The following is a 60,255-nucleotide window of genomic DNA, read 5'->3' on the forward strand; positions in this document are numbered from 1 at the left end:
CCTGATCTAAGCTTGAGCCTGTAAGAGAGGGAAGAAGGAGAGCCACCTGCCAAGTCAAACACAGGTGGCTCTGGAGAAGATGCCAGCAGTAGAGCAGGGCACGTTGGAGTCGGGCTGTAGCGAGCAGTTTTGGAACCATATGTTATTTTAGCAGGTTTTCAACTGGACTGCCCCCAGCAGTCATCATCATTCAGCTGAGAGAAAATCAACCCAAAATTTTAATAAACAAGCGCTAAGGCACACATCACCGCTATATTCCACATTCTTTTGAAGGGTCCAAATCCTCCAATCTGTTAGGGTTTACCTTACAGCTTCATCCACCTTTGGGGAATCAGAGCTATTTAGCTGTGTGCTCCAGCCTCACTCCTCACTTCACCGTGCGTGTGTGTCTCCAACAGCACCAGAAGGCTCTACTGTGCCGGCTGCTTTCTAAATGGTGCAACGCGACACGGGAGCTTCCTCTCTCAGGGACCACCAGAACTATCTTGCTAGAAGTGAAAAGACAAGACTGTGGGACTCCGTACAGCACTACAGCCCTGGGAAGTGCTAGGGTCTGCTAAATGGATTAGTAAATGTTGTAACCTGTTGCCTCTCTGAAGTGCCTACAAAAGGAAACTTAACAGAAAATAACCCAAGGCTGCAAAATAACACTTTGTTTTTCTTCCAGCTGTTGAAATATGGACTTACAGATCACTAAAATTATTCCAGCCCTGATTATGGCTCCTTCTTGTAATATTTCATAAAGTGACTGCCAATCCTCCCATGTGAATGTTAAGTGCAAATCTGAAAAGTCAAATAAAAATACATAAAAAGTAACACAAGTGAAGGATATCTCCTTGTTAATATGCAATATCAACCATCTGGTATACCAGCACTGGCTTCAAAGAGCCAAGCAATCTTCTACTTTGGGCCTCTTCTACATGCAACACAATGGAATATTTCCCCCCCCCCCCATTAATGCAGATTTTTATCTACAACATTGCATTGAATCATGGAATCATAGAACAGTTTAGGTTGGAAAGGACCTTGAAGATCATCTCAATCCAACCCTTCCTGCCATGGGCAGGGATATCTCCCACTGGATGAGGCTGCTCAAAGCCCCGTCCAACCTGGCCTCAAACATTTCCAGGGATGGGGCAGCCACAGCTTCTCTGGGCAACCTGTGCCAGCGTCTCACCACCTGCAAGGTGAAGAATTTCTTCCTTACATCTAATCTAATTCCACCCTCTTTCAGTTTAAAGCCATTACCCCTTTTCCTAGTCCTACACGTCCTAGTAAAAAGTCCCTCTCAAGGTTTCTTGCAGGACTTCTTCAGGTACTGGAAGGCCGCTATGAGGTGCCCTCAGAGCCTTCTCTTCTCCAGGCTGAACAACCACAACTCTCTCAGTTTAGCTTCTTAGGAGAGGTGCTCCAGCCCTCTGATCATCTTCAAGAACATGCTCTGGACCTCGATCCATCAGGTCCACGCCCTTCTTAAGTTGTGTACCCCACAGCTAAACACAGCACTCCAGGTACACACGTGGGTGCAGGAGAGGGAAGGAATCGCCTTCTTTGATCCCTTGACTTGCTGGTTGCACTTCTTTTGATGCAACCCAGGATACAGTTAGCTTTCCGGGCTCCGAGTACACATTGCTGGGTCGAGTTGATGAGTATCTTATCCACCAAGTCACCTGCTTTTTTTGTTTTCAGTGCCCACAGAAAACATTTTTTAAATAGAATAAAAATGAGAAGGTTTTTTTGCTAGAGATCAAGGACAGACCAGACACATGACCACCTGTAATCACTCTCCGGATATGCCTACACTATAACTGAAGGTGTGCCTGCAGCACGAGTAGGTGTTCGACAGCACTGAAGAGGAAGCAATTACATCAGTGCTGATGCAGGCTAATACACGTGTGCGGTCTCCGGTGGGTTTGCGCAGCTCGAATAGCCTCTGTCTTCACCTGCTGGCTAGGTTACGCGTGCTGATTAGTGCATCGTACGTGTCACGCCTCCCAAACGCTGCAGTCATGCCCGTGAGGATTGTTGAATAAATGCAGTCATAAAGCTGTGTCCTCAAAAGGACTAAGTTTTGTGAAAAGGGGTTCTCAAGCCCCTCTTCAGCAGCAGCCTGGGGGATGCCTTCCTCTCTGCTGTATTAGCACTGCACTCTGCTGTCCGGAGCTAACACTGCAGAGTCAAACCACACATTTTCCAAGAGAGAGCATTTTCCATTCCTAATGTTAACGGCAACAAACTCACCAGTTTAAGTTAACTTTCTGATAATCTAAAAATAAGTCCTCTTGAAATTTTTAACTTGGCATGAAGGTTAAAACACAATGACCGAATTTTAGCTATTCTTTTCCCAGCGCTCATGGGACACTAGTGCCACACAGGTGAGCATCAAGTCTGATGTCACATCAGTAAGGTTCACTTGCAGACTTGCAGAGTACATTCAGGTAGACTCCTCTGCAATAAGTGGGATGTCCCAGATCTTTCTCTTTTGCCCTGGGAAGCCAGGAATGGATCCAGCCCTGTTTCATACCCATCCACCCACCACCCAGCAGATGGGGAAACCTTTCTCTCCTCAATACGTTGGGAGGGAAAGGGAGAAGATGGGACATAACTGCATTCCCATTTCCACAAGCATTTCAGGCTCCCACATTCTCACAGACAAGCCAGAGAAATTCCACATTCTTCTATCTGGGCTGCTGTTCATGGCAGATGATGTTTCTCACGCTCAACCACACAAGTCTCCTAGGGTTAGGCACGCATTGTTTAGCTTCAGGGGTGTCTTTCCCAAGGTGTGATTCAGCCACGCTATTGCACGGATTACCCCCACCCCCTCCCAGGCACTGCAGATAGAAATTCAGCACCAAACTCATGCCATGGATTTGAGTTTTCAGGGCTATGGTCTTAAAGTCTCTTTTGGATTAGGCTTTCAGGAACTACTTTGGTCATACCCCACAGCTGAACAGCCCTTCATTATTCAGCCAAGATGGAGACAAGCAATTAGGAAGGCATGAGAGGTACGTTAAATACACAGATACATCCACACAGCAGTCCCCATACAAGCCTGGAAAGCACTGAATCTTTTACAGTCTTTTTGTTATGAGCAAAAGGCTCCTGACTTGAAACCTCCTCTTGCAATGTCTACAGCAGGGTGAGACTAGCTATTCCACCCTGGGACCTGAAGATGGCCTTCAGGTGCATTTCCCATGCTTATTGTACAACACAAAGACATGAATGATGAAAAATCTGGTCGCTATGGGCTATAGGAAGTGATGCTGTGAATTGCATCCAATCCCTCCCTGCTCACAGACTAAAGCGTTCCAACAAAGAAAATCTTAGAAATGGTTAATCTTCAGAAACAAACTGGAGCTCAACTCAAATGACCACAGCACACTGATAGGTGGGCCTCCACCTTGACCTGATCTCATGCAAATTGCTTTCATAAAAAGCAGCCAACCCTTCCACCATGCACGAAAGCCACAGGCTGAGGTTCAACCTCTTCTATAGACTCAGCCTCTGTTTCTACTAGAAGGATTAGGCAGCCCAACCATCATCTGCCAAGACAAAAGAATATTACATTTCTACAATCAGTCTTCAGTTCTGAACATTGCTTTTGCCTCCTCCTGAACCCTTCTCTCTCTGATAGTCAAGGGAGAGCATGACCTGCATAGCTCAGCTTGAATGTTAGAGGCATTCATTCCCCACAAATCTGAGAGTGTTCCTTCCACTACTAATTTTGTTTTACCATGGTTACCCACCAAATGTGACAGTGCAGAGCAATCCCCAGTTGTAGCAGCCAAAGATTTTCAGGTTTTTAATGCTGACTTACCTCTGTTGTCCACTCGGAGGGAAAACACGTGGAAGCGTAACATGCTCTGGCCACTTGACGACCTGGCCCTTTCCCCTCAAGGTGCTGCAGCTCTCCTTTGGAATGGCTCTCCTTGTTCCCCACGTTGCATCTCACACTAAACGTATATGAAACACTTCTCTGTGCCCTGCCCTGCTAACCTGGGCTTTATCATCTTTTCCCACCTTTCTGCAAAAGCAAGGGAAAGGCCTCGGAACACTGCAGGTGGTGTGACAACTCTTCCTCCTCCTCCTCCTGTGTTGCAGTAGAAGGAAAAATAGGGCACTAGGGAAAAGCATAGGTTGATGTTATTTATTGCCCTGTTCTCTAAACAAGGAAGATCTTAGAGACTCTTCTTGCGGATACTTAAAGAAAAAAGGCACAACATTATCACCACAGGAAGGACATGGATCCGTTAGAGCAAGTCCAGAGCAGGTTCTCGAAGATCATCAAAGGGCTGATGTATGCCCGTACAAGGACAGGCAGAGAGAGTTGGATTTCTTTAGCCTAGAGAAGAGAAGGCTCTGGAAGATGTTAGACCAGCCTTAAAGGGGGCCTAAAGAAAAGCCTGGGAGGAGCTCTTTATCAGAATATGTAGTGATAGAACAAGGGGCAATGTCTTTCAGCTGAAGGAGCGTAAATTTGAATTAAATATTAGGAAGAATTTTTTTACTATGAAGGTGATGAGGCCCTGGCCCAGGTTGCCCAGGGAAGTCGTGAATGCCTCATCCCTGGAGGTGTTCAAGGCCAGGTTGGATGGGGCTTTGAGCAGTCTGGTCCAGTGGGAAGTGCCCCTGCCCATGGCAGGGGGTTGGAACCGGATGATCTTAAAGTCCCTTCCAACCCAAACCATTCTATGGTTCAACGATTCTCAAATGTATTCAGGAAATTATGTATTTTTTGTAAGTTTAGAGGTAGCAAGTGATCATCTGAGAACACCCTTACTCATTGCCAAATTACTCCCAGCTATGTGAAACAAACTAAAGGGAGGGGCTGCCAGAGAAGGCTGTGTGAAGGAAAGAGTGAGTCAAGGGCTTTTGGAGAGGTTTATGGGTAAGAAACCTTGGGAAAGCATCTGTGAATTATTAACGTCTGAAACGTTTCTGGCCAGAGCGAAAACAAAGTCCTTGTACATTAGCAGCAGGTACCTGTTGGACTTGCTGGTAGAGCACCAAGTCTTTGACCAGCAAATGCTTCTCATGGGTAATGGAGTGGGCAGACCGAGACACTCCACAGACGTTTGACATCTTCAAGCAGAGACAACCCCTACAGCCCGGCGAAGGTGTAAGGCCACAGGACCTCTGCAGTGCAAAGCGTCCAAAGCACAACCCCTGCTCCTTTTACAAGCCAAGAGCTTGTCTGAATTTCACGTGGAAACATTACATAAAACAAATTTTACTGCTCTCCATTAGACTTTTAATTCTTGAAAGGATTATGAACAGGAAAATCGCAGGACAAGGGAAGTTATTTGACACATCCTCCTCTTCAAGCCTGGGGGGGGATTTATAGTGATAATGGTGGTTTATAGCCTTTCAACAGTCCTGAGCAAAAGAACAGTACACAATACTATTTCATAATTTCAGACCGAAAATGCCGATTAGTCTTGTGATGTAAAGCCAAAGAAGTGAGTGACTCATGCACGTGAAAGGAGAAAATGTGTGCGAGAACCTTACTGGTCAAAATTACCCTGAAAGAATTCCAATTTAAGCCAAAATGCCCTGTGACAGTTCATGCTTTTACGGCAGAGAGAAGGAAAGACTGGAGAATCTGCTATAAAACTGCTCCCAGACCAGTGAAATATTTCTGTGCCAACAATGGATGCATCATAACCAACTGAGCAACATCCACAAAGCAACACAAGCTTTGTTTTCTAGAATACTTATTTGCTGTTTGTATTTTTTTTTTTGTCCGTATCTTGCTGGCTAAACAGTTTCTGTGCAGAAATAGATGTGATCTCTCAAGAAAAAATTCACAGGCGGTGTTCAACTGCTCACGTCTTTAATTTTCTTGGCATGATAAGTCAGGAACATGTTTAGTTCTAGCTCACCTTCTCACCATCAACAAAGAGTCAGTGTGATTGATCAGTTTTTGAGACTGAGGTGGTGTGAAATATGCCAAGTCCTTAAATTCAGTGTTATCAGTATCATACAATCACTATGTTAGAAAAGACCTCTGAGATCATCAAGTCCAACTATGTCTGTCTACTACTAAACAAGATCCCTGAGCACCTCTTCTACTCGCCTTTTAAACTCCTCCAGGGATGGGGACTCCACCACCTCCCTGGGCAGCACTTCCAGTGCTTGAGAAGCCTTTTTCTTCTGGGAGAAAAAAAAATGGAAGCAAAGCACGTGCTTAATATATCCAAAAAAGTAAAAACTTACACTTTTGGGAAAAAAAAAGGTCAGTTACATGACAGTCTGCTTTCCAAACTGTATATGGCTGCATTCTGCTATCATGCATTGTATTTATAGAACTTCAAAATCGCTGCTGCGAAGCGTCATGGAGCGTAAGAGGTATACGCAGCATTTGCTCAGCCCCGTGCTCCAGATTTGCTCAATGAAGCTGTCGCAGTTTTATCCCAAATCTAAAAGTGATCTCAGGAAGGCTCCTAGAGAAGATATTCAGAGGCTCAAGCCTGTTCTCATCACTTACCCGAAAGGGTTCCACCACTTTCAGCGAGCCCTGCACTTGTGCAGCCTGAGGATCATCCATGAAGAAACTCAACCAGAAGCAGAACCCTCCTTAGCATCATTTATTTTAAAAAAATAATGTAATGCTCACGCAGACAATCTTTATTAAACTTGTATTGCTATGAACGAGCAAGGGTGTTTCTTATTGATGATTTATAGATATCGGCACCGGTCCCTCCTTTCAGGGGAGAAATGAAGCTTCCATCAGACAGATTTCACCTGGTGTGTTTCAATAAAAAGGAGAAAGCCACAGCCCCTGCTCTGAATAGCTCCACTACCTTCACTACCACAAGATCTTTATAATCATGAGAAAACATTCATTAATTCAATTATTAATCTGCCCAATGCTTTCACAACACAATTACAAAAAATAGGTATGCTCTGTTCCTACTTGATTACGTCGTGTTAAACTGCCCCCAGGAGTGAATGAACTCATGATGGACTAAATGCTTATACCACGCTCCTCCTGCAAGGCACAGCTGGCGTTACCTGAAAACATCTTCTGGGTTTCATTAAGTGTTTCTGAATACAGAAACACTCTGTACTGAAAAGAAAATCAGTTACGTAGCATCAAGGACAAAACCTCAGAATTAACAACTGCACTTTTAGCATAAATCAAACGCGTACTTAAAATGGAGACAAACACCATCAGTATTATATCACTGCTCTTCTCTCACAACCTCCAATCTTAAGAATTGAAATGCTTTGTATAGTTTTTCTTCCCCACGACTTTAAAACAATGCATGCAAGAGTACAGAAGCAGTTTTAATAAGGGGACTACAGGCTTCGTTAGCCGTTACTGAGCTTCCAACACCTTTACGAAGTCCTTCTGTACAAAATCTGTAAAAGCATCTTGCACAGATCTAACATAATACTTTTTCTCAACACTAAAAATATCCAAAAATAATTTATTCTTCAGTCATAATCCATTTTAACTTATTTACCTAAGAACGAGGTTTCTTCAGTAGGTCCTAACAAATATCCATGATCTCATTCCATCCATCAACGACCAAAGTCACACGTTTAGAAAAACATTTTCACACCACTAGCCATGTTTTCAATAACCCCGCTTTTGTTTTTCTTCTTTGTCAAGAACAGCCTGCTTGAGACTCAAGGCGGCGTCTTCAAACTGGGGATTTAACTCTAATACTTTCCTGAAATCTTTCATGGCTTCATCAAAGCATCCTGTTCCACCCCCAAAAAAAAAGAGAAAGAAAAAAGCAAGCATTAATTCTCTCTCTGTAACTTCTCAAACTGACAAACCCCACTTGAAGAATGACTCCCAATACTTTCACTACCAAACAGCAGGAGCTGTACCTACTGGACCCACCACCTCTGGAGGCCCAGAGGTCTTCAGAGCAAGAATCAAAGTGCCTATTTTTGAACCTCTAATGGGTTTAAGGCTTAATTGAGGCAGTTTAGCCAAAGATGAGGAGTTGAACAGCCCATGCCAACAGCCACGCTGCCTTAACCCAGAGCACAGGCATACAGCTCCCTGGCCAATACTCTTGGCCAGGGTCCATTCTCCTGATGCTCTCCCCTGGTCCTTAACTTCGAGGTCTTGTCTTTGCAATAACCAAAGTCCATCAAAAGCAGCAGGGGTGCCGCTTTCTTATGGCACATTCAAATCCTGGGCAGGAAACTCCCCAGATGGCTGAAAGCCCACCGCACATCAAGGAGGCTACGGTCGCTACGTCTGCACCTACTTCAGAGGTGCTTTGTTTCAATGTTTGAAATTGGTTGGTTTTATTCATAATGCAACTTTTTACTAAACAGAAACGTCATCTTTCCCCCTATTTTTACCTGAATAGCATCTTTTCGGATGATACAGCAGAACAACTGCACACAGGGACATCTACATCTAACCGCATCTACGCAGGGAAGAACCCCCGCTGAAAGCTCCTGCCGTTCCTTGAGCAAAATGCATCTGTCCACACCACCTACTTGTGGTGCAACACCTCACCCCTGCTTGGGGCCAGGCAGGCCCCTCCGAGCGTAAAACGGAGGGAATTGTTGTATTTTTTAAGTTAGACATGTTCCTCTGATAGCATGGGGTTTTTTCAATGGTTTTCCAGACACTGTTCACTCCTTGGAGATGACAATGACTTGTGTGAAGTATCATCTGTGCTGAACAAATGTGTCTTCTCTAATCACCTCTGTTTGGAGTCTTTCCCTATTTCAAGTTCAAGCAGAGCTCTGGCTCCAAAGCTTCAAATGAGGAAGAGTTTTGACTCAGTCGAAAAGTTCTAATAACATTAAAATTAGTCCTTGAAAAGTAATAGAATATGCATAAGATTTCTGAGAAAATTGATGCATATGCACGTAAGTGGGAAATACATGCTGTTCCCAGCTTGTGTCTCGTGGCACATGACTGGTGGGGATCCCTCCCTCGTCTTGCCTGCGCCTGATCAAAGGGTGCTTCCTTTCTAAAATGCCAAAATGAGTCTTTTCAGTATCAGTGCGTGTGAGCAGGGAGCGCAAGGCGCTGCGGGTGCATGCAAGGAGCGATGTGAGTGCAAGGAGCCACGAGTGTGCAGGCAAAAAGCGCTGTGTGTGCAAGGAGCAATAAGTGTGCAGGTGAGGAGCAAGGAACGTGCAAGGAGTGAGGAGCATGCAGGCGAGGAGCAAGGAGCGTGCAGGTGAGGAGTGTGCAAGGAGTGAGGACCGTGCAGGTAAGGAGCAAGGAGCGTGCAAGGAGTGAGGAGCATGCAAGGAGTGAGGAGCGTGCAGGCGAGGAGCAAGGAGCGGACAAGGAGTGAGGAGCGTGAAGGCAAGGAGCAAGGAGTGCGCAAGGATGAGGAGTGTGAAGGCAAGAAGCAAGGAACGTGCAGGTGAGGAGTGTGCAAGGAGTGAGGAGTGTGAAGGCAAGGAGCGTGCAGGTGAGGAGTGTGCAAGGAGTGAGGAGTGTGAAGGCAAGGAGCGTGCAGGTGAGGAGTGTGAAGGCAAGGAGCGTGCAGGTGAGGAGTGTGCAAGGAGTGAGGAGCGTGCAAGGAGTGAGGAGCGTGCAGGTGAGGAGTGTGCAAGGAGTGAGGAGCGTGCAAGGAGTGAGGAGCGTGCAGGCAAGGAGCAAGGAGCGTGCAAGGAGTGAGGAGCGCTGTGTACGCAGAGAGTGCTGTGCATTCAGGCAGGAATCACTGTGCATGCATGCAGTGAGCACTCTACATGCAGGAAGCGCCATGCATGCATTCAAGCAGCACTGTACATGCATGCAAGGAGCGCTGTGGATGCATTCAAGCAGCCCTGTGGAGGCATGCAAGAAGCGCTGTGGATACATGTAAGCAGCACTGTGCACACATGCAAGGAGTGCTGTGGATGCATGCAGGGAGTGCTGTGCACGTATGGTTCTGTAAGCATGCAAGGAGTGTACGCAAGGAGTGCTGTAAGTGCAAGGAGTGATGACTGCAAGGAGTGATGAGTGTGCAAGGAGTAAGGAGCACTGCACATTCAGAGAGCACTGTGCATGCAAGGAGGGAGCGCTGTGCATGCAGAGAGCACTGTGCATGCATGCAGGGAGCGCTGAGCATGCATTCAAGCACTGCTATGGACTCATGCAGGGAGCGCTGTGCGGGCAGGCAAGCAGCAGTGTGCAGGCAGGGAGCATTTTGCAGGCAGAGCACAATGAGCATGCAGGGAGCACCGTGTATGCATGCAAGGAGCTCCGTGTGCGGAAGGAACGATGTGCATGCGAAGAGCAACAAGCATGCAAGGAGTGAGGAGCACCGTGCATTCAGGGAGCGCTGTGTATGCAGAGTGTGGTGTGCAGGCAGGAAGCTCTGTGGATGCATGCAGGGAGTGCTGTGCATTCAAGCAGTGCTGTGCATGCATGCAGGGAGCACTGTGCATGCAGGGAGCGCTGTGCACCCCTCCCCGGGAGGCTCAGGCCGGCTCTCCCCGGTCCCCTGCACACCCCAGGGTGCCCCGCGGCCCCGTACCGAGCCGGTAGAGCACCAGCCCCCGGTTGTAGTAGGGCACCTCGAAGCCGGGCTGGCACTCGATGGCGGCCGTGTAGTCCTGCAGGGCGGCGGCGAACTCCACGCGCAGGTACCGGCACAGCCCGCGGTCGTTGAGCGCCGTGGCGCGGAGCTGAGCGCTGGGAGGGGCGGGGAGGGGCGCACCGCTGCCTGCGGGACCCCGCAGCCCCGGGGCCCGCGTCCCACTATCCCTCATCTCCGCTCCCTCCCCCCTGCTGCCCGGCATCCTCCCTCCCGCAGCTCCTGCATCCCCCCTACCGCAGCCCCCGCTCCCTCTACCCGCATTCCAGCTACCCCTGCTCCGCCCGCATCCCCTAGTCCGCTCCCCTGGGTCCCGCATCCCTGCTCACACCCCCGTCCCGTGTCCCGCATCCCCGCTCCCCAAACTCCCGCATCCCAGCTCCCCCTGCTCCGCTCCCCTGGCTCCCGCATCCCGCTGCCCCCCATCCCCGCTCTCCCCCTCCCACATACCCCCCCCATCCTCCCTCCCTTTTTGCCTCCGTCCCGCATCCCACTGACCCCCATCCCCACCCTTCCTACTCCCCCCCTCCTTATCCCGCACCCCCATCTCCGCTCTCCCCCTCCCGCATCCCATCCCTCCTTTCCCCCCCTCCGCACTCCCTGCTCCGCTCCCCCCCCCTTCCCACTCCCCCACCCCTTCCCGCACACCCTCCTCCCCTTCCCCCCCCCCAAGCCCCCCCTGCTCTGCTCCCCCGGTCCCGCATCTCCACTCCCCAAACTCCCGCATCCCAGCAACCCCTGCTCCGCTCCCCTGGCTCCCACATCCCGCTGACCCCCCTATCCCCACCCTCCCTACTGCCCCCCCCTTCCCGCACCTCCATCACCGCTCTCCCCCTCCCGCATCCCATCCCTCCCCGCCCCGTTCCTCCCCCTCTGCATCCCCTGCTCCGCTCCCCCCCTTCCCGCACCCCCTCCTCCCCTTCCCCCTCCCCCCCCCCGCTCGGCTCCCCGGTCTCCCCCGCTCCCCGCGGTGCCGCACCCCGCGCCCCGGGCCAGCAGCCGCCCGTACAGCTCCTCGGCCGCCCGCAGCCGCCGCGCCCCCAGCTCGGCCCGCGCGGCCTCCAGCAGCGCCTCGGGCTCCATGGCGGCCCCGGGCGGAGGCGGCGCGCACAGTCCCCCCGCGGGCCCCGCACCGAGCGCGGGGAGGAGACAGAGGCGGGACCTCACGGCACCGCGGCGCTTCCGCACAGGGGAGGAGGAGGAGTGGGCGCTGAGCTGCTCTCTCGGGTGCAGCGATAGGAGCCGAGGGAAGGGCAGGAAGGTGGGGAGGGGCAGGAGGGACACGAGGAGAAGGTTCTTCCCCCCCAGAGGGTGGCGGAGCCCTGGAGCAGCTCCCCGGGAAGCAGTCACAGCGCCAAGCGTGACAACCAGTCCAGAAGCGTTCGGACGATGCCCTCAGACACCCGGTGTGAATGTTGGGTGTCCTGTGCGGGGAAGGGGGTTGGACTCCATCCATGATCCTGGCCCAGGTTGCCCAGGGAAGCTGTGGCTGCCCCATCCCTGGAGGGGTTCCAGGCCAGGTTGGATGGGCCTTGGGCAGCCTGAGCCAGTGGGAGGTGTCCCTGCCCATGGCAGGGGGGTCGGAACCGAACTTAAAGGCCCCTTCTAACCCAAACTATTCTATGATCCTTGTAGGTCCCTTCCAAACCGGATCATTCCACAATTCAGTCCTGCTGGTGACGCACAGAATAAGAGAACTGGAACGGACGGGAATTACATAATTGGTCTAACAGGTAAAGGGAGGCGATTCTGCCACTCTACTCCACTCTCACGAGCACTCACCTGTAGTCCTGTGTCCAGTTCTGGAGTCCTCGGCCTAGGAAGGACATGGATCTGTTGGAGTGAGTCCAGAGGAGGCCACAAAGATGATCTGAGGGCTGGAGCACCTCCCATACAAGGACAGGCTGAGACACATGGGCTTGTTTAGCCTGGAGAAGGCTCCAGGGAGACTTTAGAGCAGCCTCCCGCTACTGAAAGGGGGCTCCGGGAAAGCTGGAGGGGGCTCTTTATCAGGGAGTGCAGGGATAGGATAAGGTGTAATGGTTTTAGCCTAAAAGAGGAGAAATTTAGATTAGATGTTAGGAGGAAATTTTTTACTGTGAGGGTGGTGAGGCCCTGGCCCAGGTCACCCAGAGAAGTCATGGCTGCCCCATTGCTGGAGGTGTTCCAGGCCAGGTTGGATGGAGCTTTGAGCAACATGATCCAGTTGGGAGGTGTCCCTGCCCACGGCAGGGGGTTTGGAACTGGATTGGGCTTTAAGGTCTGTTCCAACCCAAACAATTCTGTGATTCTATGAATTGGCAATTCATAGAATGACGTAACTGGCACAGCCCAGAATGATTTAATTGGCACAGCCCTCTACTACACATTTCTACAAAGGAAAAGGACAGAAAACAAATAAAAATATGAATGACAGTTAATACTTTCAATAGAAAACGGGGTTTATTGTCACCAATGTTTAATGGAAAGGGAATACTGATGTGAAAGAGAACACAGACGAGGCCTCACAGTCCTCTGGCAGAAACCAACACACAAAGTGGCTGCTGCCAGGCTGCCAAGTGCTGTCTGGTCCTGGAAAAGCTCATAGCATGGAGCAGGGCCTTGCAGCACCACCAGAGCAGAGGCTCAAATCCAGCACAGTTCTAAGTAAAAGAACATTTCCTAAACCTTCGTCTGTAACAAGGATGACAGTTCAACTCTTAGAATCTGTTCAAGAGATGTCGGCTGCTCTCTTCAAGCTACTTAGAAGAGCTCATTACCCTATTCTAGATAGCAGGTTCATAGCTTTCCAGAACTGGTGGAAGAAATCCCCAAAGCTTGAGAACACAGATGCAGACTGGCACCACTGATGGGTAAATGATTGCAAGCCCTTTATTGCTGTGGTGGGTTTAAATATACTTGGCAAAAGAAAACAGCAGAGATGTGTGCTTAAACCAGTACATTGCTCTAGTGAAACATATCTATCTACTATCACAACTATTGTGGCATTATTTCAAATTGAGAATTGCTTCCTTCAGAAAACTCTGAATTTTGAGAAAGTCCAATAATTTCCCGTGGAATTACAAAAACAAAAAAATGGAGCTTTCTCAGAGTAAAACGTGTTAAGAGAAACCCACATTCAATTCATATAGCTTTGAAACTAGGACCGATTTACAATTAGAAAAGAATGCTTTAACCTTAAAACTTTGCACAAAAAAGGTAAAAAAATAAACTGACTTTATTAACATTTATGTTAAGTTGTTTTTTTCACATAAATGGAACCAGTAAAAGATCTTTCTTGTGGGTTTGGGGTATTTTTAAATGTTTCTCTAATAGTGGCACTATCTGTTACAATCGGTACCTGAGTTGTATTTTAAAACATAGTACAACAGTAACATTTTAGAGAGTATTTTTAGGAGATGTAACAAATGAGGATAAACAACCTGTTATCCTCTGCTATACCGTACTGTGGCACAGAGGACAGAATTTATAGTTGCTTGTTTCTTTGGTTTTCATGCAATGCTTACATACGCTGCACATCCAGAATCGATACTCCATGATAGGCTCTCCTGTTGCAACACATACAGGAAGTTTCTCCTCTCTGCTATTAATAAAAGAAAAGAGAAGAGTAAATAAAGCCAAAAGAATAAAAACATCATTTTAAAATAGCAGCAAAGACTTGACTTGTTGAAATTTGCAAAGTATAATCGTGTGCCTACAGTGAGTTACAAAGCTTGCAATGCTCCTCTATAAAATACTGCTGCTCTATTCAAATGTGCACCACTTCTTGATTGGAAGTTATTAAATCACTTAACACTTCACTGTTAACATAACCAGGTATGCAAATCCTGACACAAGAGAATGCACACCCCCAGAACCATAAAGGCAACAAATCGGGATCAGCAGATCCAAAAGACGAAGTAAGAAGAAGCAGTGAAGGCCATGTAAGGGCGAGGTTCAATTAGACACCTGCACTAATGTCACATTTGTTCCTCTGAAGAGTTGCTATGAAAGCCACTAGTGAGCTTCAGTACATCTGCACAGTAAAATCAAACAAGACAGGTTAAAATCCCGCTCATTAAAAAGAATGCTGATCGACAATCAATTTCCGTACTCACAAATTCCATGCTGTTAGCAGGAAACATGTGTCAAAGACAGTTGTGGGCAGAGCCACTCCAAAGATTTAACTCTTACGTCTGCCCTTCATATTCTAATGCTTTCACTTGACATGTCCATCTTCTCACACCACGTAGATTTAGGTAATTTACAAAACACTGGAGACTCGTTGGTTAATCTTGGTTAAACATTCACTTGTTGACATTTGCTTCATACCACAAGGGTGATGCAAACAGTAACATTATTGCTTCAACGGCACATGACACCTTATCAAAGGTCCTAAACCTCCAGCGCTCTGTCCACATGCATTTCAGATTAAGATGAAGTTACATCTCGATGCCCAGTTTCTTGAATACAGTCAGTGTATTCTCCCAAATAAAACAGCATTGTACTGCCCTTTCTGCAAACTCACTAACACCTGCATCACTCTTGCCCAATATTTGGTGCAAGCAGAAAAGCACCTAATTAACTTCGTCACACAAACCTGCTAAAACCCAAAATGCAGACAATAGCAGAAAAAAAATGCTTGTTTTATTACAGTATTATATACCTATAAACCCACCTCTCAAGAACATCATCCAGATCAGATTTCTTGTTAGACTTCGGACAATGTCTCGTGAATATCTCTAGAGCAAGGTCTTCATACTGCTGCCTCTGCTCTGGTTGAAGAGTATCCAAGGATTCTAGTTTAACAAAGGCTTTTGAACAAATATCAAATGCTCTATTTGCACATGCACAAAGTGCCAAAAGGGAATAGATTTCAACTGCAGGGATAACGTCTTCATAGTCTCGCAAATGAAGAGCTAAGAAATAAGGGAAAAAAAAGTCCCAGGAAATTATTACATGTCTTCTGAGAAGTGCAGGCATCCGTATGAAATATTTGCTACTAGTAGACAGTGTTAATCTCACAAATTCAACACAATGAACCAAAATCTTTTCATTGACATGACTGCAAAGCATGCATGGCTCAACACATTTTAAAAACAAATAAAGGTAAGGAGATTTGATGGGAAATTGAAGTGTATTTTTGACATACTTTTTTTTTTTTTCAAAAAAGAAGCATTTGAAATGGACCTTCGTTACTCGGACAAAGGATAGGGCACTGTTTGCATCTTAGACTCCCACAGATTTTCTTATGAAGCTCTACAGGGAGGTCTGACATAAGTTCAGGCATGCCGTGTAATTTCAAGAAACAAAACAGTCAACAGAACATCTACAGAGCTTGTACGATTTAACCAGGTAATATTTGGTAAGTTCGATTTGCAGAATATATTTTCCAGGTATCTTGACTGCAGCCATATTCAATTCATTGCATGATTTTGTTTTAAATTTCACGGTTCCATCAACAACAGAAAGATGTGCCAACTATATATGAAATTGTGCTGTGCACACAAAGTTAGAACGGTTTCTTTACAGGGTTAAACATGAAGTCCTACCTGTTTTAAGCGCGGCATCTACAGAACCTTTATAGAGCTGTCTTTGTGCAAGAATGAAAAAATGGTAAGCCTCAGCTCCTCGCCAAGCATTGTCTGCGAAGCGATTATTTAAAGAAAGAACATCATCTTCTAGCAAGCCAGCCAAAGCTGAAGCTGTCTGAAAACAAAGCAATATCACAAGTAATTTTTATACAAAACAGATAAAGGAGCAAATGGGGGTTTATGAAAAGAGATTTTCTGTACTTGGTGACACACAACTGTCTGTGTTAACTAGGGAAAATATAAATACATGGACTTAAGGTGGACATTTTTAGGTACTTTATACAGCGCACACAGCTGAACATATGGTGCAGATTTTCAAAGATCAGTATCATTTACATGTGTACCAATATATTCAGTGCACATCTGCAGACTGGTTCATACTTTGGATTAATGTTGCATTTCAACACCAGCTCTCTTAAAACTTTGTTTAAATGGTATCATTTGTGAATATGAAAATAAAAATTTGAGCAGAAAAAAAAATTCTTCCATTTGCTTTGCCCATACTTGGAGCCACCTCCTTGCTGAATTATAATCAACATGGCTTAATCTAATCACAGATCTCTCTTTGGGATTGATACGTCTTCCTGAATGACAGGAAAGTGAGAGCCTTGCAGGAAAAACCCAAATCTGGAGTTTCTTAGTATGATTTTTATTTTTATAATACAATCATGAAGAAAAACACATGAAATTTAGGAAGAAAATATATGAAAAAAAAATAGTAGCTTCACATGAAGATACTTTTATTTGACTACGTAGCACATATCAGAATTTGGGAAGAGAAAAAAAGCAAAAGACACTTTACCTCTGAAGTTTTTCCTTTAACTTTTCCCCTCTGCGTATTTTGCATTTGCTCATGGCATTGTTCTATAAGTAAGGCTGATAATACATAAAGCTTTTTAACACGCAAAGGCTTTGTCCTTTTCTTTGCCTCTTCATCTGCGATCTTAAAAAACAAACCCAAGGAATGTAATGTTGATTCAGAAAAAAACCAAACCAAACTATTAGAAGAATCGCTTTGTTCTCTTGGACAACTCTATGCTTGCACAAACCTAGGAAATTATGCCAAAAAACGATTCCACGTTTGAATGCAGTAACTTAAGACAGCGAACAAAACTACATAGGAAAATGTCAAAGTGAAGAATGCGCATTATTCTGTACTTATATAGCTAACAAGTATATAGAGCTAGATTCTCGGGGTAAATCAGTGTAACCATGTATAAGACTACTGATTCAATAAAAAGATAACCCAAAAAGTAGCATTTTTTTAAACACTGAAGTTTAATAAAACCAGAACTTTCAATAAGGTCTAGTTGTTTTCCCAGAAAAGAAGAACGGCTTTTGACAATAACACATACACGTACAGGTTATTATAAATATTTGCTGTAAACATTACATGTCACTATTGCATGTAATATCTCTGTAGGCTATCCACAGAAATCTCTGCAGCCAATTCAAATCTAAGCAACATCTTTATCCTAAAAGCACGCCACACAGTTCCTAACTGAAGGTACCAATTGAAGAAATACCAAATTTTGACTTCTAGTTAATGACATTGCTAGCTTTAAAAATAAAGGAGATAAAACTAATCTACACAACATATAAAATACTGTGGACACTGCACCCAGGCCAATCTTCTTTACTCCTTTACTAGGCAACGCAGGGCAACTGGACCTTTTCTGAGGTGCAGTTCATCTTATTCTAAAGTGAAAGTCTCAAATCTGATGGCCTCTGTCCTGAAAGTCTCCTCTCCACTGGCTACAGAGGACATCCAGGTTCACTATTTCAGATAGAGATACCTGAACTTCGGAGCTGGATTTTTCTTTGCAGTATGCCGTTTATGACATCTGCGTATTGCCTGGGCATTGTTAATAGTAAAACAACCAAGAAAATAGAACTGGCAAGGAAATAAGACAACCTAATCCAAACCCCCAGTTATTTGACATAAAAATAAAACCCGCAATACCTTGAACATGAGCTTAGCGGCTTCAAAGAAATAATTGGCCTTACGATAGAGTTCTATAGCATCAAGGATTTTATTCTTTTCCAGTAAATGACTTGCATATCGGGCTAACAAGGATCCAATCTCTTTCATATTATGATTTTTAGCCAGCTCCACAGCTTTATTCCACTAGAAATGAAAGCAGACAATTATCAACTTACATTTTTTCAAATACGTTCTCAGAACAAGCTGGTTATCCATGAATAGCCTGCAACATTTGTGTGCAATATTTCATCACCATTTAGAACGAGGCTACTATAAAATCAAAGTAAAAAGCAAGAGAATACAAATGTGAACACCATGGCCAATCATGTGACAGCAGGCCTGTGAAACAATATTGGACCACTGTCCAAAACCAAATACAAAGCAGCTGCTTTTGCTTTGGTAAAAGCTTTGCAGAATCACTTTGTTGATGCTCACAGCTGGACACATGGATTTCAACACTTCTGATACTACTAAACCCCAGACTCTCAAAAAAATGTTTAAAAGAGGACTTCAGCCCATAAGCTTAAGGCACAAATAATAACACTTTATTTGTCCTTCTGTACACCTCATTTTGTCTGGTCATTTTTCTGATCTTCAACAGTCTGGCTACTTTCTTTTCCTCAGATAAAAAGTTTGGCAGGACTGAGAAACTTAGCTGAATCTCAAACTAGGAAATCACTCACATAAATACAGCACTAGCCAGTCCCGCCATTCCCATACATTGAGTTCCTCATAGCCATCCTCCAATTCTCTTATCTGTGTCAACACAAGGGTTTGCACAGGGAAGTCATAACGGGGAACAGCTCTAGCTGTAAACATAATCGTTTTTCAGATCAGTTCTTTTCCAGCTACGTCCTAACGCAGCAACCCATATATCTGCATCTGTACAAGGAAGGAGGGCAGATAATATTTCAGATAACTGGCTTAAGCATTGAAGTATGAATTTTCCAAATATCACAACAAAACATCAGAAACTTAACAAAGACTTGTATTTAACTCAGCATTAGGATAGAAATCTCACTGTTCAATTGCTATCGGTAAAGCAGATTATCTAATGCAGTTTTACCTGATTGAGATGCACGCAGGTATCCACTGCATCTTTTGGTCGATTACATTTCAGAAAGGCTGACACAGCTTGTTCACACATCCCCACTCTTACAAACATGTAGGCTATATCCTGCAAAAAGCACCAGCACCATGTTAAATTCACTTCCAGATTTTAGCACATTGCATAGTGACTGCAATATTATTATATTCTTGTTTATTTCCAAGAAGTTGGAGTAAAGGAGTTGTTTCCTTCATGGATTCTGTGAAGACAACATGCTCTGTTATAAATATTTAGAACAGCGCAGTCCTTTCACACACTGCTTTTAAATTTTTTTTTAAAAAAAAGCTATTTAAAAATTTGTCTTTCAAAGCAAATCATACCAGAAGGCCTGTGTTCTTACTATTCAGAGTATTTCACCAAACTTTGCTATTGGAGATTAAAAAGGAAGTGCTATCTCTTGCTTTGCTCAAACAACTGAAAATGGCATTAAATGAGCAAGTTTTGCATTTTTCAAGCAATTTGGATTAATCAATCATATCATAGTTTTTAATTAGCTATTACTCAGTATGTCATTTCAGGCTATACCACCTACTTTCTTTCCCTTCAGCAGAGTATCTTCAATTTTCATTATACATTAGCACTCCTACTAGAACTACCACGTAGTAAGTTAAACCAAGGACAGCAACCAGGAAGAAGAATTTGGGACAAACCCCCCCCCATTGTAGAACAGACAACAAAATGAAATCTAAGTGTCCAGACATGAGGAGTGACTTCTCAATAAAGTTTTAGAAAGAAATGCCACAATTTGGGGAGGGAAGCAGTGAATTATGACTTAGCCATATGGGCATAAAGTGCGATGAATAATCAGGTTCTTCTGGGGAACCTGGACAATAAAGGAAAAGAAGAATGATGGGAGTTTGAAAACAATGGTAATACTGGAGATCATCCCAAAGTAACACCATTATGTTTAAGTGCTTAGGTCATATACTGCATTCTTCCTCTCTTTCTTTCTTTCTTAAACATTTTCCCCAAGATGGGAAATTTTAAATAAATAGTTGAGCATAAGACAATGACAAATAAATATGCTTTTTGCTTACAGGGAGCAATTTATTATTCTCTGGAAGTGAGTTAGCTAGGTTCTCCAGTCCTTGGTAGTCCTCTAGCATGTAGTAACATTCAGCTAAACGTTCCTGGTTTCGTCCTTGTATGTAATACGGTACAGCATTTAACCTAAAAAGAAAAAAAACAAACATGTGACTTCCGATATATAAACAGAAGCGGTCTCTGATTGTGTAAGACGTTTGTATTTGTAAAGTTAAAATTACATTATTTTATATAAATAACTTTGCTTGAGAGAGCTTTTGTAGTTAGAATTACGCCGTCTTTCTAAAATGCACTAAGAGTTTTAATTTTCAGAGATCATTCCATTGAAGCAGAAGCAAGACTGATTCTCTAACTAGCATAAGGTTAGGAAATCAAGGAATCTTAAAACTGTGTTCCCACATCGGCACAGATCATGGACAGCTTAGAACTAAACTTTGAGAAATGGGTTTTACTGTTGTACCTCCATATTTTAAAACAAGCACTAAGATCTCCAAGACCGTTTTCCAAAGTTAACTAAAGCATCTAAACATCACCTTTCAAAATGTAATCACAAGTTTTCAACTGCTTTGGGACCAAGTTTTTGTGATAATATAGTTTGGGTAATTGCAATACATAGTGGAGCTGCGGAACTCTGAGTGTTCTGGATGCTAAAAGTTTACATGGGCTTAGAAGACAACAAGAAAAGTTCATGAAAGAAAACTCTGCAAGTTATTAACTACGAAGGTGTCACTTCTGGCTCAGCAAGTATTTGACTGCAAAATGTGTTCTAGAGAAATATCATTACGTGCATGCACTGTTCTGAAAACCTCTTTGGAGTGCCCAGTTTGGGCAATAGCTGGAGACAGATCTAGGTCAGAAAGAACTCTGGATCTTTTCAAACATTTGTGGGTTTAAGCATTCTAGAAAAGTTTGTTGTTAGTTTTGAAATTCACTGATGTTTAATAATTCTCTCCTACTTTTTTTTCTGTTTAAACTGGTTTTGTTTTCTTTAATACTTGCTATATCCAGCCTAATAGAACTGTATAGGTATTTCTCCGCCGCCCCCTTTCCTTTGAAGTGAACAGACTTCTGGCAAAACAGAGATTTTTATTACTTCATTCTTTAGACAGCTGATCAACAGCTCTCTATTTATAGGTACATGCAGCAATGGAACCATAAAAATCTAAGCCAAATCTCATCTTTCCAAAACTATCTCATGTATCGCATCCTGACTTTCCTGATGTCTGTCCCTCCTTATAAATTAAGTCTTGTAATCAGTTTTATAATTTCTTTTGCAATTTCCTTCTTACCAGAGCCTCTACAGAACTCACCATTTTTGACGGTCTGCAAAATAATCTCCAATAGCATTGTGCGCTTGTTCAAGAAGGGCATCATCTGAATCTCCTGAGCCAGTTTTCAGCAGCTGCAATACTCGAAACCAATCTCCCAGTTTTACCCGTAGCCCAATGGCAAGATCTCTAAAACAAAGAGAAAATAGCAGGCAAAAGTCAAAGATGAAATAGCTAACAAAAATCTTGAGTAAAGCATCCAAAAGCACTTTCAAGTTCGTTACCCACACCACAGGTACCAAAATGATCCCTGACAGCTTTTTTTACCATTTAAAGGGTATTCCATAAAAGCAAATACTCAGAGGGCTCACAGGTTATATCATAACCTGTGATAGGTTATATCCCTATCAGTCATACTCCTGTGTGAGGAGTTAAATGAGCGCCTGGAGAGACAGATGGGCTGATGCTACTTCAGGTTTCCTCTTAGCCTGTATGCTATTCTTTATCTTTCACTGCTGACTGCTACAATAGGTGGCAGCAGCTGCAAAGGGCTAAAAGCAGAAGGGAGATGAGGAGGAAAGCCAAGGAACCAAGGAAAATTAATATTGGAGGCTAAAGTTGAGATGTAATAAAATGGATTTCAGAGACTTCTTTCAGATTCAAGGTGACTTTGGATGAAGGAGAAAGGACTCAGAAATAGTCTTTCCTTTTTCTTATTCATGCATACATATGACCCACCGTGTGTCTGTCTGGCATATTTTTTCCACCATACAGAATAATTCTATATTACTTCATATAGCAGAAATTCTGCAGGTGCATAGAAAAAAAAATAGGAGAGATATATACGTTTCTTTTAAAAATGCCCTAAACTTACAAGTGAGTGAAGGAAGGCAATAGCAAGCCAGTGCAATCAGCTAAATAAGAGCATCTATCAAAAAAATTTAAATTTGTGTTTGAAAAAGAGATTTATTCCAATCTGATTTATGGATTTTATCAAGATTTTTCCAGTGAGACTGAAGTGCTTAAGAGGCAGTTCACCTCTTCCAATCAGCACACTTGCATGGGCTATTCAATTATGAGCAAGAAAGTTTTCCATTACCAGGCTCTAATGTGCATCTCTCCTCAGCTCCTGCCTCCCCCACCCACCTCCTTACTGGGAAAGAGGAAGGTTTCTCATTCTTACAGCATGAAGGAAGAAATAATTTCATCTCTATGATTCCCTACTTTTTTTCATGGCCTCATTAATCAAAGCTTAAAAAAATCTGCGTGTGTGCAAGTGATTCACTTTTATCCATGTTTGACCACCACCTACAGGCTACATCATACAACTGCTACTTATTATTCTTCTATCCTTTTTCATTAAAGACAGTGCTCTAGCTAATTAATTAGCATTAATTTATACTTCCCAGTAATATTCTAACTTTGCTTTGTTTGTTTTCATAAATTCCATTGATTGGTCCACAATTTCATCCAGAGTCCTTTCTCCAGAGATTACAGTTCATTAAAAACTCTGTTGTTTATATATCTAATTGAAAAAAATGCGTACTTGGCTACAGGCTAAGAGCAATAGCACATAAATTAAACATCAGTTAAAATAGTTTGTTTGTATTTTTGGAATCCCAGTTGAAATACTGACAAAAAAACTTGCAAAACCATCTATGAAACACAGCACTACGTCGAGCAGCAGAGGTTTTGCAAGCTGTGAGGAATGCGCTGATTTACATATAGAATTGGTTATCTATGAATACAACAAAATTCTCTTCATCTGACCCTTTTTCATCTTTCCAGAAACTGGTGAAGAGCCTTCAGTGCTGAAACAGCCATTCCTTATTAAGGGAAGCAATTTTTTTCAGACTCTTTTTCTTTATTTTCTGCGAGATGACTACATACAATTACCTTCTGTCCATATTCAGATACATTTTTTCTGCTTCTTCAAATCTGCTAAAATAGGCTGCCACTTCTGCTTGCTTCATTGACTCGCTCTGCAGGTTGCCTAGACGCTTCACAAATTTAATACCTTGATAATCTTTGCATCGTACGAAAGCTTGTTCAGCAGTCTGCAGATCCAGCTTCTGAAGAGCAGCTTCAGCCAAGAGACGCCTGCACAAAAAATAAATGTGATAGACGGAAAGGTAGCTATGAAGGAAATTAAATGAGGATCTATTTGACTAGTCATTATTTAAAGACATTCAAGTTACTGCAATTGTGTTGTTTACTAACTAATCTTAATGCAGTTGTATGTTTGTCCTCAGTATGTTCAGAGATCTACCCAGTACTTTTTCAAGGAAAGATGTTCAATTAACTACCAATATTCCTTTGTTCAGCTGTTCAAATGGATGCTGGCTTGGGAGGAATGAGCAGGGCTTAAGTATCACAATCGATCTACATGAAATGTGTTGGTGGTCCGAATGCAGTTCCATTTAGGTATTTCTACCTATGAATGTATTATTAACTTTATACTTTGATAGCAGCCTCAGTCCGAAGGCCTCCAACTAAATTGGGCATCAAGAATAAATTATCCTTCTAATCTATCTCGATGTTCCTTGTCCAGTTAGGACAGCAGTCTGGGAGGGCAGAGCAGTTTGAGAAACCTTGTAGTGTTACTGCCCCATTGGAGAGTTCTGCAAATACAGAATTTCTGCTTTCAGGCCAATGTACATCCATCAGGTGCTTGAATGACATCCTGTTTGTTGTGTTCTAGCAGTGAGGACACTGTCCCATTCTGACCTAGGATATATAGGATTATATATATCTTATATATATAAGGATATAGGATTATTATATATCCTATATCTATCTAGGATAGATATTATTATATATCTATTATTATATATCCTATATCTATCTAGAATATCCTCTATATCCTTATATAAAGGATAAAAATATCCTTTATATCCAGCACTTCTAATCCATCTCTTCATATAAATATGTGACATATTGTATGTTTCTTGCATGATGAAAATTAGATTCATGGCAATTTTGGAGCAAAGTAAACAGCATTTGACACATATTTTGTGATATTATAATATAAAACCTTTACTGAGACACAGACACTGAAAACTACTAGTTATTTTATATTAAGTGAATAGATGATACTAGCAAAAAGCATGAATGACTTCAAAACTCCAAAAATCCTAAGCTAGTTCAAGAATTAGTAAAAACGAGCATATGAAAAACTTTTACCCCACGTACTCAAAGTAATAAAATTACAGTACTATCACAGAAACTTTCAACATGTAGCTATTAAATGCTGTTTTCAGAATGTACATTCTGGAGAAGAAAGAACAACTGGGTAGGAAGGAATTCCTCAGGACAAAGTTTTTGTTGTGGTTTGAGTTAAAGTAGGATCAGTTTCTGATTAACTCAGTCGCTCTAAGTAACTTCATTCTCTGAAAGCTAACTTTCATCCCATACATCATACTCAGTATAAAATTGAGAGATCGTGAGCGTCTCGCCCTCTTCTGTGATGGCTGACGTCCAGTGAGGACCTCATCTGTCTGGTTGTTCCTGATCTTGTATCCATGCAGGATCTCCTTTGGAGGCGATTCAGCCCAATGAGGAGATGTTCTCAGTTAAAACAGCATCCCTTCAGATTGCAGTTGAGCACTGTTACCTTTCTTTTTTGTTTAATGTTTATTAAATTATACAGTTTAAAGCGTATACTGCATTAGCTGGCTTTGATTTGAGGTGTAGTACTTTAGCGTTAGATCTGTCTGAACACTAAAAGAATACAAAAGAACACAAACTTAAAGTTGGCTTATAAAGAGATTTTACCAAAGTCTGGGATGTGGATTGTCTTCTATGAATTGGGAGGATTCCTCAATGCCAACTTTTTCAATCAATGCTCGACTGTCTCGTAATGACCGAATCTCAAAATTGATGATGTAATCTTTGTTAGGATGTTCAGGATTCTAACATAATGGACAAAGAAACATAATTTTATTCCATTGCACCTTTATCTTCACTCAACATAGATATCTACTCTTCAAATCATTAAGACAGACACCATCTTTTCCTACAAAATAAAATTAATTATACTTACCTTTAATATATCATCCAGAAGAACAGATTTGATTTCTAAATCTTCAAAGTTGCAAATGTACCCAGAAGTTTGTATAGGCTCCTTAAAGTTAAATAAGTTATAAAGAAATAAATTTGTATTCTGTCTAATTACATGCTAACCAAATCCATTAGGTATACATAAAGAGACTTTCTTCTCCAAAGCAGGGTTTAACTGCATTTCTAACAGGAAACAACTACTAAAATTATTAACGTTACTGACAATTCCATATACAAAGACATAATTAAAAATCCTCATGTTTTTTATAGTTAAATTACACGACAGAGATAAAGAAACACCTGCCACAGTTCAACTGAACTATGTTTTACAAATAACTTCACTAAAATTGTGTTTCTACTTTACAATCCTTACAAAAAGTATTCTCCTGAAAAATATGTCATGCATTTAAGAAAAATAACACAGCATTTTTATCTTCCTGGGACTGATAGTTCATTTTGCTTACTTGTTCCTAAATAACATTCCCACATTATTGCTGACAAGGTTTTGCGATCTCCAGAAGCAAGTTAATTTATATAAACGCTTGTCTAATTGAAGGGTAAGCACAAGAATAATACTCTTCAACACAGAGCTGTTAACTTACAAGTGAATTTGTGAAATGAGTAGTTTTTGTGTGTTAATATTTACCTCTGGATCCAAGTTTCTGAAAATATACATTCTTGTCTTCTCCATCATTGCAAACAAATCTGGGTTATCTTTGGCCCATTTCATATCCCAGACGTCCCTGCGTTCCAGTTTCAGCTGCTCACCTACAACTTGTTGTCCTGTACTGTCTACTATTCGTGTATCCAAGTCAAAGAAAGTCAAAACACCTGAAAGGTCTATGATAGCAGCACGACTACAGAAAAACAAAGGAAGCAAAAATAAGACAGACAAATAAAACTATTCAAGGTCGTAAATCTGAAATAGTTCCCTAAGCTGGCATGCTCAGGCCAAATTTCTCCTCTAATCTACCAGTATAATTACACAGATCCAGTGAGTTGCATGTGATTTTCATTTATCTGCATGGCAGAGAGAGTCGAGGGACACAGAAGGAAGTTTTTGATCTGCTCGTACAGGATCTGGCCCTGCAAAGGTTCTGAAATATGCCCTTTTTTTTATCCATCGCTTTGAAAAGCCTGAGTACTTCAGGTATCAAGTTGAGTAAATTGCAGGTTTTGCCCCTTGCCAAACTCTCCTTGACGGACTCTAAAATTAACAACTGAACAGAATTGTTTTTCATCATTTACTAGGAGGCAATGAAGGAACGAAACCTTTTTCATTAGCACAAAGTCATTTAGGAAGGAAAGAGCTAGGGTTCAAAACAAATCTAATGCAGCTCTGACTAGATCACACTGCCTTTTAAGTGAAGAAATCTAATTTTGGTCTATACCTGAAAAGGTGAGTGATCTTCACACAAATTATGAATTTTGTTTGAAATTATAAAGTTATTTTGAAGTGCGTATAATTGTCTTATAAGTCCTCTTTAGTCAGTATATTTTTTCCTTTTCTGCCAGGACTCTCATGCTCTCTCTTGCAAAAAAAAAATAGCTGTTAAGTAGAAAGCAGCTTCAGTATTGGCACAGCTGAAGCTTAGGAAAACCAGTCTTGCTAGAAGCATTGCCACCAGCTACAGCTTTTAACAATGGAAAACAAACATGGGACAAAGTTTCCAGGCATTACAAGGACACAGAAATAGAAAGAGGTCATAGGGATATAAAATTTCAGGTTTATGTCATATTTCATCAATTCACGTCACGATCACAGGAAGCTTTTGTTTAGTACACTGAATAAAACAATGGTATTTTCATGTATGTTTCTTTAGACTTCCCACACACACCTTAAGGAGTTTTAAACATAAGAGAGCTTTACTAAAACAGTCTCTTAGAGCAATCTGATGACTGGCCAGATGTACTTAATTAACAATAAGTGGTTAAGCAACCTTTAAAAACAACTAAACTTCATAAATAGTTTCTATTACAGTAAAATTAGTACATAATTATTATAGAATCGTAGAATTCATAGACTTGGTATTTTGACAAATTGTAGTGCTTTATTTTTAAACAGGATACTTGCACCAGAAGGAGCTCTGTAATTTACCTGGAGTTGCAATTCAAAGACAGCTGATGTGGACGGCAGTTCAGCGTATACTTCTGTACTAAAGCAACGCTGGGGAGACTGTATCTCTGAAGAGTGCCAGATTCTCTTCCCTAGAGAAAAGCAATGCTTGCTTACTGAGAGAATTCTTACATCAATACACTCTTTACAAAGGTTTTACTTATATGCTGTCCTAGACAAAAGAGGTTTTGGATAAAGTGACAGAGCAGGAGCTGAGAGAGGGAATGTAATCACCACATAAGTTCCAAATTCTATTCTATGTAAGCAAGATACTTTAAGATGCTACAATCTACAGATCTGCTTAAATCAGGGATGTTAAAATGAAAATAGTCCACATACAGCCCACAGAACAGTTTTAGGACCCCAACAATTCCCCATGAACCTTCAGATATGGTTTATGTGACAAAAAAAAAAAAAAAGAGAACAGTGAAAAAAGATCCTTCTCACACACTGGTAAATCAAACACGGAAATATGACAGTACTGGCTCAGGTCTGAAACCAAGAGAGTCATATTCATGTAGTGCTGTCTGAACGCTAACAAGTCTCACCAATTACTCATTATCAAGGCCAACAGTCTAAAATGAGTTTAACATCCCTGGACTGAAATGATCGCTGTCACTATTTTCTCATGATGTTTCTGTAGACTGAACATACCTAGTTTATTTTAGTTACTGCTTAAGCCTTATGCTGGAAATAAATCAATATGAAACTTCAAGATAGTTGAAACTTTATTCCTTTTTTTTTTTTCCTCCAAAGCCATCCCTAAGATCATCAGCATAAATCGCCTGTCATCTTTGACTTTTTCACATCTGTACAGCCTATAAACTGCAAAGCAGAATCACAGAATGACCTGAGTTGGAAGGGACCCATAAAGATCACCAAGTCCAACACCTATCCGTGCATAAGACAACCCCAAAATTTACACCATGTGTCACTGTCCAAATGCTTCTTGAATGTTGTCAGGCAGATTTGGCCAGAAGTGCCAGAAGATCTAACCACTGTGATAACTGCATTCAGAGTCAGCACATTTATCTAGATCTAGTTTCAAAGGTATTTCCTCTCTTTCCATTTCTTTCCATTCCTTTTAACCAATGTCACTGATTAATTATCCACTTAATCTCATTTGCTCACTCTTTTTTCAAGTACAAACAGAATCTCATAGTCACCCACTAACCATCACAATTTCTTCATTCACCATGACCCACTGATTTTGTCAAATCTAGTCAAAGGATTAGGAATAGGAATATGGGAAAACATCAAGATCTTTCTGAGGAAGGTAGATAAAATGAAGAAATGGTGTTCTTTTTCTATATTTCTTCTGCTCAGTTAGTTTCTTTCAAAGCCCACCCAAATGTCTGTTCATCTAATGAAATCACTCTTCAGATCAGAAAAAAAATGCACCAGCCATTTGGCGTGATGTAATACCTCATACATAATACATGTGTGTATAACCCAGAAAGGTACTGATGTGTCTATAGCAGACATGTGATATCTATTATCATACATTGCACCATTAGTATGTAAACAGACAAACTTTGTAAATCCTTGTGCATTTACATACAGCCTAGAAAGGACTTCCCAGAACTTAGATTACAGAACTGAGTCCTGACCTGGACTTTATCAAACCCTACATATTAAGTATTAACTGAGCTAACAAGTCTGTACTTAAACTGTAAGTACTTAGTGAATCAACCTTCCTAAAGAATGAGTCCAAGTTAACAGAAGAACTTGTTAAAGTTATCTTTGAAGTTGTCTAGAAAGAGATTTCATCCGTGTGAGTTCCAAATTCAGAAATGCTTTGAAATTATGACTGCTTACGAACATGCTGCAGAATAACCTCCTGCCTACAAGCACAAGAGGCAATTAGGAGTTATTTTAATCATGTAACTTACCACAAGGAGGATCTTATCAGATGCTGTTATGGCACAAATTGGATCTCTTGTTCCCTGAAAGTATACAACTGATATCAATACCAGTTTTAATGCAACAGTAAGAATGCACTGCTAAAGAAAGAAGTTTTATTTAAATATACAAGAAAGTTGCTAAATATCCACGCTAAAAGGGGCTATCAGTAAATGGATGGTTTGTGATAAGAGCAGCCTTTGTTATGGGAATCATGACAATAATAATATCGCTTCCTTTCTTCTCTTGCCCCTCCTCCAGAAAAATAAGAAACCGAAAATGTAACAGGTGTTTAACAGAAAGAACAAGAAGGCAACTATTCCTGACTTATAAGGCCTGTCATTAATTTCATGTATATTGTATGTACAAAATTGAACACGTACATGCGTACACGCACATAAAGTGAGAAAGGATGAAAGTATTAGAAAAGATTACAAGGTTTATTGAGTTTCAACAAGCTTATACTTTGTTGATGTAAGGGGAGGTGCTTCTCACCAAGAAGACGGCAGGTATCTACATACTGGACCCCAGAATATACTTCTGTGCTCCTTACAGCTCAGTGCATATTTCCAGTAACATGTAAAGACACAGTAATAATGCACTAACCAGAGGAAAGAAAAATAACACTGCTGTACAAAAGGCAGAAGTAAAAGAAAACTTCAAGTATGACACGTCTACTAAGAAAAATAAGTAAAGTAATGCTAACTACTTCTCTTTCAAGCTAACAGTGACATCACAAAAAAACTAGTTAAAAACATCACTCACTTCACTAGCTCTGCTGTAATCAAGGTGTCCATCCGCAGATCCTGAAGGGGTGTCATCAATATGATAAATCCTGTAGAAAAGGAAAGTTAGAAGAAAAAGAAAGTCCAAAGAAAGGATTGTTTTTGACAGCATATAGGTATCTTCAGTACTTGGAGAAGAAACCATTGCAAATGGAAATAGAATAAAAGCTATATCTGTTTTTATGTTCCAGATAACTTTCCTTTGTATTGATATAAATATATTGATATAAATACTTGCTTTCATTTTCATAGCCCCTGATGGTCTAGTACCACATGATCTATCAACTTTCATTTTGCAATAAGAAATTCCTGTAAACCACCAATCCACCCCTACTGTCTCTTTTCAAATGTGCACCTCTGTATTTCCTCAGGCTCTTCTCCATACTTCTGAAGAGCTCCACCTTCATATCCATGAATTTTATGTATTACCGTATTCAATACTTCATCATAACTTATGCCTTAAAAAATTAGCATTTGTAAAGATTTTAGAGTATTTTATTTACGCTGAATTACAACTATTTACTTTTCCGGCATTTCTATGATACTTAGAATCTTCCCCAAGGCTCAGACATTCAGGTACTAGAACGGTATGAGTTATTACACAAATAATTACTCATTATTATGAATATACAGCGACAGGAGATGGCAGATTTATAGAAAGATGCTATAGTGTTTCTACATAAGAAAACATAAAGTAACATAAAAGAAAACATAAAGTAACATAAAAGAAAAGTTACAAGCTTGTGGAGGTGGCAGAAAAGTTAATACCACTAATGAGCACCTGGGAAAAGAATACTTTGGAAGCAAGATGATGTTGACTTTGGCTTGTTTAGTTTGAGAGGATAAAAATCTATGCAGGATTAGATATACAAGCGTATTTAGAGAAGAACCAGCTGGACAGACTATGTCCTTACAGCCATCAACACACAAGAAGCAGCTGAAGTCATCAGAAGGAATACAGCTGCCTAGGATCTAAAAGTACGAAGGAGAAAAAGGGAAAGCAGGGGAGGAAAGGCATCATGACACAGAGCTCCACAATGGAAGCACAGGGCAAGCAAATACAGACACTGAACAAAACTAATTAAAAAAAAAAAAAAAAAAAAGTCTTAAGAGATTTGGATAACAAACACACATTTGCCATGAAAAAACATTCTGTAGCATTCAATCTTATGGGTCTGCAAGTCAACAAATCTGAGTAGAAAAATGAAGAGAGAGCAGTTCATATTTTAGGCATGGGAAAATTCACCTTTATCAACAATGTCAATACAAAGCAAGAAAAATGACAAAGCCTGAAGACAAACCTTTCCCTATCTTCTCTTCTGGTCCGGGCTACCTGATTAATTTCCATTGCTGTGAGCTTCTTGGCCACACGATACTGCCAGATGTAAAACGCCTCTTTTGAAGCTGCTATCACATGTGTTTTGGTCATTGTGACAAACAACGGCCCTGTTATGAAACCCAAATCGTTGTAAAATTAGCGCAGCAAGTACTGGACTAGATGCTAATTTGTAAACTTCTCCGTAGATGGATGAAGTCATAGCTCCATAGGTTAAAAGCAAAAAAGAAACAACAACCACCAAAATAAAAAGCACACCACACACAACCTGGCATCAGTTTTCATTAATTGCTAAGAAATTTCACTGGGCCCTTGCGGCCTTGTTCAGAACAAAGAAATTGTTTACACATTCCGATTTTAAGATTAACACTTTTCTCCCTATTATTTCAGGAAATTTCCATGTGATAACGCTGAAGAAAAATACATATATTCAAATTTCTGGGTTAATAACCAGTTCAGGAATATCTCAAGTCTCTAACAACATCTGTAAAGTATCTCCATGTCTGCCATATTTGTAATTATTCAAATATAAACAAAAGATAACTCAAAAGCTGACAATCTAGAAAAGATTCTTTGATGAACACCACTTAAAAAACAGTTAACAAATTTTGAGTTAGACAAGACCTAGAAATGCTGTTTGTATCTTAGTTAATATCTGGGACAAATAACAATTCTAGGTATGCCACCAGTGCAAGCAAACCAAATATTTAGCAAAGTGTGACCTTAGTCTTACTTTATTTCATGAAAGATAACAGTGTAGGAAGACAGGGCATTTTCTTTACTTTAGCTCTAAGCACATCTAGAATATGTGGATAAATCAAATATCTCATTCCTGCTGTCAATGTTCAGTGAACAAAAAAATATGTATATATATATGCACTCAAACCATTACATTATTCCTTTTAATACACTCTCTTGACTGCATTGTGGCTCTTTTATTTTTTTCATTTACTATCTTTTGTTTCATGTTTCTAAAAACCAGTGAATGTACATAAAATCATAGAATAGTTTGAGTTGGAAGGGATCTTAAAGATCATTCAGTTCCAATCCCCCTGCGCTGGGCAGGAACACCTCCCACTGGATCACAGATGCTCAAGGCCTCATCCAACATGGCCTGGAACACCTCCAGGGATGGGGCATCCACAACTTCTCTAGGCAACTTGTACCAGTGCCTCGCCACTCTCATAGTGAATGGCATAGAAAAAACGTAGAAAACAATAAAGTAAATCTCTTGATGTCTTCAAACTCTACAAGTAAATAAGTACGGTACCAGACAAAACAGAAAAATCCAGAAGAATTGTGTAGCCCAGTCTCTTAGTGGAACACCGAGTCATACAGACAACATGCTGCAAGCACACTATCTGATTGTATTACAGTGAATCTGATTTTTCTTCAGTATCTTAGCACAGAGCAGCACTCTGGAGGGAGCCCTAAGCCTGCCATAAAGAAGAGCAGTGCTATGAGAGACAGATGGGGGAAGACAGGTTGAAGAGATTTTTATTTCTTTGCAACCAAGAGGATTATATAAGCTACCTGATGGCTCTAGAATACTTTTTAGTATAAATGTAAATACTGGATAAGAAGACTTAGTGATGATGCTTAACATGTGAGCAGTACAGTTGTTTACGTTTTAACTCAGTGTACTTCAGATACTTATTCATTCCAATGATTAGTCACACACAACTGAAAGATACAGCCTACTCTGTTTCATTAACAGCATTAGTAAATTCCATGTACTTGCACTATCCTTTTATTGCCCTGCAGCTGTTCATGCTGTAACAATCAATGTTTTCATCCTATAAAAATGAAAAATGAGAATCTCCCAACCTGTGAGGGAATAAGGTTTCCTCTTGCTCAAATCACAAAAGTTTAGTACTAAGTCTCAAATCTGGATTCAGCTTAGTCAACTTTTAAACGCTCTAGTCCAAGACAATGCTAAAACAAGCCCACATCTGAAAGGCAAGGGAATTCCTCAAATTCACCAGGTGACTCCTCATTTGACCTACAGCTTCCATAGAGCCTAATCTTACTCATTTGTGCATACCTCAAAATACACCACTCTGTCTTCATTTTCAGGCTTTGAAAATACGTATGGAAACCTTTAAACAAGTGCCTTACTTTTCAGTGATCAAATACTGAAAAGGATTAAACACATCATCCCACCAAAACAACATCAACTTGTGAAACAAATGCCCTTTAAGTTTCCTTTGTCCCTTTTTTTCTCTTCTCACCTCATTTCTCTTCACTGTTCCTCCAGAAAATCTCCTCCCTGAAGGAAACTATTTCTTACATTTCCAGGAATCTTAAGTACCCTTCTGTGATGTCTGTATTTCATCCACACACACTCCACCTCACTTCAAAACAGGTAGAAAACACTTTCTCTCAGGTGTTTTATTCTTCTTTAAAAAATAGTAGATGGAAACCAGACTTAATGCATGATTCTATCACTTCGCTGCATGAAAAAGCCGAGACACTTTCTAGTATATGAAATAGGATACAGAAACACCAGAGAGAAGTAATCCCACCCAAATCTGATGGAGAGAAAGCAATCCAACATACAGACACAAGACTAAACTGTTATTTTCATACAAGTCTGTTCCAGGCTGTTCCTGAGAAACCGGGACAAACTGAGTTTGACCAATAACACCTACGTAATTTTAGAGCTGAATTCAAATGCCTCTAGAGGCTTTATCGCATATTTGGAAAACATGAGACAGCAGCAGGGACAACTGAACTGCATATGGGACAACTCATGATTGACCACAGTTTACAGAATACGACAAAATACTAAAAAGCAGTTATAGTTTACTTTAAAATGGCCAGCTTTAAATAACACCAATTCAAGTGCTGTTTAACATGTTGTTCAGTCAGCCTTGTTAGGGAGGGAGACGAGACACAAGTTGTATGAGGAGGAGTTGAAGTCACTTGGCCTGTTCAGCCTGGAGAAGAGAAGACTTAGTGGGAACCTCATCACAGTTTACTGCTTCCTCACAAGGGAAGGAGGAGGAGCAGGCACTGGTCTCTTCTCTCTGGTAACCAATGGTAGGACCTGAGGGAATGGCAAGATGTGCCAGGGGAGGTTTAGGTCGGATATTAGGAAAGGGTTCTTCCCCCAGAGGGTGGTGGAGCACTGGAACAGCTCTCCAGGGAAGCAGTCATGGTGCCAAGCCTGACAATATTCAGGAAGCGTTTGGACAATGCCCTCAGACACCTGGTGTGAACGTTGGGATTGTCCTGTGCAGGAACAGGGGTTGGACTCAATGATCCTTGTGGGTCCCTTCCAACTCAGGTCATTCTGTGATTCTGACCTAGGCGTGACTCCAGCACTCTGCCTTTAATCCACCTGTGTGTTGATCAGGCTGTTGTATTCATTTCACTGGGCCCTAACACAGATGTGAAAGATAACTCAACACTTTATGTCAGCACTCCTAAGCACATGTAAGAAGATGATATAATCCCTCCTGAGTGACATTTTCTTAGCAGAAACCATCTGCTGTGTTTCCATTAAAAAGATATTATATAACAAGATATTTAACCTTCTGCAGTTTATATTTAGTTATTCATGAAAGGACAGAAAGCCTGGGAGCCTGTGAAACAAGCACAGAAGAAACTGTCAGTTAATTTTCATACCTTAGTAGGATGGAACATCACAATGCTAGACAAAGAAGACTCCTCTAACAAACACTAGCTGTTGTGAAGGACCCTAAGGAAAAGGCACAGGAAGCCAGGAAGAAAAATGCCCTTGGACAAAATTAAGAGTAACACGAGGAAGAGCCATGAGTGTAACCACCCACCAATGTCTGAAGAAAGACGAAGGTATGGCCTTTCACCAGATAATGACCAGATAATAATCCTTTTTTTGCCTTTTTTAGCAAAGGCAAGCATTAGAAAGCTAATGACATCAGTAAAACTTCAACAGACTAAAGGGAATAATCACAGGTTTTTTGAGCCCTTCTTGGCTTAGAACGCAATAAGATTTGCATCTCCTGAGGGTGAATGAAACATTGCACGCTGTCACAATTGCTTTGTCTTTAGGAGATGAATAGCACTTTGTTGAAACACTTTTATAAAATGTTTAAAACTGGCGATTCATAGAGGTTAAGTCTTAACACACATTCTCATATGCGTTATTCAAATGCTCCATCAGCTACTCAGCATCTCTAGATTACCCAGCGTTTTTCTCCACTGTCCATTTCCTACCAGGCCAAAGCCCAGGAGACCACCAGGGCATCAAAGTCTCGAGTAGGAGTAGAATCTCTATGCTCACTAGAGCACCAGGTGATTGCCGTTCCAACAAAGGGCAGTCTGGTAGAAAACAAGGATACTGCATGTTCAATTTGCAGTAATTACAGCTAGTCAAAAAATTTAGAAGCACTGCAGTCAAGAGTGACCAGGTAAGAACAGGCAGGAGCACACAGATACAGAGTGGTCTCTTGAGGACATCCTACTGTATGAGGAGATAGTTTCATAAGCATTTGTGAAAATCAATTAAAGTAACAACTTCAGTGTTTTTTGCCACTCTGAAAGATGCAACTTAGAAGTCTGAAGCAAGAACAAGAGTTCAAAACAAAAGTTAGCTAAGCAACCGATTTTTGGACAGAACTCAATGAAACAATTTATTGCTTTACTAAAAGAAGAGCCTGAAAAACTGTTTTGGTAGAAAGAAGAGAAAGAAAGAATTTCACAGATAAATAATAATCTTGAGTAAGAGACATGTCAATTTTACTTTTGTACAGCTTGTAACTTTAAACTATTAATGATTTTTCTCACCTAATAATTTATATAAAGCTGTTTGTTTTCATCTATAAATGGAACAAAAGGATAATTAATTTATTAGAAATAATGCACCAACTGGCATCTTAAAAGAACTCACAGAAAGGTCTTCTGCCTTTAATGTTTTACAAGGTCTTCTCTATCTATTGACCTCAGGAAGGCCAGCCAGCTGCTTAAGTTCAGCATCTTGTCAAACTGGAACAATTATACTTTTTACTGCCAAGAAGCTCCAGCTGTGATCAACAGCACAACTGTCAGGGTTTAGCTGTATATACTGTATATTCAGACCTCGACTGTGTCCAAGTGTCTAAACTTCACACACACTGTCTTTATGTTAAAAATATTTTGAGTTCTTCTATAAAGTTGCATCTTCAAAGATCACAAAAATGAAAAGGAACTATAATAAAACCAGTGCAATGTCTTCCGAAAGCATTGCATTTATAAGCATTTGCTTTTCACTGTCACCTTCAACCCCTTCTGTAGTCTGGTGATCTAATTTTAAAGGAGTCTTACAGGATGCAGTGTTTACTACATAGCAATGAAAGACTTGCTTGTTCTGTTTGAAATACTGAGACTACAGAATTTTTTTTGAGGACTCAAAACTGCAAATGTTCCTAACCTCAAATATTTGCCTGTCTATGAGGTCGAAGGCTATAATGCCTACCATCTTCACACGAAGATTAATTCACACGAAGAAAGAGCATTGTAAATCTATGCACTAAAGTGATCCCCTGACACTGGAGGGAACAGAAGCGGACTGCAGAAAGCTGAGCTAAGCTAAAGGAACCAGAGCAGCTTTTTCCAGATTGTTTCATCCCATCAGCCCAATTCAAATACAGCTGGAACAACAGTATTTTTCAATTAAATAACAGTTCTCTTTAATTGCTTTCAGCCACTGGAGAAGATCCTTTTCTTGTGTACAGACAGTTGTGGGAGATGAGTCAATGGGGGAATCATAAACTAACTGATACCTTTGTTTATAATGTAAATAAATAAGACTATCACACATAGATTTAGAAAGCCAACATAAACAGAACATGTGCAAAGAAAAAGGTTTAAATGTAGAGTTTAGAGGCTAATTTTGACTGTTGGAGTGGGATTCATCTCACCTTATTTTAGACATGTCTGACAGAGATGAGCTATTTGCCCTGGGCTGCTTTGTACGCACTGGAGAGCAAAAAGACCCATTTCAGGAATGATTCGCTAAATTTATTTTAGATGTCTACCGGAGAAATTAGATTAACTACTCCCTACAGGTCCCTGAATCCCACTCCCACTGCCTCAATACCACCTGTCAAGAGAGTCCAGGAAACAAGTAAGCACATCCAGTGCAGACATCTGGTCAGGAGTGGGGACAAGACAGTGGGGACACAACAGACATCCCACCCACTCTGCTACCACGTACCACATCATCTTACTCCAGCAATCACTTCTGCGGTTTCCCCCTCTCACCCACCCACTGTAAAATTCTTGGGCACTTTATTCCTTAAGACTCTGATGTTCCACTCCTACAAAAGGCTGCAAGAGGGCATCAAATTGGCATAAACAGGAATTACGAGACTAAAGAGTACCACAGTATTTCATACAAATTCCATAGAACAGAGAAGTCCAACTCATTCATCAGAGCAGGATACTACTCATTTTAATTATGATCTACATTATAGGGCATGAATTCCGTAATATATACATTTGACTTTCAGCTATTTTCTCCTTCTATCACTGAAAAAATGAACAAGACTAGAATACAACACTAACAAACTTAGTTGATACATAATAAAAACTAAAACCATTTAGTAGCACTGGTTGAAGAAAATCATCTTTATGATCTCCACTGTTTCTAATCTTTGTTTGATTTATTTCTCTTACTCATATTCTTCTGTGAATTGTTGTTACCTCTTTGTCTTACAGTTCTTCCCCATCATTTCTATCTTACCAAAATTTGCTAGACACTTTTCCCATCTATTTTATCAGACAGAATGGCTGCTTGCTTATTGTTCAATAAAATAGTTTGTATAAACTAGAAGAATCAATTTAAACATAGCCAATTTTTACAACAAATAGGACTGGTTTTACAAGCCACTATATTTATTAATAGACTAATTAATAGGTCATTTCCAACACAAATTACAGTTCATGGAACTGTTCAAAGAACCTTTGATTACATGTTTCTTAGGAAGAGTCCAAGTATAAGCAAGAAGCCAATATAAAAATCACAATTACAAGCACGCAGAGAATGGAAGGTCACAATATCTGGGTGTGAAGAGTGTTAAAACACTGCGATGTTTTTCACTGAAAAAAAGACTTGAATATTAAAATCTTTATAAAGACTAGAAAAAACTGAACAGAATAAGACTACTGCAAGTTGCTTACCAATATCAATATATTTTGGGTCCAAGGGAGTGCCAATAGAGTTGCAGAGAACCAGCACATACTGTATGGAAATAAAAGCAAGCATCATTACTGAGATGTTTTGGTAAATTAGGAAGCTGTACACATTTTTCTGTGAAGATGTATCTCATAACTCACACTTCACACAATCTAATGCTCATCAGCAACAGAAAACAGGGGTAGTAAATATAAAACCCCATAAGCATGAGAGTAATTCACATTATAAATGAAGCCAAGCACAAAACAGGAAAATGTCCAGCTGTTTTAAGCAAAGGAGCCAATCTACCAGGCAAAAAATACAATACACAGCATGTACGACCAGCCGGGTCCACATGCAGGGAAGACAGCCTGTGTCTCAACCCTGCTCCGCAAAGCACACACTGTACTGTGAGTATTTACTAGTACGATACACCAGCAATTTCTCAGTGACTCAACTCTCGCCCAGCTGATCATGCAAAAAACTGCACCAGTCCCCATTGCTGGCTCTCAGAAGTTAGGGCCCTTGTTCTATCCTTTCCAGACCTCAATCTTGAAGCCCTGTGTGGGAGAATTGTGACAAAGGCTATCCCTCCGTCTTGCAGCATCACAGATACTACAAAACTGATGAGTGTTGTTAGTTTTGTTGGTTTTGAAATGTTGTTTGCGAAGGTTTTGACAGCACAGACAGCTCAGATTGGTCTGTTAAACTCAGGAAGACCAAATAACTAAAAACTGACCTAGAGACCAATGTTTTACTGTTGTTGCTGATGTATTCATCTTTCCACTCCTAAATCAAGGATTAAATAGCTTTATGATGATTGCACAGGGAAATAAGAATGTCTGGAATGAGCAGTGCGGAAATTAAGAGGCAATATTTACTGCAGAGTCTTTAGATTTAAATAAACCAGAAACACAAGGCTGCCAAAACTCAAATGCCTAAGAGCTGTTATCCTGACTCTCCCGAAGATGGAATATAATTAGTTTTTCATAGCTCTTTCACCTCCTGAGCAATTCATGTAATTGTGGTAGCAGAGTACAGCAACTGTACAGCTTCCCCCTTCAAACATACAGATTGATAGCTTATTAATGACATGAGAATGGCAGAATTTAGGTTTTCAGCTACTGCATGAACTTCATTCTTTCAAAGAAAAAGATCCAAACAAGGATTTCTTTTCATTAAATAATTCATTTTTCTGCTTCTGCCACTAATAAAGACCTCTCGAAGCCAACGTTTTTACTTCTTTGTCCATCAGTTAAACTTTCCATCAGCATTCTAAAATTTCTCTTTCTCCAAAAAGATACATTCAGCCTCCACCACTGCAGGAAATCACATCTGGCTTTTTAAACTACTTATATTTTATTTTCATTACGTTTATATTGACTCTTTTCTGGTAAATTATTCCAACGTTCATTCTTTAATCTATTTCTCTTTTGTGCACTTTTTACTTATTTCTGAGACTCTCAGTAGATCAGAGATTGCCAACGGATGATGGAGTGACAGCATCCAGCACAGAGGCTGCATGAGCTACACGGGGTGGGGCCAGGACAAGGGAGCTTGCATTGTCTGCTTTGATCAAAGGGGAAAGCTCAAGTCTTGCTATGAGTATCAGCATTAAGTTGTTCATAATTTACTGACATTCACATCTGCTTGCAATACCTTTAAAACACTTCCTGCTGAAATTAGTCTTTTTGCCCCATCACCTACTGCTGTACATTTTGCCATTTTGAAATCACAATTCCAATGACCCAAATCTATTGCAAAATAAGTCTGTTTTTCAGAAAGCAACTCTAATGAACTGCTACCCAAAGGATAAGCTTGTTCACTTCATTTCCTAAAAGCTGACCCCCCACAGCATTAATAATTACACTGGAGTGACTTCAAAAGAACTGCAAGATGCTTATTATCTGTAATTACATTTAGCATTTTCAGATTCTAAAATTAAATCTTTTATTTATGCTCAAGAAAGTTACAGAAAGTACCTCCACTGTTTGTTTCTGATTTTAAAAATACAACCCAGAAAGAAACCTTATTTTATTGCAGTTGATTTCACAAAATGTTTTTGGCCACGTATACCCTATTTTCAATCCACATGACAGTACAGCATTCATAGCACAATTAAGCAAAGCAGCACTAAAGACTTTTTTTTTACCGTTGCACCAATTGACTCCGTCTCATGCTCCTCCTTTGTAAGCAACATACGAGTGATATAGAAAATAATTCAGACGTGAACACAGTAAGAAAAAACCTAAACCAAACATGCAGTAACCAAAGGACACATTTAAATAAATAAAGAAAAAAATGGAGTAGTTTGTAGTAACGTGATTTATATCACCTAAAAAGCTCCCCCTTTTTCCCCCCCCACTTCTGATTGATTATATATTCATTACCATTCCAATCTCTCCCACTTTTAGCTTTTCTTTGGAGAAGAAACATGAATCTGGAAGGCTGCAGTTTTCACTAATGGCTACAAGGAGTTAAAATATGGAGGCAGTTAATGGGTCCTGCACATTTTTGTTATTACATTGTTGGGGTTCTTTGTTTTCACTGAGTCCATTCAAGTGCCGTTCTGTCCAATGGCACAGTGAGGCTGATACAGAAGTTTGCAGGAGGTGTCCCCACCCATAGCACAGGGACTGGAACTGGATGACCTTTAAGGTCCCTTCCAACCCAAACCATTCTATGATTCTATGATCTTATTCTGGCTGCAAAGCACTGACAACGTGGAACAGAGAGTTTCAAGGGAAAATTAAAAGAAAGATTTTACCTGAGGTTGATTTTCATCTGCTTTAGTTGCTAAAACACAGAAGTCTCCGTAAGTTGTTATGGAAATCAAGCTCTTGACATATTTCACATACTTATCATTGTTCTTTGTGTCCCAAAAGACTACACAGCATTCTGGACGATCAGGTCGGGTATATCCATAAACAACCGTATTGGAGCAGTAACCCCACTGTCAAGAGAGACAATTTTGATAAGATCTATCGGAAATTACAAGAATTTAATAAATAATATTTCACCACTATGAAAGAAAGTGATTATTCAATATAAACAACCACTATTCAATTTTCTTTACCTATCAAGTAATGAACTGATTTATTAAAAGTATCTAAGTACCTCTCGGGTAATAGGGTATCCGTATAATATTAAAATAGCAAACAGAGCATTACCATAACAAAGAATAAACTATTGCAATCGGAATTGGAGGATCAACCTCAAAATGTGACAAGATCTCACTCAACCTTGTTTCTTCTTCATTCAGTGGGTACACAGACACACCCACCGCAATAACAGTTTTTGCCTTGAGAACGCTTGCTTTAGGACTATGGATTCGGAAACCCAAAGTTCATTTCCTAAGGAAAATATAATAAACAGTGCAATTCCTGAAGCAGACAAAAATAAGCAATTATATTAGAGCACTATAATAATTCACATCACCTCTTCCTGATTAGTAACACGATAAAAATTCTCTCCCACAGAAGAATATTGTTATTCACATAACAAGTAGGAGAAACGGCAAACAGACAAACGAAGAAATGGAATTATCCAAATACTGTAAAAGTCATGAAGATGTATTTTATTCCATTCACCCAATTTAAATTATAGAAATCAATAAAGAAAACCCATTCTAACACAGCAGCATCATCTCAGAAAGGAAGTGAAGCTGGCAAACAAATAAGATATAAAGGGAACCACTTAAGGATGATGATGTAATTGTAGAAAAACTTATAGAATTCCCTGCATCAGCATTTACTAGAGAGAGAGAGAGAGGGGAAAGTTTGTTTGACAGCTGGCCAGAAGGGTTCCCACACTCTACAGGGAATGAAACCACAATGATAAACTAAAGTATCAGCAAAAGAACTTTCAGAATAGATCTATAAACTGAATTGTTTTTACTCTAGTTAAGGGTTCCTGCAGGAATTCAAACACAATGCTGTGGACTATAGCCAGAGCAAGAGGAGTGGGCAGATGTAAGAAGTGTAAAAAGAGGGACTCATAAATCAGTAATTCCAGCTTTCATGCAAGGTAGAGACGTAAAAAATAATTATAATAAATAATAGAATTAGATGGATGTGGGTTAATGCAACATACTGGACAGTCACCATGGTTTTGGCCCTGAAGTTGTACCTCAACACTTCTTATTTTTTATTATCTTTCTGAGAGGCAATAGGCATGCGAATGAAGATGGCCCAGCTGATAAAACCTACTTGGATTTTCAAGAAAATCAAACTGATTTTGGATACAGGAAGAACATTAAAGGATTGGAATAAAAGTACTTTTTGACAACTGAGAGCACTATCCACAAGAGATACAAACTGGAACTTACACTATTTATATGAAAGGAGTAAGTTATGAGGTAACAAGTCAATAAACTGTAAATCATGTTTGTCAAATCTAAAACCGATTCCAAGAAGTAACAAAGGAGCCCGACATGCTGGATGATGAGGATATAAAGTGAAATCCAACATATGTTTGAACAAGATAATACATACCAGAAGAAATGTAAATAGAGCTAGCGACTCAAGATTAGTATTAAACTCCAAAAAGATGCCATGTAAGCTATAAGTAGCTTAAAGAGAGATCAGCTCAATTAATAGTTTTTATTGTCATGTTAATGAAGAATGCCCTTGCTGTAACGGTAATACTTGAAAAATACAGGAAACGGGAATTTTCAGTAGGTTGGTAATGTGATACCAACCCTTCATCTCCAGGTCATTAATTCCAATCCAGCCCGAGTTAATGAGAGCTTTGAATCACTACCATTTAATGACTCTCATCTTGTAGAATATCTAGTTCCTAAAAGGGAGTTACTGATATAATCAGAAATAAACACAGCGGTACTAATGTGTATTATTTATTGAAGGACACCATGTATCATTCGCCATAAAAATATTTAACACTGAAACTGAGTACACTACCAACAGGTTAGGAGTTTATTTGCTGCAGAAATAAATTAATTTGAGCAGATCTTTTTCTATTATAAACACGCAAAAGAAAAAAAAGAAAGTTTATACATGCAGTTTCTAAAACTAAGGTTTCAAAATATTATTCATTTGTAAACCGTGCCAGATCTTGAAATGCACATTGTCTCACAGATACTGAGGAGTTTAAGAAGAAGCAATAGGCCTGTGTTCCAGCTGTTACAAATTTCCCAGAATAAACATTAGGTAGCATTTCCTGCAAGACTAATTTCCAGCTCAAATTTCCAGAGTCCTTTCCAGCAGATTTACAACAAACTAGTTGAGATTACTTCCTAGCAGATTTATTTTTATAACTTCCTGACCAATGATTTTTCACAACTGTGTGGAACAATACACTTCAGCATAGCTGCAGTATGATCCTCACATTACACTCTGTCTCCCTTTAATCACAGTGGTTACACACTGATGATTAAAGAACATATACTGTGCTGGCAAAAAAAGAAGTATACAATATTGCATACTGGACAGCAATCACTATATTTTGTTAAACTGCAAATTTAAGTGAAATAGTCCTAGCTCTTTAAAAACAAACAAACCCCCATATAGTAGGCAAGATAAAAACATTACTTAGAATTAGCTAATACAGTCTTGTTAAAAGTATATTGGGAATTGGTATATAACTAAGAAGGATGCACTTATTTCTACTGCTTAGGTTTCTACACAATTCTTGTTCAAACTAGTAATTGTCCCCCATAAAAATGACAGTAAAAGTAAGGCTCAATCAACTCCCATTGTATCACCTGTCCCACTCAGTTTAACCAAACAATTAGCAATATAAACATTGGAGCCGTACCTACATGACAGCCTCAATTACTACCAAATTTAGAATCATGCCGATTCTGTTAATATTAATACAGCATACATTTCCTTATAATGAAAATAAAACCACAAATTCATTATAAAAGCAGTGGCTGAGTTGTTCCATCACCAAGACAGACACTCAAGTTCCACTAAAACTTTGTCAGCAGTGTTGATCAAACAGTAATCATAAGTTAAGCATTGATTTACATATCAGAGAAAGCTACTTCTTCAACCCATTCCAAAAGAGAATAACGAACAGGAAATACATCTACCTTGTAATCTGGTCGGATGTTAGCAAAATATATGTAAGAATCAACAGCGAGTGCAATTTTCAGTCCACTTCCCTCCCAAGACACAGCTAGCATCTGTTTGCCAGGAACCTTCAGTGTGCGCAAATGCTTGTTTAAAACAAGGAAAGAGAGATTCTGAACTTACGGTAGGAAAACTCTTAACACCCATAACAGTTTTGATAGTCGATAAAATACATATGACAATAGTACTGACACCTGACGTAGCTTCGAAGTTTCATTTATGCTAACAGTGTATTAGTCAGTTGATGTTCAACACCCTTAACTATAGCTGATAGTTTAAACAAATAAAAACATGTAGCTGATATATAGCAAGAGCCTACTATGGATCAGCTGTTTGCAGCAATTTGCAGTGAGACAATGGACAATTTACCTTTCTCTATTCCCCTTCAAAACAGCATAAGAAAGGCAGTTAGATGTCCATTTACAATTTGAGGGCTAGCAAAGAAATACATTTTCCATCTTTTTATAGATCTTTATTTTGCTGTAGAATTTGAAGCTGAATGAAGGAAACAATTGAAAAAATAATGTCTTCAAAAACTATAACCTTAGTTGCACAGAGGACTTGTTTATGGGAAGCTTTTTGTTTGCAACAGATATTTATATCATAAAGGGTACGGTAATCTACTATTTACTGTAAGATTTTGAACGGTCCTAGGCTTTAAAAGAAAACATAGCTTGCCGCTGAGCAGAAGTGACACAGTCAGACTTTCACACTGGCTACTCGCTTGCTGTTCTAAAAGGGTACCTGGTCCTGTGGTATCTTTCTAGACCTACGTGGATATCCTAAATGCCTTAGAGCATGTTAATTACACCAAACACCTGCCCTCTGGCATACAAATTCCACTAGCAAAGACCACACAGACAAAACATGCTAAGAGAAAAAAAACATTTAAGTTACATGAGTATATGAAATATTTTTACCTCACCAAATGGAGTATAGAACTGCACAATGTTTATATCTTTATCTTGAGAAGTTGTTTTTAGGGTGCCTGCCACTGCCAATACGCTTCCACAGTGGTTCCACTGAATACATACTACGTTCATACCGGTGTCAATCAAAACAGGATCTAGTTGTTAAGCAATAAAGAAAATAAAAACAAGTACACATTTTGAGTCGAGAGCAGCTCAATAATGAGCACCTCGTATTTTGTACCTACTGTGGTCATTCTCATCTCTCATTATCTGGCATCTTCCATTGTCATAACAGACAGCAAGACAAGGACAATCCGGTTCAACATAGCCTTCTGTACCATGATACCAATGTATCCCAGCAATACTGAATGCTCCAGTTGAGTTCACCAAACAACTCAGCTTCATTTTCACCTAGACAAGAACAGTCAATTATTTCAAGTCATACACAACATGCTAATTAGAAGAACTTATTTGGAAGAATTTATCCCTCTACTGATACCTTGCAAAAGATCAGATGTCTATATGCAAATCTTTTTCCCGTCCCAAGAAAAACTCTCTTATTTTCAAAATTTTAAGTGTTTGAAAAAATTCCTTATTGAAAGGAATGTCCAGATCAGACATATGAAAACATAAATTTTAACTACAAAGAAGTACTTTAACGTTGGCATTTTCATTCTTTGAAAAGTAACTTAAGAGCAAAGAAAACAAATAAAAAACCCTCCAGACATATAAATGTGCTCAAACACAAGGAACCCCACTGGAACTTTGCAAAAACTAAAATAACTTCAAACCATTCCTGGCCATGAGAATTTTTTTTAATTTTTTTTTTCTTTTTTAAAAAATAAACCTTTTATCAGCTTTTTCTTGATAAAAGTGTCTTGAATAATTATTTCCATTTATTTTTACATCTTAAGTGTCCAAATTAGAAAGCAAATTAAGGTAAGTTTACTTTTGTAATAACTAGCCTTTACATCTGGTAACATGGGTAAGTTTTTTTTCTGAAAGATAAGAGTGCACTGGGATCACTTTAAGAAGGAGTATCAGGTAACTTATGAAAAGCAGGGAGGGGAGAGCCAGAGCACCCACACAACCACACACACTATTGATAAAAGGCTGAGGCGGGGGCAGGGGGAGTGAAAATAACTCATTTAAAGAATTTCAGTAATTTGCAGCACATGCTAGAAACACCATGACACAAAATGGGAAGAAAGAAAGATACGGTGTGGGTTGAAAGAAACAGGAAGGCTAATAGGTACTTTCTTAGGGAAAGGAAGGAAAGGAGGGCTACAAAGATGAACTGAGGGCTGGAGCACCTCCCGTATGACGACAGGCTGAGAGAGTTTGGGTTCTTCAGCCTGGAGAAGAGAAGGCTCAGGAGCAGACCTTAGAGCAGCTTCCAGTATCTGGAAGAGGCTACAGGAAAGCTGGAGAGAGACCTTTTACAAGGACATGGAGTGATAGGATGAGGAGGAATGGCTTTAAATTGGAGAGGGTAGAGTGAGGGTGGTGAGGCCCTGGCACAGGTTGCCCAGGGAACCTGTGGTTGCCCCATCGCTGAAGGTGTTCAAGGCCAGGCTGGATGGGGCTTTGGGCAGCCTGATCCAGTGGGAGGTGTCCCTGCCCAAGGCAGGGAGTTGGAACTGGACTCTTTCATGTCCCTTCCAACCCAAACCATTCTATGATTCTATGAAGAGAATTATTCACCATAACGGACACCTAGAAGTCAAGAACATGGTTCCAAACACACGGCTCTTTCCAAAGTTAGTATTTTTTCATAGTCATATTCCAATATTCCAAACAAGTAGTTAAAAATAAATATGTAAATTGAAGCTGTAGGAATACACAAATAATATAGTTACTTCCTTTCATTTTTCCACTCAGTACCAGGTTTCCTCTGAAGCATGCAACATTCCTTACACGAGAATGACAGGAGCAACAGGAAAAGAACGTACCACTTTATTGTAAAAGCACACTAGTGTTTTTAACACGAGCTTAATTTGATTAGTATCTATATACATATTTTTACCTCTTCAATGATCACTGCAAGATAAAAGGGCATTAGTTGATGTGATATTCATTTAGCTACCGAAACCCAAACATTTCTGTTAAAAAGCTGCAGCTTGATAAACCTTGAATAAAAACTTTGACCAGAATAAATACCTTGGCCAGTTCTCAGTAATGAAGTCCAGCAACTACACAAACAAACATCAAATCACTTGACGGGAACTAAGTTTTTATGCCTGTTGAAGTTAATACCTTTATTACACAACCATAAACTTACAATGAAATTTCCCTGACTGTCATAAATGTGAATCTCTCCATTTGCCATTCCAAAGAGCAAAACTTTGCTGTCGGCGGACCAAGCCACGTGGCACAGGTGGCTGCCTTTCAAGTCTTTTCCCCAAATGCGATTGCCTGAAACAGAACATTGATTGCACTTAACAAGCATACACAAAATTAAAAAGAGGATGCAAGTTATTAAAGTAAGAACTAAAACAGCTAAAGAAAGTCAAAGCAACAATTAGGAAGTAACTATTGTATTTACCTAGAGAGAGTCACTATGTACATAATACAGAAAAGAAAAGCAATATAATACCACAACAAGTAGTAGAGCTTAAACTTTACCGTCCACTGATCCAACAATGACAGCTCCATCTTCATACACAATACAGATCTTTTGTCCATCAGCATTCCAGCTCATGCTTCGAACAACAGATTTATTTCTATTGTTAATCATCTCTTCATACCACACACCTATTGGTAGTGAAATAAAAACCAAGGTATACTTTTGATTTGATCATCCTCTAATAGATTCAAGGTACACACTAACGACTGAATTTCAAGAGCAAAATTAATCTCAGTTAAAAAATATGGAAATGGTATGATAATGACATTTCTTAGCAATATGAAGAAGTTGCTAAAAAAACCCAAATAAAACATAATACAGACACACAAAATGTTTATAGAAGTTACCAAGCAATCAAATTAGGTGTTCAATGAACTGGAGAAACCTGAGAATGGTCTGCTTACACGTAAAACCTAGACAGGAGGTTACATGTGACTCTGCACCGTAACATACAACAAAAAGCTGCAGAAGCAGTAAGTTTTGGAAATTAAAATTAGGGTTGTTCCCACCTCTCAGCAAAACTCTAGCAAGACTATGCTGTAGCATCCCCCCGACTACACATACACAATTACTGTAAAACCCAGTGCTTACATATAAGCTACATCTTTCCAGAAAGAACCTGAAAAATGAGGAATTGGACAGGGGAGCCAAAGTCCAGGAGGGGCTACAGGAAGAGATCTGTGCTTACCTAATTTCAGCACTGACAATACACTAAGAAACATAAATGAAGAGAAAAACAGTCTTTGATAGAAATATGTTTAAAGTAATTTACTGGTACTTTTCCCAAACTAAGAGATGATTTATGGGACAGCAGCCACTTCACATCAGGTAGAAAGACTAATCAAGGGATATTCCTTATTCCTGAAGTGAGAAGCTGAGCTTTTATTTGTTTCCATTTTTCATCAAATAAAAATCCCCAAGAGATAACAGAAAACCTTTCATTTTCTTTTTCTTTCCCACATGTGTTGGAAAGTGGTTAATTTGACTGAGAGGTTTGCTGGCTTTAAAAATGAATTTAAGTGTAGCAAAAAAGCGCACTAATGTGTGAAAAGGTCAAGAACAATAAAAGCCAATTACAGCAATACGTTTGTTAGTCATTTTAGTTCACTGCTTTAATTAAACATTTCTAAAGATTGCTTTTATGAAAGTATTTAATTGAGGTTCTAAAGCAGGGCTGTCAAGTTCTTGTATTTCTACCAGTATGTCCATGCTTGATACGCTTTGCAGAACTATTTAAAGATGACAATGATACACAAAACAGAACTTACGCAAAGCAGCACTGTGTTTTGGGGCTTTTTTTGTTTATATACTATCGTCCTCAAAGGGAATAAAGTAAGAAATTTAGAGCAGTTTACCAAGTACAAGGTTAAGAACTCACAGCTTCCTCTAAGGTAGCCCTACAAGACAAATGATGTTTTATATGCAAGTACACTATGAAAAAGACAGACGAGTATTGTAATAACCACAGGGAAACTGTTTTAAATCTAATTTGAGCTTTACAGTCTGCAAAATAAAAAGCCTGAAAAATAATTGTAAAATATGCTGGGGGGGGGGGAGGAGAAGAAGAAAAAAAGATTCCTCACAACATGGATCATTATGCCATCGCAAATTTTTCTGTAGAATACCTTTATACAGCATCCACACAATGATGAGTCCATTTTGATCACTGGTAGTCAGTTTTTGATACTGTTCATTCCATGTCACCACCTGCACAGAACCTAGAAAATTATACATTTTTATTTACACCATTTAAATAAGTTAATAAAACCCCCCACATCCAACTTCATCAGCCTGGAGCTTTTCAGACATTTACATTGCTGACTTTGATTTAGTTTTAGGCATCCTTTCTGTGTCACTCATGTCCCCTTTCAAAATACTGCTAAAAAGCTCCTTTTGCTTCTGTATTCCCTTGAGTAACATCTTCTCCAAATTCTACTTAGAATATTGTTTCAATATGCAAAACCCAAATCACAGTTTTGCAGTTTTTGATCATCTGCTGACGTGAATCTGGGAAGTTGACAAACTTTACTGTCACAAGAAGTACTTTTTTTTCTTTCTCTTAGTATTTTGATCCTCAGTAGTGCTGCACTTCTAAACTAAAATCTCCTTCATGATTACCAAAAAAAGAGCACTCTACATACAATTCCTTCAGACCCTCAAGTCTCATAGGGGATCCTTCTCATAAATATTTGACTCAACTTGAAACATCTTCAAACCATTCCTAAACAGCATCTTATTTCATCAGCTCAACACAGGATATGAACCTGGTCAGTTCAGGCATCACAATCTTTCACACCCTCACTGCGTCACCCATTTCCCCTGTATCCTTCCCATTTTTAGCATTTCAATCATGAACTTCATCAACAGATGCAATCACAGATACCCCAAATGTCAGTGATTTCTGAAAGTAAACATAATCTATTTCAGAATTGAAGACACCAATTCAAAATATCCACTAAATCAATTCCTCACAAATAATTTTCTCATATTTAACCAGGCCCCTAAAATAACCTGGCTGTTGGCAGGCTTCAACTGTAAATCCTCATAAAAAGACCATTTCTTTAAATAATGTAGGATTTTAGCATTCTTGGATGATGACCCTGTAACATATCTCACACAAGAGTTTAATTCCTCCCTACTATCCCTGCATTCCATTTTTACTTTCACACACTACCTTTCTCTAGCCTGTTTTCTATCCTCTTTAAACTCTGTATGTATACTATGCTGCAGTCTACATTCGTACACATCCTGTAGTTTGTCAGTAAAGGGAAATGAAAATGCCTTCAAGACAGAGATCAGATTTACTGAACTTCTATTTCTGCAGAAGAAAACGTAAAGCTACTATAACATACAAGCAAATCTCATAGGCACTACCTAAAAAAACAGGCTTGTCTAGATTGTGTCACTAGAGAAAAATGCTTAAGATTTTTTTTTTTAGAACATCATTGTTTCTTTAACTTAGCAATTCCAGCAACAACTGCTCACTGATTTAGCTTTGCTCTTCTGCTACAGAGCATTCTTTATCTGCCGTCTACCAAGTCAGTATGTGAACAAATGTATGGGAGCAAATGTATCATGAGCTTTTATATCATGATCTTTATCTTATATCTAAAAATATATCCCAGTTCCATGCAACCAATTAGCACTTCCAGATTAAACGTGCTGAAGTCAGAGATAACAAGTGCTGTACTAGTAACACTACACAACTGAAAAAACACAAACAAGAAGGCCCTCTGTAATACAAGACACACAATAGCATCATCCACTTCAATAGAAATCAGTAGCTCCTTCTTAGGATAAGGAATGCAGACCAAATAATTTGGACAAAGAAAAGCCTGGGTAATACAAAACACAAGTAAGACTGTAATGTCAACGTTCACAGATTTAACCACGCAAAAGTGATAAGGAAATTTTAAATCATAAAGGCAGAGCAGAGATCCGTTTGTGCAGCATGTGTTCTGCATCACACATATGGTATCAGGCAGAACTGAGGGAAGGCCAGGTCAGTTTGGCTCTCAACCCAGTAATTCACTCAAAAATCATGAAAGATTGACTGTAGGCCTTTCATCAGATAACTCGGTAAAAACAGACAGCCCAGCTGTTGAAGAGAATCATGGAAGAGAATCATGGAAGAGAATCATGGAATAGTTCAGGTTGGAGGGGACCTTAAAGATCATACAGTTCTGACTCCCCAGCCATGGGCAGGTACACCTCCCATTGGATCAGGCTGCCCAAGGCCCCATCCAACCTGGGCTTGAACACCTCCAGGGATGGGGCTGCCACAACTTTCCTGTTGAAATACCCGAGTTGAATACTGATAATCATTATTATTTCAGTCTTATCAGAAGGAGTTAAGCAAAATGTCTTAGGACATGGTTTAAGTGAGCGTTAGGAATGGCTGGACTCGAAGATCCAGTAGGTCCTTTCCAACCTGGTGATTCTAAGATTCCATGATTCTATGAAAATTACGCTATTAACTTCACAAAATGTTCCATATTTTCATTCTAACCAAAAGTACATTAAATGTCCAAAGACACTTACCACTATGACCTTCAAGATTTTGATTCACAGAAAGATTGCTAGGAGCTGCAAGTCCCTTTATTTTTGCTTCATCTAAAAATAACAAAACCAGCTGTAAAACAAACTAATAAAGCATACATATTACTGTGTTTCTATCAACTCTAATCACTGTTTATAGAGGTCAAATTATGCACCTAGAAGTACATAAACTGTAACTACAGGATGGGTTTTCCACCCCTCAGTTCAGTGCATTTGCTATTCACATCTGTCATCCAAGTGCACAGTCTCTTCTTCTAGCGGCTTTGCAGGGAAAAAAACAACAAAACAAACCAATTAATCCACAACAACCAAATCCATGGCTGTCACATTTTGTTACACTCAGAAAAACATTGAAAAGAATTTGAAAATATATTAGATTTTACTTTTCTTGGAATATAAGTATTAAAAAGAAATACAGAGCTTCCACCCTAAAAAAATGAAAAGGGTAGAGAACACGCAAACAAAAGCAAGAAATAATGAAATCAGTTCCAAAATAAACTGGAAAAGTGTTCAAAAAGAACAAGAATGAAACATGTGTCATGAAAAGAAGCACTGAAGAAAACTTCCCTAGACTTAACAGGTAGAGAAATTACACGTCTGCTGTGTAAGACAAGCTGCAAGAAAACAGTGTTCAAAAGTGACAGTGTATTTGATGTTTATGTCAATATGCAGCTATCTCTGCACAGATTTAAATGTCATGCAATATTGTCAAGTAACCTTTGGAAGGAGTTACACTTTCTGAAGTGCAATAGCTTTCATTCTTAAAAAACTCTCATTTACCTGACTGTGTTTCCAATTTTAAAACTTTCAGTAATCCATCCTCTCCACCACAGGCTATGAAACCTTGATCCTTATTCCAGGAAATACATCTTAATCGAACATTACCAGGAATCGCAATCTGAAAAAGAAATATTTGATATGTATACTTAGGTGCAAGAATCATGTTTCACTTTACAATACCCTTTTGAATACATATGAATAAGTTGAACTTATTTCTATCAACAGATCAGTACACGCAAAAAGAGACAGAAAAGAATTATAATTACAAGCGCTGGTGAAACTGTGCAACACAACACTTGAGAAAAATGAAATCTAAAATTCAGTAAATAATAGAACATAGAATGGTTTGGGTTGGAAAGGACCTTAAAAGATCATCCGGTTCCAAACCCCTGCCTTGGGCAGGGACACCTCCCACTGGATCAGGCTGCCCAAGGCTCCATCCAACCTGGCCTGGAACACCTCCAGGGATGGGGCAGCCACAACTTCCCTGGGCAACCTGTACCAGTGCCTCACCACCCTCATGAAGAATTTGCTCCTAATGTCTAGTTTAAATCTTCCCCCTTCCGATTTAAGCCACTTCCCCTCATCCTATCACTCCATGCCCTTGTAAAAAGTCCCTCCCCAGCCTTCTTCTAATCCTACTCAGGTACTGAGAGGCTGCTCTAAAGTCTCCCCTGAGCCTTCTCTTCTCCAGGCTGAAGAACCCCAACTCTCTCAGCCTGTCATAGAATGGTTTGGGCCTGAATGGACCTTAAAGATCACCCAGTAGAAGTTAATAACAACAGGACATATTCAAAGTTGGGTAGTGAAGGTGCCATGAGCAACAGCACAAGTGAGAGGATTAACACAGGGCTTTGACAGGAGCTGGAGTCACATCCAATCTCTCCTGAGGGAGCAACAACTTAGAACTATAGAATGCTTTGGGTTGGAAGGGACCTTGAGGATCTTCCAGTTGCAACCCCCCTGCCACACGCAGGGACAACTCCCACTGCACCAAGGGCTCAAATCCCCATCCAACCTGAGACTGGATGTTTCCAAGGATGGGGCACCCACCACTTCTCTGGGCAACCTGTGCCAGTGTTTCTTCCTAATACCTAATCTAAACTTCTCATCTTTTGTTTAAAACCATTATGGCTGGTCCTATTGCCACAGGCCCTGCTAAAAGCATCCAGTGCCAGTGTCTCACCACTCTCACAGTAACAAATTTCTTCCTAAGACCTCATCTCGATGTCCCCTCTCAGCATAAAACCATTCCCCCTCGTCCTATCCCTGCACTCCCTGATCAAAAGCTTTCCTGGAGCCTCCTTTCTGTACTCGAGGCTGCTCTGAGGTCTCGCCACCTTCATCAAGAAGAAGATGGAGGCAGCTGAAACCAGAGCGAGCCCGAGCCCAGCCCGAGGGGGAGCGGGCAGAGACCGAGACCCGTCCGCACCCCCGGTCCCCTCCGCGCTCTCAGGAAAAGGGGGGAGGGACCCGCGCTGCCCCCGCGCCCCGGGAGCACCTTCTTGCACAGGTAGATGAACATCCCGGCGGCGCAGGCGATGGCGGCGACGCACCCCCCGCGTCGCCCTGGCAACGCAGCCGGAAGTGCGCGCTGCGGTCCCTCCTACTTCCGGTGGGGAAGCGGAAGGGCGGGAGCCATTCATTCAAACCGGGAGTGAGTGGAGTGGCGAGAAGGCGAAGGGGGCATGGAGGGATGGAGGGATGGAGTGCGGCTCCTGCGCTGCCCAGGACAGCCCCAGCGTTCACACCGTGTGTCTGAGGTGCTTTGCGGAATCAAATTCTATAACCCAAAATGAGTTATAAAGCAGATATGTTTATTTCCAGCGCTGGAGTGCAAGGGGGTTCTCCTCCTGGCTTGCACACCCTATACCTAAATAAGCAGCTACTTATAGTGTAAAGACATGCATAGGTGTAAGCGCCTACTACATATTCATACCCTTTCCCCACTTCGTGTTATAATTAGTTCTGGAAAGTTCGCTCCAGTCTTGCACATGCGTAGTGCCTCCTGATGGTCGTGGGCCTGGGTCTTAGGGATGAAGTAGGAAGTCTTCCTCGGGATGAATATATTTCTTTTTGAACTTTGCGCAGACTCAGTCTCCTCTGGCCGTTTTCAACCTCCTGAACCAAATGCAGCCAGCTTTCTGCACTCCAATGCCCACTTATCAGTAAACTGCTGCTAGCTGGCTCCTTCGTTATCAACTTCCAAGGTCTTCAAGGCGAACAACTCCAAGCTCTAATGAACACTCCCAACCCCCCTTGTCTGCTTTCACTCATCAGAGGGCCTTGCCAAACGCTTCTTGAATGTTGTCAAGCAGATTTGGTCAGAAGTGCCAGAAGATCCAACCACTCTCAAGCATTCAGCATGTTTATCCAGATCCAGTCTCAAAAGCATTTCCTCTCTTTCCATTCCTTTTAACCAAAGTCACTGATTCATTATCCCCTTAATCTCATTTACTCACTCTTTCTGCAAGTATAAACAGAATCCCATAGTCACCTACGAACCATCACACTTTCTTTGTTCATGTTTTTTCCCCGTGACCCACTGATTTGTTCAAATCCGGCCACAAGGATCATTGAGTTCAACTCCTGTCCCTGCACAGGACAACCCCAACATTCACACCAGGTGTCTGAGAGCATTGTCCAAATGCTTCCTGAATACTGCCAGGCTTGGTGTTGTGACTGCTTCCCTTGGAGCTGCTCCAGGGCTCAACCAACTTCTGTGTGAAGAATCTTCTCTTAATGTCCAACCTAATCTTCCCCTGGCGCATCTTCCTGCCATTCCCTCCGTTCCTGCCTCTGGTCACCAGAAAGCAGAGATCATTAGCATCTCCTCTTTTAGCAAAGACACATTCCATACTGTTTGAAACTTATAAAAGACCCTACACCTCTCATCTAAGAAAATGAAATGGGAACAGTAACAACCCCTTGGAGGCTGAGCTCAAAATGCCCTGAACTTTCCCTTCATTTTACTCTTCTAACCACAGCGAGGGAGGTTGCCAAGGGACAAATGGTTTTGGCAAGCGTGAGGTGGACCCTGGGCAGGCTGAACAGACCAAGTGACTTCAGCCGCTCCTTATACAGCTTCCCCTTAATACTGAAAATGCCGGTAAATAAACTCTCTTAAGACTTGCTTTGGAGTTTTAGAGAGCAAACATTTTTTATTAGGTCTGGGCAATAAGAGGGAGTGATTTCCATCAACTATGTGCAGCAAGACAAGAGTTGGGGGCAGGATGTATTTCCTGCTTATATGCATGTGTATAAACTTTGCCAGAAATCTTATACATATTCAATTACTTTCCAAGGACTGATTTTTAATCATAGAATCACCAGGTTGGAAAGGACCCACTGGATCATCAAGTCCAACCATTCCTAACACTCCCTTAAACCATGTCCCTAAGCACTTTGTCGACCAGTTCCTTAAACACCTCCAGGGAAGGTGACTCGACCCCCTCCCTGGGCAGCTGTTCCAGTGCCCGATGACTCTTTCTGTGAAGATTTTTTTTCTGATATCCAGCCTGAACCTCCCCTGGCGGAGCTTCAGGCCATTCCCCCTTGTCCTGTTATTATGAACTTCACAACAGTCAAATCTCTTGCTCATTTGGAGCTTTGGAGGCAGTTCTCTGTCTGACCTTGCATTTGAGACAGAGGAAGTCTGCAAACAGAGGTGATTACAGAAGGAGACACATCTGTTCAGCACAGATCATACTTCACACAAGATGTTATCATCTCCAAAGAATGAACAGTATCTGGAAAAATACTGCCTGAAAGAAAACATGCTATTAGAGGGACATTCTGTCTAACTTTCAAAAAATTTAGTTACTTAGATGAAACTTAACTCTGCTTTAGCTTAAATAAAAAATATTCCACTTCTTGTTATAGTAGCTTCTTCTTGTACCACCCTCTAGACTCTTCACCAACTCTGTGCCCTCCTCGGGATACCCTCCAGTAGCTTTAGACCCTTTTTAGACTGTGCCACCCAAAACTGCACACAGTGCTCAAGGTGGGGCCACACTAGTGGAGAGCAGGGTGGGAGAGTGTAGGGGTATCACCTATCTGCTGCCCTGCCTGCCTGCCGCCCTGCTTATCTTGTCTGTCTGCCACCCCGCCTGTCTTCTCTGTCTGCCTGGCACTCTGGCTGCCTGCCACCCTGCTGACCGGGTCTGCCTCCCTGCCTGCTGCCCTACCTGCCAGCCAGCAGCAATACTGGGTGTTTGGTCTCTGTGGGGTCTAGGACAACTCTCCACAGCCAACTCTCTGTGGGGACAACTCTACATGTCCAGCTCTCCAGAGGAACAACTCTACATAGGGAGTATTGACCCTGACCTTATCCCTAATCCTGTGGAGAATTGTCCCTGTGGAGAGTTGACTGCGGAGTTGTCCACCAGGGAGAGTTGTTTGCAGAGAGTTGGCTGTGGAGATTCGTCCCTTTCTGGCCCTGAGCAGAGGGGGTGGGCTGAGGGTCTGCCCACCCCAGCACAGCGGCAGGCAGTGCATTACACCCTCAGCAAGTTTGCACTACCCAAGCTGAGTGGTGCAGTTGCCACACTGGAAGGACGGAATGCCATCCAGAGGGACCTGGACAAGCTGGAGAAGTGGGGCTGTGAGAACCTCATGGGGTTCAATAAGACCCCGTGCAAGGTCCTACACCCGGGTCAGGGCAATCCACAGTTTCAATACAGGATGGGGGGTGATGTGCTTGAGAGCAGCTCTGCAGAGAAAGACGTGGGGGTGCTGGTCGATGAGAAGCTCAACATGGGCCAGCAATGTGTGCTCACAGCCCAGAAGGCCAACCGTATCCTGGGCTGCATCAAAAGCAGCATGGCCAGCAGGGCGAGGGAGGGGATTCTGCCCCTCTATTCCTCTCTTCTGAGACCTCATCTGGAATACTGTGTCCAGTTCTGGAATCCGCAACTTAAGAAGGATATGGAACTGTTAGTAAGGGTCTAGAGGAGGGCTACAAAGACGATCAGAGGGCTGGAGCACCTTCCGCATGAGGACAGGCTGAGAGAGTTGGGCTTGTTCAGCCTGGAGGAAAGAAGGCTCAGAGGAGACCTCAGAGCCGCCTCCCAGGACCTGAAGGGGCTGCAGGAAAGCTGGAGAGGGACTGTTTACAAGGGCATGATTCTGTGGTTACCAGTAGTACTCAACTTGGGTAGAAAGCACTGTTAATTCTTTAATAAAGGCCACTCTGCTTCGACATAAGGAAAAGTGCAGAAGCCTGCTAATGCTGAAGTGTTTGCACACAGTGTTTTTAGTATAACGTAGATCAATACATCCTCAGTTAAGCCAGCCGCAGCGTTCTCCCAAGCATTACTGTTCTCTGAAGTAACTGGTGGCTGTGGCTGAGGCCACAGGCATTGGGTGTCATTCCCACTGCTCCCTCAGAAGGTGCTGCTGAGACCCACAGCTGGGTCTGGGCAGTCAGTCACTCACATAATGCCTTGATTCAGTCAGTTAGAGAGTGGAAGCAAGCCCTGTGGCTACCCCGTTGCAAAGCTCGTGGACACTGAGCAGTGCAGAGGGCAGAAGGAAGGATCGAGCCTGGATTTGTACCCACAGAAGGGATGCGGGGTGCTTCAGGAGCAGCCTGGCTCTACAGCAGTGACTCCAAGCTGGGTTGGACACAGCTACAAAATAAATATTTTTCTTACTGAAAGCTGTTTTGTAGATGATTGACATAGAAGGGGAACATGGAAGATGTACCGAAGATGGTTTGTCCTGTGTCTTCTGCATCCTGCTCTGAAAACTCATCCATCTGACACAGGAGGAACAGAAGTGCCATGTCTCCCAGGGCATCTCCCTTGCTTTCTTAGTGGCTGAGAACTCCACACTGAAATTATCCACAACACAAACAATGAAATATTATGTATACCATCCAAAAGATCAAATTTAGTTCTTTTCATAACTGTTCTCTGCATTAGACTCCTCCAATAATTAAAACAGTATGACTATTCATCCCATAGCAAGTACATCTCTATTTGAAATAAAACATTCAGTCAATAGGACATGCTGGCATATCTTGTTTTAAAGAAATCACTCATATTACCTTGGAATTTTACCTGGTGCTTACAAATACAAAGTGGGACGAGGTAATTGCTCAAAGGAATTGAATGTAAATACTATAATTTGTAGTGTAAAATGGAGTTATGAATGCATGAAACAAGGTCTGCCCAGCTGACAGTTTGCACTTCTGGCCTCCAGGGCATTTTTCCACAATCACATAAAATCGTACATCTCCTCTGACAGCTGGCCTTAGTGTAAGTGGGACTGATGTCATCTGCTCCCAATTGCCAAGTCAAAAAGCCTTGCATTAGATTTACAACTTGTTTGTTCTTACCAATTACAGAGGCTGAGGCATACTTCTCGCTCTTTGTATAATACCCGTGTCTAAGCAGAGGACATGAAAGTTAGTAAAGTGCTGGACATGAAACTCCAGGACTTACAGAAAAAATATGTACACAGCACTTTGAGAAAAGAAGTATAGCATGACTCTGTTGTCCCATGTTAACTTTAATTAACTACAGCGAATTAGTATCAGTGGAAACACATCACAAAGTATCCACCGCAGTCCAATCCAGCAGTCTTGGAGAGTTTGGAGTCTCATTTTACCCCTTGCTGAAGCGGTGTCCCATGTTCACCTGTGCTATTTAGCATTATATTCTAACTAAGTCTCACTCTCATATGCAGCGAATGTACTAACTGAGCTTCTGCCCACTAGTTTTCCTTGCAATTGTTTGTATCTATTACATGCAGGACATGAAACAAGCACAGATGTTGTTAAAATATGTCCTTGGCATACCAGCTACTGATACAAGATTTTATGTAATTATATGGCAAAGCTCTACAAAATATGTTGGCTTTTTCAATTTAAAAAAAAAAAGAAAATAATAATCATAGTTTTGACTCAATCTTCAAATTTATTTGACTATAGTTTCTAAAGCATTTGGA

At 40.9% G+C, this 60,255-nt stretch overlaps 3 protein-coding genes across 8 annotated transcripts in view; 1 reads left to right on the plus strand and 2 right to left on the minus strand.

Annotated features, from left to right (window-relative positions):
* The window catches only part of LOC104057076 (uncharacterized), an 18,492-nt gene extending 17,665 nt beyond the window's left edge, over positions 1-827 (plus strand). For both annotated transcript variants that reach the window (XM_054064146.1, XM_054064145.1), the window contains one exon: positions 399-827. The gene's annotated coding sequence lies outside the window, so the exon portion shown is untranslated. The remainder of the gene's footprint in view (positions 1-398) is intronic.
* Positions 828-5,246: 4,419 nt separating this feature from the next.
* On the minus strand, positions 5,247-11,705 carry TTC32 (tetratricopeptide repeat domain 32). Of its 3 annotated transcripts, none has more exons than XM_054062505.1 (3): positions 11,530-11,705; positions 10,461-10,618; positions 5,247-7,713 (listed from the first exon to the last, which is right to left on the minus strand). In XM_054062505.1, the coding sequence occupies exons 1-3, from the start codon at positions 11,601-11,603 to the stop codon at positions 7,586-7,588; spliced, it is 360 nt and encodes a 119-aa protein (XP_053918480.1). In that variant the 5' UTR covers positions 11,604-11,705; the 3' UTR covers positions 5,247-7,585. The 3 variants fall into 3 exon arrangements, with proteins under 3 accessions (XP_053918480.1, XP_053918479.1, XP_053918478.1); XM_054062504.1 differs by having other exon boundaries at positions 11,500-11,697; XM_054062503.1 differs by lacking the exon at positions 11,530-11,705 and having other exon boundaries at positions 10,461-10,735.
* Positions 11,706-12,122: 417 nt separating this feature from the next.
* On the minus strand, positions 12,123-54,898 carry WDR35 (WD repeat domain 35). 3 transcript variants are annotated; one of them, XM_054062500.1, is made up of 28 exons: positions 54,806-54,898; positions 53,305-53,422; positions 52,507-52,578; positions 50,091-50,183; positions 48,465-48,593; positions 48,121-48,254; positions 46,085-46,250; positions 45,849-45,994; positions 44,889-45,014; positions 41,601-41,786; positions 40,986-41,018; positions 38,839-38,899; positions 31,661-31,805; positions 30,340-30,409; positions 29,565-29,618; positions 27,655-27,764; positions 26,203-26,413; positions 25,540-25,620; positions 25,272-25,408; positions 23,394-23,597; positions 21,540-21,686; positions 20,223-20,355; positions 19,144-19,254; positions 18,057-18,221; positions 16,896-17,036; positions 16,052-16,208; positions 15,178-15,418; positions 12,123-14,100 (listed from the first exon to the last, which is right to left on the minus strand). In XM_054062500.1, the coding sequence occupies exons 1-28, from the start codon at positions 54,827-54,829 to the stop codon at positions 13,956-13,958; spliced, it is 3,540 nt and encodes a 1,179-aa protein (XP_053918475.1). In that variant the 5' UTR covers positions 54,830-54,898; the 3' UTR covers positions 12,123-13,955. The 3 variants fall into 3 exon arrangements, with proteins under 3 accessions (XP_053918475.1, XP_009556598.2, XP_053918476.1); XM_009558303.2 differs by having other exon boundaries at positions 12,125-14,103; XM_054062501.1 differs by lacking the exon at positions 40,986-41,018 and having other exon boundaries at positions 12,127-14,103.
* Positions 54,899-60,255: the final 5,357 nt, after the last annotated feature.

The sequence above is a fragment of the Cuculus canorus genome, chromosome 3 (genome assembly GCF_017976375.1).
Source record: "Cuculus canorus isolate bCucCan1 chromosome 3, bCucCan1.pri, whole genome shotgun sequence".
NCBI lineage: Eukaryota > Metazoa > Chordata > Aves > Cuculiformes > Cuculidae > Cuculus > Cuculus canorus.

What these genes read in the sequence shown, in the direction of transcription:
- WDR35 (XM_009558303.2), bottom strand. Translation starts at nt 54,829, where the DNA reads ATGTTCATCTACCTGTGCAAGAAG. An exon ending in GAGAGATGAGAATGACCACA is followed by an intron (nt 45,995 to 46,084) that starts GTAGGTACAAAA and finishes CTTAACAACTAG; the next exon opens with ATCCTGTTTTGATTGACACC. An exon ending in TATCTGAATATGGACAGAAG is followed by an intron (nt 21,687 to 23,393) that starts GTAATTGTATGT and finishes TCTTTGTTTTAG; the next exon opens with AGATCTTGCCATTGGGCTAC.
- TTC32 (XM_054062503.1), bottom strand. Translation starts at nt 10,725, where the DNA reads ATGCCGGGCAGCAGGGGGGAGGGAGCGGAGATGAGGGATAGTGGGACG. An exon ending in GCTGGTGCTCTACCGGCTCG is followed by an intron (nt 7,714 to 10,460) that starts GTACGGGGCCGC and finishes GGGGTGGAACAG; the next exon opens with GATGCTTTGATGAAGCCATG.